Source organism: Cygnus atratus, chromosome 1 (assembly GCF_013377495.2).
Source record: "Cygnus atratus isolate AKBS03 ecotype Queensland, Australia chromosome 1, CAtr_DNAZoo_HiC_assembly, whole genome shotgun sequence".
NCBI classification, from domain to species: domain Eukaryota; kingdom Metazoa; phylum Chordata; class Aves; order Anseriformes; family Anatidae; genus Cygnus; species Cygnus atratus.
This window is the reverse complement of record NC_066362.1, coordinates 71,831,050-71,901,736: the sequence shown is the minus strand read 5'-3', so window position 1 is coordinate 71,901,736 and position 70,687 is coordinate 71,831,050. Positions and strand designations below refer to the sequence as shown.

Below are 70,687 nucleotides of genomic sequence, written 5' to 3'. Positions count from 1 at the left end.
GTTGCCCTTCTCTGGACTCTCTCAAGCACCTCCATGTCCTTCTTGTAGTGAGGGGCCCAAAACTGAACACAGTACTCGAGGTGTGACCACGAAGTGCTCCTCTTCCCTGGAGAACTGATCTACAGGCAAATATCACCAAAGGCATATCCTGGACTAATGCAGGATTTAACATCAAGGCTCCTTACATTATCTGTCTCCCAGAGTCACTGCTGAAAGCCGCAGCTCAAGGAAGCGGTGCTGACAGTTAGACCATCTCCGTTGTCTTGCTGACGCCCTACCTTGCAAGGTATCCAACCACGGGGCTGGTGAGCATCAACATTTTCAGTGATCAGTGCTTGTTTCTGGGTGGAGTTCAAAGTCAGTGGAGGGAAGACCTGTGCAGGCTTGGCCCCTTGACTGACTGGCAGAGGGTACACTGCATCTGCAAGATGAAGCAGAGTCACAGAAGCCTGTCAGTCCATGTGGCCTCAAATACATCTGCATTTGACATCAGGTTCCTGGCAGCCAAAGTAATAGTTACTCCCAACACGGTGGACCTGGAGAAAATGCTCATAGCAGACATCCCTAAAAATCCTGTGACACTTTTAACGGTGCTCTTCATTTTTGCAGTCTACTTGCTCTTGTCCCTCTGGGCCATGCAAAAAGACAGGGCTGACAGGGCCAGCAAAGACAAGATTATAGTTCTGCCTGACAACGACCCCTTGGACAAAGAGAGCTTTTTGGTCACCTTATACACAGGCAGTCGCTGGGGAGCTGGAACCAAAGCGGATGTTTTTCTCCAGCTCATTGGTCAGAACGGCACAAGCGATGTCCACTGCTTACAGCACCCACAGGTTCCTTCTTTCCATCAGGGAAGCACTGACTGCTTTCTCTTGACTACTGGGGAACGCTTAGGAGACATCTGCGCCTTCAGGGTCTGGCACAATAACAGAGGCCCATCTCCTGGCTGGTTCTTAAGCAGAGCCAAAGTTGAAAACACGTCCACTCGGAAGACCTGGTTATTTATGTGCAGGAAGTGGCTTTCTCTCGACAAGGAAGATGGCTTACTGGAAAGGACATTTTTTGTCACAAACCCCAGAGATCCCCTACCCAGAAAGGACTGCTTTTTGATCCATCTTTCCAATTATCTGAGAGGGGGCCATGTGTGGATCTCAATATTTGCTCACTTTCCCACTGGCATTTTCACCAGGCTCCAAAGGTTATCTTGTTGGGTAGCAATGTTATTAATGAAGTTGCTCTTTAACATCATGTTCTTCAAAGTGGCCAAGAATGAACAATATCCAATGCACTTGAGGTACCTGAGATCCATTATAAAAGGAACTTATAAAAGGAATTTTTGGTGACCTGGCATCTGGAAAAGATTATCATTGCGCTATTTAAATTTTCCAAGAGGGAACCTTCTCCTCGTGCCTTGGCCCAGAAGGACTCTGCAGAAGAAGGGGGCAACTTTCTGAAAGGAAGCAAGCCAGTAGGCCTCACCTCCAGGCTCTTTCGCAAGAGACCACACTTAGATCTTGGTTGGCGGTGAGTCTACCTCTCATGGGCATTAGTTCTAGCCGTAATTGGGGTATCATCATTTTTCATTGTCCTATACGGTTTGTCTTACGGCTACCAGACTTCGATCAAGTGGCTGTTTGGATCAGCAACCTCCTTTTTCAAGAGTGTTCTTCTTTCATATCCTAAAACCTTTTCTGTCTCAGCTATGAGAGTGATTCATCCAAAATGTTGTCCAAAATGCTGTGAAAACCTTACGTGGTTAAGTCAGAAAAATTATTCCAAGATTAAGCTGGGTAAGGAAATGCTGAATGTAGATGAGATGAGGGAGAAGCACCTTAGGCTTGCCCAAATCTGTGACATCAAGCAGCATAAGCCTTGAGAAGCTGGTGAAATTGCAAAGGTGCTGGGAAGAGCAAAAATGAAAGTCAGGGCTTTTGTTTTCAAACAAATTTCATCAGCCACCTTGTCTTTTTAGCTCTGCTATTAAATTTTGCCTGTTCCACTGAGAATACCAACAGTGTTCATTACAACCCGCTTATTCAGAACCAGTTCTCTGAACCAGACTCTCCACTGTCTTCCAAGCTGCTACAACTTCTGCCTATGGAGTTGTGAAACAACCTCTTGGTGAAGAACCTTCCAATGTAGCATATGTGCTTACTTTTCAGCCTCCAAGGTTCAGAAATATTTGTTTTCTCATCTTCAAAACCTGTCACCAGCCAAAAGCAGTCATGTCGCTCTTTTTTCACAGTGTACTCTATGGGCAGCTAAAAAGGAGACGTTAACAACATTTAGGCCATGAGACCAGAAAAAAAAATTCTTTTATTTAAATAGAATAATGAATTTTAAAATATTATCTCTCAACTACTTAACATGTTCCTTTCAGTAAGTGAAACCAATCCTACGTCTAATAAATGATGTTTTCTTGAAAAATATTGGTACGCTTCTCTTTCTGTCCACAAAATCCATTTGCTTTACAAAATGAAGCACTTCACTCACTGGACAGCGATACACGTGATCCTTGCGGGTACATTCTACTCCTACTATCCAAAAAATGTCAGGCTTCTCTTTTGATTTAAAGAGTGAGGGGATTACTGTAAAATAACACTGACATCCCTACATACTTGTGCAACTGTATTGGGTTTATATGGCAAGGGCTTGGTAGCAGGGTGGGTTTCAGGGGTGGCCTACGTGAGCCCAGCAGCTGCCCTATGTCAGATCAGAGCCAGCGCCCCACAGCTCCAAAGGGACCCTTAACATTACGTGGTTAAGTCAGGAAAAGTATTCCAAGATTAAGCTGGGTAAGGAAATGCTGAATGAAGATATGAGATGAGATGAGATGAGATGAGATGAGATGAGATGAGATGAGATGAGATGAGATGAGATGAGATGAGATGAGATGAGATGAGATGAGGGAGAAGCACCTTAGGCTTGCCCAAATCCAAGAAACCAAGCAGCGTAAGCCTTGAGAAGCTGGTGAAATTGCAAAGATTTCTGGGAAGGGAAAAAATGAAAGTCAGGGCTTTTATTTTCAAAGGAAATTTCGTCAGCCTAAACCTTAGCCTAAACCTTAGCCTTTTCCCTGTCCTGTGTAACCAGGTCCCCCAACTCCTTCAGCAATGGGCCCACATTTTCCCTGGTCTTCCTTTTGTCACTTGTGTACTTCTGGAAGCCCTTCTTGTTGTCTTTGTCATCCCTGGCCAGATTCAATTCCATTTGGGTTTTAGCTTTCCTAACTTCATCCCTTCATGTTCAGACAGCGTCTCTGTTTTCCTTCCAGGTTGCCTGCCCTTGTTTCCACCCTCTGTGCACTCCCTTTTCATGTTCTGAGTTTGGCTGGTAGCTCCTTGTTCATCCACGCACGCCTCTCAGCATTTTTGCCTGGCTGCCCATTTATTCGGTGACCTGTCTCTATTCCAAGTAAACTGCTTGGAGCATTGTGGTGGTTTTACCATGCTAGGCAGCTGAACACCACAACCACTCTCTCACTCCCCCTCCTTAGATGAGGAGGGGAAGAAGTAAAGGAAAGAACAACTCACGGGTTGAGATAAGGATAATTTAATTAAAGGAAAAAAGAAATAATCATTAAGGAAAGATTATTATTAATTAAACATTTTAACTAAACAATTTAACTAAACAATTAACTTAACCATTTAACTAAAGGGAAAAAAAAAGGGAAAGGGGAAAAGGGAGGGGGAAAGGGAAAAAAGAAACAAAACAAGTAAAGGCTATGTGGAAGTGCAGAGGAAAGAAATTACTCTCTAGTTCCCACAAATGAGCGATGCTTGACCACGTCCTTGAAGCAGGGCCTCAACGCACATAGCCGGTGTTCAGGAGGAGGACAGATGTTTTCACAATGAGAGCCCACCCCTCCCCTCTTCTTCCTTTTTCCACCTTTTATTGCTGAGTGTGACATCATATGGTATGGAATATCCCTTTGGTTGGTTTAGGTAAGCTGCCCTGGTGATGTTTCTTTTCTCACCTTTTTGCCCACCCCCAGGAGGGTTACAGAGAGTCCTGATGCTGTGCCAGCACTGCTCAGCAGCAGACACAACACTGGTGTGATACCACTGCTGTTCTAGCTACAAGTGCAGAGCACAGCACTGTATGGGCTGCTGCAGGGAAAGTTAACATCCCAGCCAGACCCAGTACAAGCATGCCCCTAGTTTTATGAATAAGAAATAGTATTGTTTATGTTGTTGACCAACAAGGTTCGTTTTTATCTTGCCTGTGTATGTGCAAAGTGCTACAGGTGGGATCACAGAATCACACAGAATCACAGAATTGTAGGGGTTGGAAAGGACCTCCAGAGATCATCCGGTCCAACCCCTCTACCAAAGCAAGTTCCCTAGAGCAGGTTGCCCAGGTAGGCGTCCAGATGGACCTTGAATATCTATCTCCAGAGAAGGAGACTCCACAACCTCCCTGGGCAGCCTGTTCCAGTGCTCCGTCACCCTCACTGTGAAGAAGTTCTTTCTCATGTTGGTGCGGAACTTCCTGTGCTCCATTTTGTGGCCATTGCCCCTTGTCCTATCCCCACAAACCACTGAAAAGAGGTTGGCCATATCCCTCTGTCTCCCGCACTTCAGGTATTTATAAACATTGATAAGTTCCCCTCTCAGTCTTCTTTTATCAAGGCTGAACAGACCCAGGTCTCTCAGCTTTTCCTCAGAGGGGAGATGCTCTAGGCATCTTTGTATCATCTTTTTTATCTCCTGTATCTCCTGCATCATCTTTGTGGCCCTTTGCTGGACTCTTTCCAGGAGATCCCTGTCTTTTTTGTATTCCAGTCCTGGAATATAAAGGGATATTGTTCTGGTCTGTATAAAGTATGGGAGGAGTAATCTTGAGAACGGTCCACAAGTAGGTAGCGATGCCAGTGTTATTTTACAGTAAGCCCCTCCCCTTTTTCTAAAAAATGAAAAGCCTGAATTTTTAGTAGGAGTAGAATGTATGCGCAAGGATCATGTGTGTTAATAGAACTTAAAAGAACCCACAGTTTTTCCAAGAAAACATTATTTATCTGAGCTTGGATTGGTTTCACTTACAGGAAGGAACATGATAACCATTAGGGAAATAACATTTTAAAATTCACTATTCTATTAACCTAAAAGTATTAATTTTTTCAGGTCTTGCAGCCTAAACGTTGTTGACATCTCCTCTCAGGCTGCCTATACAGTACATGGTGACTGGTTTTGGCTGTTTTGCAGATGAGAAAATAATTGTTTCTGAACCTTGGAGACTGAAAAGGTCTCCATGGGCCGCAGCTTCCTCCAAGCCACATCCACCTGCTCCACCGGGGGCTCCTGTATGGGCTGCAGCGTGTAGATCTGCTCTGCCATGGAACCCATGGGCTGCAGGGGAAGAGCCTGCTCCACCAGGGGCCTCTCCACAGGCTGCAGGAGAACTTCTGCTCTGGCACCTGAAGCACGTCCTGCCCTCCTTCTGCACCGACCTTGGGGTCTGCACAGCTGCTTCTCACTCCTCCCTCCCAGCTGCTGTTTTGCAGCAGTTTTTTCCCTTTATTAAATCTGCTCCCACAGATGCACAGCCAACATCGCTCACTGGATCAGCTCTGGCCAGGGGCAGGTCCCTTTGGAGCTGTAGGGAGCTGGTTCTGATCTGACATGGGGCAGCTGCTGGGCTTTGCTTATGGAGGCCACTCCTGTACCCACCCCTGCTCCCAAGCCCTTGCCATATAAACCCAACACAGTTGCACGAGTATGTAGGGGTGTCAGTGTTATTTTATAGTAAGCCCCTAACTTTTTCGATCAAAAGAGAAGCCTGACATTTTTTGGATAGTAGGAGTAGAATGTACCCGCAAGGATCACGTGTGTCACTGTCCAGTGAGTGAAGTGCTTCATTGTAGATGCCTTTTGTATATGCATCTACATAGGTATGTATATAGGTCCATTTTACATATAAAGAAGCAAAAGGTTTATCTCGGGCACCGTGGCCCTCAAGATTCTGTTCGGCCACCAAAAAGGGGCTGTCTAGCCAACAGAAGACTCCCTTCTTTAGCAACCCATGAGGTCTCTATTCTCTTTTGCAACACGACTCATGCTGTCCTCCTGTTCATTAAGGTCTTGTTTTACATTAGGTATATGGATACAGCAAGTATTGTAGGCCAAGTCCAAGTATCTGCACATGCCATTTTCAAGGAACAAGACCAAATCTGGTCGAATGTCAAGGAGCTAGATGTTGAAGCAATCTCAGTTCTTTTATTAATAACTTCAACCCATCCTTGTGCTGTTTAGGCCGGTCTCATGATTTCCCCTTTCTAAGGAAAAAGATTTATGTTTTTTTTCTAAACCATATCTTTAACATCTAGAATTGCCATCCATGGGTGTGATGCTCCCTGAATTTGGGTTATCGAGTCTGCAGTATTTGGCACAGCGGCAGTTAAAGGCGCGGTATTGGCATTTGATCAGCTATAATCAATTGCAAGCCACCACTGTCCATTTGGCTTTCTTATTGGCCAAACAGGAGAATTGTAAGGGGAATGTGTGTGAATGATAACAGCTCTTTTTTTCCAAGGCTGCTAGCACCCCGTGAATGCCTGAATGCACAGCTGCTAGCAGAGAGTACTCCCTTAACACAACTCTCTCGTACATCAACCCATCTCGTACATCTTCTACTGGAGCTAAGGCGAAAAAAGGAAGTGTACGGCTGCTGGAAGGAGGGTCAGGCGACGATGAAGGAATATAGGGATGCTGTTCATGTTTGTAGGGAGAAAATTCGTGTGGCCAAAGCCTAACTAGAGTTGAAGCTGGCCATGTCTGTGGGAGACAATAAAAAAGGTTTTTTTAGATATGTGAACAGAAAAAGGAGAACCAAAGAAAACATAGGTCCGCTACTAGATGGGGAGGGTCTCCTCACAGACAATGACATAGGCAAAGCAGAGACGTTTAATGCCTTCTTCGCCTCTGTCTTCAACGCTGATGATGGGCTTCGGGACCCAGGGTGCCCTGAGCTGGAGGACCATGACAGTGGGAATGACAAACTCCCAACCGACCCTGAACGTGTGCGGGATTTGCTGCTCCACCTGGATCCATACAAGTCCATGGGTCCAGATGGGATTCATCCCAGGGTGCTTAAAGAGCTGGCAGACATCATCACAGGACCTCTCTCAATTATTTTTCAACGATCTTGGGAATCTGGTGAGGTCCCATTGGACTGGAAGCTGGCAAATGTTGTGACAATTTTCAAGAAGTGTAAGAAAGAAGACCCTTGCAATTACAGGCCTGTCAGTCTCATGTCAGTGCCTGGTAAAATTATGGACAGGATGATCCCTGAAGTTATTGAAGCGCACCTGGGGGACAATGCAGTCATTGGTCCCAGCCAACATGGGTTCACGAGGGGTAGGTCCTGCCTAACAAATTTGATTTCTTTTTATGATAAGATCACCCATCTAGTCGATCAAGGGAAAGCAGCTGATGTGATCTTTTTGGACTTCAGCAAAGCTTTTGACACGGTTTCCCATAGGATCCTACTGGACAAAATGTCCAGCATACAGCTAAACAAAAACATCATGCGGTGGGTGAGCAATTGGCTGATGGACAGGGCTCAAAGGGTTGTGGTAAATGGGGCCACATCTGGCTGGCGGATGGTCACTAGTGGGGTCCCTCAAGGCTCCATTTTAGGTCCAGTCCTCTTCAATGTTTTTATAAATGATTTGGATGTAGGCCTAGAAGGTGTTCTGAGCAAATTTGCCGACAACACTAAACTTGGAGGAGTTGTGGACTTGGATGAGGGTGGAAAGGCCTTGCAGAGAGATCTGGACAGATTGGAGAGCTGGGCGATCACCAACCACATGAAGTTTAACAAAAGCAAGTGCCGGGTCCTGCACCTGGGACAGGGCAACCCTGGCTATACGTACAGACTGGGTGACGAGACGCTGGAGAGGAGCCCCGCAGAGAGGGATCTGGGGGTTGTGGTTGACAGCAAGTTGAATATGAGCCAGCAGTGTGCCCTGGCAGCCAGGAGGGCCAACTGCATCCTGGGGTTCATCAAGCACGGCATTGCTAGTCGGTCGAGGGAAGTGATTGTCCCGCTCTACTCTGTGCTGGTGCGGCCTCACCTCGAGTACTATGTGCAGTTCTGGGCACCACAGTACAAAAAGGACATTAAACTGTTGGAGAGTGTCCAGAGGAGGGCGACGAAGATGGTGAAGGGCCTAGAGGGGAAGACATATGAGGAGCGGCTGAGGTCACTGGGCCTGTTCAGCCTGGAGAAGAGGAGGCTGAGGGGGGACCTCATCGCAGTCTACAACTTCCTCGCGAGGGGGAGTGGAGAGGCAGGTGACCTATTCTCCGTTATCACCAGTGACAGGACCCATGGGAACGGTGTGAAGCTGAGGCAGGGGAAGTTTAGACTGGACATCAGGAAGAGGTTCCTCACCGAGAGGGTGGTTGCACACTGGAACAGGCTCCCCAGTGAAGTAGTCACTGCACCGAGCCTGTCTGAATTTAAGAAGAGATTGGACTGTGCACTTAGTCACATGGTCTAAACTTTTGGGCAGACCTGTGCGGTGCCAGGAGTTGGACTTGATGATCCTTATGGGTCCCTTCCAACTCGGGATATTCTATGATTCTATGATTCTATGATCACTTGTATGCAGGCTGTTTTTTGCACAAATGCAAAAAGATCCACCTCCTCTCGAGGCAGGCTCGCCACACATATTCTGTCTCAGATTCCTCCAGGCACCTAGAATAGTTTTCAACATTGCTACTTCAGCCAGAGACCATGGGAAGGTTTGTACTGTAGTACAAACATCATCATCTCCATTATCTGCACATTTGTTGTTAATTAATGGTTGTAAAGGTGCAGGTTCTGGGGTAAGATCATAATCCAAATCTGCCACCAGTTCATTGTTATCGTTACTATACCAGATATCTCCATCCCATGTCTTAGGACTTGTACTGTGTATTAATTTGTGGATTTGATTAGCAGAGACTGAGGATGGCATCTGATTTAGTAAGAGATGTAATTTTTCCTGTAGTTGTTTTTCTTGCCTTTTAGCTGAGGCCAATAGCATTTTAAGTTCTCTAATTTCTTTTCCTAGTTTCTCTTGGCTTTCCTTTTTGAAGGCCAGTGATGTTTTTAGCACTCCGTTTTCTGATTTTAATGCAGCATATTCTACCCCTGCAGTTCTTTCAGTGTGTGGGGGGGATTATTTATTTCCTTTTGTGCGCAAGACAAGCAAGCCCCCAGTAGTGCAAAGGCAGTTCATTTGCCTTTATGTTTCCAAAATTTTTGCTCACTCCTACATTGTTCTATCTGCTCTATCACTTTCCCCTCAGCTTTCCTAGATCTTGGGGCCCATACTATTCCTGCTTTGGATGGTGCACGCTTATAGTTTTGCAGCTGTTTATCCATGGCAATCCTGCTGACTACACCAATTTTACTGTTGCGTTAAAAGGGGACATATCAGAGTCTGATCAGAGTTTGACATTTGCCTGTTTCAGAGCCCTGCTAAGGGCTTTCACTGAGACAGTTTCACCAAACTGAATGTATGTAATAAGGTAACAGACATAACAAATGTGGAGTTGCTGTTGGTAAATACACTTACTGCAACAGCGCTAAGATATGATACCAGTGCTAGCAAAATGCTCTCCCAGGCATTCCTCACCAAAGGGTGAAGATGCAGAGCTTACCAAGAAGGCGTCCCTGTCTAGGTGGAGGAGAAGGAGCACAGCCTGTTGACTGCCTCTTCCAGGTTTACAATTTCTTCTTTCTCCCCCGCCTAGCTCTACTGTTTTCCTCACACTATTTCTTTCTTCTAACACTAATTTTTTTTTTTTTTTTACATTAACTCCCAACACTCTTTTATATCCTAACCTTATTTTTTCCTTCCCCTTGGGGATATGTTTACTATGATTTGGGTGAAGAGTTGAGTGCTAGAGCCATATGTGTTTTGCATGTACTTCATTAAGCTCATTATCCTACTCATGGGTATTAACTTTAATATTTATTTTACACATAAAGAAGCAAAAGGTTTCACTCGGGCCCTGTGGACCTCAAGACTCCGTTCTGCCACCAAAACAGGGCCGTCCCACCAACACAAGACTCCCTCCTTCAGCAGCCTCTCCTACCAAGCTTGTGGACCTTGATCCACAAAGTTAGTGAAAGAGAGAGACAAGAACAAGCTGATCAACTCCCTTTTGCCCAAGGCTGGTGCTTATCAGTGATGCTGACAAGGCTGGCTGTTCTCCCCAGTCAGGAAGGTGCATTCACAGACTTTGTGATTTCTCTCACACGGTCAGCTGCCTCCTTGAAGAAATCAAGGTGGTGCATCGCTGGCCATAGAACAAGCTTGGCTATCTATGCTGTGATCCTTCTGTATTCAAAGCAAACTGTGTGGAAAATTCCCCAGTCTTATGAATAAGATTTTTTTTCTAAGTGTACCAGCAAGGTTCTTTTTGTTTTTTCTGCCTGCATATGGCAAGACCAATTTTCAAAACCACTCGTTTTTGGTTTGTTTTTTTTTTTTGTTGTTGTTTTGTTGTTGTTTTGTTTTGTTTTCTCAGTTAAATAATGTACCAATAGTTTGTAAAAACCCAAAGGGTAGTACCAAGGAAGCTGCATGAGTAGGTAGTTTTGTCAGTGCTTTTGATGGTAAGCCCACTTTTTTTCTAACAAAATGCAGGCCTACATTCAGATAATAGTACTAATAAATAAATAATAATATATAGTAAGGAGGAAGCGAGTCTTTGTTATAGGTGGTCCCACAGGGATCACCTGTATCACCAGCAGAGGGTGAAGTGTGTCGTTGCGGTTGCATTTTGTAAAGTATACTTCTGAGGATATAAGGAGCATCTGACTGGTAGTTTTCCATTCCTTTCCTGTGTGTTTTGTTTTTGATGAGAGCAAAGCAAGTTCTCCGTCTTGCCTGTAGCAGTTTACCTTGGTTAGTCTTCATCTACAGATTGTAATATATTGACTGGTATGGGGATAGAGTTTTAAAATACACAATTCTACTAAAAGAAAAAAAAATGAGGCTCTATAAAATGGTATTCTGCAGTCAAATGTTAATGCCCAGAAGTTAGATGTTAACAAAGCCATCTCCCTGCAAATACAAATGCAGTGATATGAATAATTTTAGTTGTTAGGTCATACCATGTTAAATTCTCAGCACAATTTCTCTCAGCTGAGAAACTCTAAGCACAATCAGTAGCAAGGGGTTGAATGTTAAAATATACAAAAAAAGATATGAAAATAAAATAATAATAATAATTTGTTATGAAAATAATATTTTATTATGAAAATAAAAGTATTTATGAACATTTATTTGAAACATAAGTGTAACAGTAAACATAAGTATTACAGAGTACAGTTGACCTGGAATATGAAATCTTTCATTGCTCATATGACAAGATAAACCATTTTTTTTCCTTTTATTTTTTTGTCCTTGAGGCCTAAACATTGCTGACATCTCTTCTGAGGCTGGCCATAGAGCATGCTGTGAAAAAGATTGGGTTCACTTACTTTGGCTGTTCTACAGATCAGATAACACAGTATCTTTCTAAGCATTTGTAATACAAAAGCAACTGCTTGGGCTTCATCAGATGGTTCTTCATATACAGGTTGTTTCATATCTCTGTAGGTAGACATAATAACAGCTTGGAAGAGATTGATAAAAAGACAGATCATCACGAACATGAAAGAGGCTAGGAACAGACCACCCAGCAACCTGTTGGAATAAAAGTCAGTATCTCTGAAAGCTAAAACACTGTAAGAGAATATAGTCTGAGCTGAGCGAATCATACTATTGTAATTGTCATCATGCTGGCCAAACACAAGGTAGCCAAAAGCCATAAATACAAAGAGGTACACCACCACCACAAGAGCCATAGAGAAGATTACAGGAAGAGCTGTCATGATTGATCGCTGTGCCAGGTGCACGTCATAAAAGAATTGAGAATATTTTAGAGTTCTCAAAACTACAAGAAATGCCAAGAAGCCCATAGTAGTCCTTAAAATCTGATCTAAATGAGAAACTGCATGAAAAGGAATGAAATCATTTGGGTGAAGTAAGTAGAACTTCACTATATCAGCTCCCATCTTAAACTTTAGGACCCTTAAAAGAACAAAAAGGAGGAATGTTGATACTAAGCCAAAATTAATTAAGTTAGAAGGGGTTTTAGTATTTTTTTTCCCTTGCACAATGATGTAAAGGCCATCTGCAATGTAAATGAACAGAAAGGCAACAAAAACAACAAAAAGCAATTGTTGACCTTTTGTTTGCTGATGAAAAATGGGGAGTGCAAAAGAGCGTACTGACAAACTTGGTTTTATGATCCCCAGGTGAGAAAGTTCAAATATGACTGAGATACTGCAGAAGAGCTGCACATTGGAGTTAAATGTAGTTAGTTCAATGATCAGAGCCCACGTATCTTCATCGATCCAATGGCTCTTTTGCAGCAAATCCAGCCTTGTTGTTGAATTATGTCTTCCTTCGTCGGGGAAAAAGTAAAAGGTGTAACCTCCAGATTTGTATGTGTGCAAATTGCCAAATGAGTAATAACTCCACGGAGTCCTGTTTGGCTGGTAAGTAAACCCAAGCCGACTGCTGGCATCCTTGGAAACAGACTGGTTGGAAATCTTTGACCAACTGCCAGCATAGTCACCTTTCTCTTCAGTGTCCCTGCCGTATTTGTGAAGACAGTGGCTTTCACTGATCACAAATTTATTTACAAAGCTGTGAGGATGGAAACATTTTTTCTCAGTCTGTTTAGCCCGTATTTGCCTCATCCTAGGCAAACCAATAATTTTGGACCAGCTCTCAGGAAGGAAGGAAGGCTGAACGTTGTTGTGGATCAAGGGCAAGAAGATATCGTTCATCCACATGTAAATATCTTCTATCTTGTCCACAGGGGAGAGTCTGGGAGAGAACTGGTTCTGAATAAATTGGTTGTAGTGAAAAATGTTGGCGTTCTCACTGGAATAGGCAAAATGTAATATCAGAGCTAAAAAGACAAGGTGACTAATGAAATCTCGTATGAAAATGAAAGCCTTGGCTTTAATTTTTGCCCTTTTCAGCATCTTTGCAATTTCATCAGCTTCTAAAGGCTTATACTGGTTGGTGCCTCTGATTTGGGCAAGTTTAAAGTGCTTCTCCCTCATCTCATCTTCACTCAGTGTTTCCTTGTCCAGCTTAATCTCAGAATGATTTTCCTGAGTTAACCATGGAATGTTTTCACAGCATTTAGGACGAACTGTATTCAAAGCTGAGTAACAAACAATTTTTAGGACAGAAAGGAAAAACACATTCTGAATAAAGGAGGCTGCTGATGCCAAAAACCACTCCACTGAAGTCTGGTAGCCGTAAGACAAACCATACAGTACAATGAAAAATGACGATACACCAGTTACAGCTATAACCAATGCCCACGAGAGGTAGACGCACCACCAACAAAAAACCACCTGTGGTGTCTTGCGAGAGGGCCTGGAGGTGACATTTAGCGGCTTGCTTTCTTTCAGAAAGTTGCCCCCTTCTTCTGCAGAGTTTTTATTGAAACTGGAATTGGATGGTGGCCCTCTCTGCAAGGTCTGAGCCTTTGGAGGGGAATTCTTTTTGGCTGTCTGCTCCTCAGCTCCAGTTGCATTTGCATCTCTTTCAGAAATGGAGGAGTTGCTCCAGTTCTGGGGAGCTCCTTGGTTGCTCGTCCTTTGGTGAGGCAGTGGGCCCTGTGCATTGCTGGGACCAGGAAAGTTCTCCAGGGGATTATTATTCCCGGATTGTGCTGAAGTTTCTGAGAGGTACCATTTTTGCAAAGGTTCCTTCCAGTTTTTAAGCCTTCCAGAAAGGAGGGGTGGACTTCCGGTTGGGTCTTTCTGGGAATACTTAAATAAGGCAATGATAATCATCTCCACAGGCATCGTAATCAAAGCACATTCAATTCCTATTATTATTGATCTCAAGTACCTCAAGTGTATTGGAGATTGTTCTTCCTTGTCAGCATTAAAGAACATAATGTTAACGAGCAGGTTTAATAATAAGATTGTTAAACATGAAGATAACCTTTGGAGCCTGGTGAAAGTGCCATTAAGAACATGGGCAAAAATCGAGAGCCACAGATGGCCCTCTCTAAGATGATTGGAAAGATGGATCAAAAAGTAGTCCTTTCTGGGTAAGAGATCTTTGGGGTTTGTGACAAAAAATGTCCTTTCCAGTAAGCCATCTTCCTTGTCGAGAGAAAGCCACTTCCTGCACATAAATAACCAGGTCTTCCGAGTGGACGTGTTTTCAACTTTGGCTCTGCTTAAGAACCAGCCAGGAGATGGGCCTCTGTTATTGTGCCAGACCCTGAAGGCGCAGATGTCTCCTAAGCGTTCCCCAGTAGTCAAGAGAAAGCAGTCAGTGCTTCCCTGATGGAAAGAAGGAACCTGTGGGTGCTGTAAGCAGTGGACATCGCTTGTGCCGTTCTGACCAATGAGCTGGAGAAAAACGTCAGCTTTGGTTCCAGCTCCCCAGCGACTGCCTGTGTATAAGGTGACCAAAAAGCTCTCTTTGTCCAAGGGGTCGTTGTCAGGCAGAACTATAATCTTGTCTTTGCTGGCCCTGTCAGCCCTGTCTTTTTGCATGGCCCAGAGGGACAAGAGCAAGTAGACTGCAAAAATGAAGAGCACCGTTAAAAGTGTCACAGGATTTTTAGGGATGTCTGCTATGAGCATTTTCTCCAGGTCCACCGTGTTGGGAGTAACTATTACTTTGGCTGCCAGGAACCTGATGTCAAATGCAGATGTATTTGAGGCCACATGGACTGACAGGCTTCTGTGACTCTGCTTCATCTTGCAGATGCAGTGTACCCTCTGCCAGTCAGTCAAGGGGCCAAGCCTGCACAGGTCTTCCCTCCACTGACTTTGAACTCCACCCAGAAACAAGCACTGATCACTGAAAATGTTGATGCTCACCAGCCCCGTGGTTGGATACCTTGCAAGGTAGGGCGTCAGCAAGACAATAGAGATGTTCTGACTCTCGGCACTACTTCCTTGAGCTGCAGCTTTCAGCAGTGACTCTGGGAGACAGATAATGTAAGGAGCCTTGATGTTACAGTCTGCATTAGCCGTCTTGGTTTTGCTTGCAACCGTCGGCATATCGGGAAAAGCATCAAAAGAGGCTATGGGAAAAGCTTGAGTGATGTTTGTGCCTGTAAACACTACCACCTGGAAGGTCACTTTTAATTTTGTCAGGATCTGGATGTATACGATCTTGGTATTTCTGTTCACTTCAAGACTAAATCCTCCAGTAGTGTAGGTTTCTGTTCTATCAGGTCCCACTGCTAATCGAAAAGTTGATGATTCAGTATCCTTCCTTGCAATAAGAATGTCCGCTTCTTCAGGCAGGATCCCTTGCAGATCTCCGTTAGCCTTGGTCTCTGCCATCTTGAAGCCCAAGACGGTTGTTGCAATTTCCGATGTGTAACCTAGCCATGGGAAAGGATTCTCATCAAACTCAAAAACTGCAGTGGAAATGACAGCATTGCGGGGCAGACTTGAATTCTGTCCTTTTTGCAGTGTTGGATAGAAACAATTCCTGCAGGTTTCTGTGGCTGAGAACGCATTGGTGACATTCCAGTTTTCATCCTTCTTCAAAGTGATGTTCCAGTTTTTTGTTTCCATGACAGTGTCTGTCTCTCCAGGGACTTTGCCCTGGAAAACTATCTCTGTTAAGTTTTCCATGATGGAGAAGACTTGTGTAACTCCACCAACATTGACATTCCTGCGAGGCAGAAGAGCAGCCCTCAGGATGTTGGACAAGCACCTTAGTATTCCGCTGGTCTGAATTTCTGTTTGTTCAGACCAGTGGCTCTCATTCCTCTGTATTTTCAGCACTCTCGTTACTTCGGTCAGTTTTGTAATGGCAATCTCTTGTGAACGAATGTTCACTTCCTCCGGTTCCTCTGTGACTTGAAAAAGGGAGGCAACTACTTGGTTGATTTCCATCGTGCTCTCAACCGAAATATTTAGAGCTGTTTTAATCAGGCTTTCCCGAAACTGAGCCTTGGGTATCTGGATTGTTGGTGCAGCTTTAATATAGTTGAGGACCGAGGCTGCAAGATAAGCCAGATAACCAGCATTAAAATAGTCTCCAGTCTGGAGATAAGCTGTCATGGGTGCGCTTAAACCACTCACTGAGGCAAGCATTTCATGAAAGATGACAGCTAGTGGTCGACTCTTCACAGGGTTCTCCACTCGGATATATAAGCTCACTTGGGTAAATGCCCCGAGAGAATCACTGACTTGAACATACAGGGTCAAAGTAGACTTCCGAGAGGGCATGCCAACCGGCAGGAAAGATGGAGGAGTTCTAGGCTGATAGCCAACGTACAGAATGGTGCCAAAAGTGTTTTCCTCCACCGAGCTTATTTTGGCGGTCTGGGATACATCAGAAGCTACTATTACTTTGTATGTCAGAGGTAAGTTGCTGTCGGAAAATCCATTGCACTGGACAACAAATTTAGTCCGAAAGGCTGTACCCCGGTGTGGGCTGATGCTGCACTTTCCAGCCCTGGGAGGAGAATTCACTCTGAACGCGTATCTGTAGAGTGCTGACCCACCGCCCCGAGTGGTCACTTTTAAGAGCAGCGTGTATGACTGATGTGCAGTATTTGTAAAGGTCAGAGCATGTATAGAGAGGTAAGGACCAGACCTACCCGTTGAAGTTCTGGAAGACCAGTCAAAGCGGATTTCGGTAGAGTTTTCCAAACAAAGGGACCAGAGGTAGACTGGCTGGCTCTTTGTTGGACAGTTTAGGCATTTTCCTGACAACGTAAACCTCTCCGTCGGAATGACAGTGATGCCACAGTTCTCAAGGCATGCCACGGCCAGAAGAGGAGGGGAGCCAGGCTTCACGTCTACGGTCTGCTTGGCATAGCTCTTTCTACTGTCCTTCTGAATGACCAGAAGGAAGTGGTATGCAGCGTTTCCTGGGAGGAATTCTGGTGGCACTGCTTGAATGGAACCCGTAGGTGTTGGCCATTTCAAGTCCCTCTGGGAGTGATGACATTTCTGTCCTGCACTGACTTTCATGGTCTCATAGTCCGACACCTTTTTAGTGCAGTACCAAGTAAACATGATTCCCTCGAGCACCTCCTGCGAATCGGGGTCGTAGGACGCGGAGCCATCAAGAGTCCAACGATCCGAGAAACCCACTGTCCGGTACGTGCCTCCAGCGATATTTGCCACTAGATCACTTCTCTCGATCTGAAGGAAAACTCTGTCTGTGCGACTGAAATATCTTTTAGTCCCAAGCACATACACTGTAGCTGTAAAATAAACCTGATACATGCCGTAACTCAGAGTACAACCGGGGACAGTTAGCTGTACCGTGTCTGCACCGTGCAGGAAGGACACATTTAAAGGTTTGTCCCAGTCCGGATTTGTTTTCATGTCCGGAACAGCGTAGAATATCCACTGCGGCTTTATAGACAAGCTGAGGCTGCAGTCTACTAGCACTCTGGCATACAGGTAGAAAGTCATGCCCCTTTTCTGATGCACGACAGACGTGTGAAGAGGCTTTTGAATTATGACAGAGTTTAGCTTACAGGCTGCTGCCTGTCGAAGCACCGCCATTTCCATTGTTCTTGGGGTGCTATTACTGACTGCGAGCCTGAAGAGAGCTGGCACGAGTCCCCTCGGGGTGCCACTCCCTTCTGCCACAAGTCCTGCGTCTTCTTCTGGGTGGAAGGGTGGTGCAGAGCGACGAACCAACCGTGGGGCATCTCCTCCGTGATTGCTGCACATGCCTGTGCTGTTGAGGACAGTATGTCTCGACAGCATCACGACGCTGATGTTGCGGTGAAGACACATGGGTGCCGAGCACAAACTGGACGAGCACTGCACCGTGACGAGGCCAGAGGCTGTGGGCAGAGGAGCATGTCCAGGCCTCGGGAGGCCTGTGTGCAGCGTGACCTGCCCTGCCCAGCCAGAGGTGCTCCTCGCCCGGGCCGAGTTGAGGTACCAGAGGCAGTGTGGTGGGGTTGGCGGCTGCATCCCTCCCTTCTCGGCCTCGGGTCCCGCTCCTGGGGCCGGCTGGTAGTGCAGCGTCACAGTGCCGCTCCCCGGGCACGCAACGCAGCCCTGAGTGTCATGCCCCCGGGAGACGTGTCCGTGAGGGCCCGGGCAGGTGAGCAGCAGCGGTGGTGGCTGCAGGCGGGGAGCAGGGGCCAGCAGGGCTTGGAGAAACAAGCCGAGCAGCGGAAGGAGGAGAGCAGGGCGCAGAGGCATGGCGGCAACGCCCCGAGGGCCCCGGGGAGCACCGGCACTGCGGTCGGGAGGTCGGGAGCCAGCCGAAGAGCCCCAACCGCCGGCGGGGACTAACGGCCACAACTCGGAACCCGCTCCGCGGAGCCCGGCCCCTCCCCCCCGGCCCCGGCGGCAGGGCAGGAAAGCCGCCGGGCTGCAGAGGCGCCCCGGGGCGGCCGGGCCCTGCATGGCCGGCAGGAGCAGTGGGCCCCAGCGGCGGTCCCGGGGGCTCGGCAGGGAGCGCTGCCGGCGGGCCGCTGCCTCTGGCGTCCCCGCCCTCCCCGGCCGCGGCCCCTCCTCTTGCGGGCCGGGAGCTGCCGAGCCGCGAGGACCGGGTCAGAGAAGCAGTGGTGGAGCTATGGCGCCGTTGAGGGACTGCAAGGTCCGGCGGGGCGGAGGGGAGGGGAGGGGAGGGGAGGGGAGCGGCGCGACCAGGGGCAGGGCTGGGCCGGGCCGGGCCGGGCCGGGGGAGCCCCGGGGGTGCTGAGATACCGCGGGGCAGCGTGGCCGGAGCCGGGGCCGGGGCCGGGGCCGGGGCCGGGGCTGGGGGAGAAAAGCAAAAAGCTCCTCTGGGTGCCGCAGGTTCTGCAGAGCGCTGCGAAACGGCCGCACGGAACCAAAGGAGTAAAGAGGAGGGATCGCTCACAGCCGGCTGGCATGGCAGCAGAGACACCGCTAGAAGGGAAAAGTCAGCAGGAAAGCAGCAGCAAGGGCAAGGCTTTGGTCTGGCCCAAAAGAGGAAAGGCAAAGCAGGAAAAGGAGTGGAGGCAATTGCACTTTCCTCCAGGAAGCCTGCCAGCGGACAGTCTGTTCTGGGTTTAGGGAGGAGGATGAGGGGAAATGAGCGCAGGAAGCAGCAGAGCCAGCATGTGTGAAAAGGGAAGGTGATGGCTGCTTTACAAGCTCTTCGTCTGCCTCGTACCTACTCGGCTCTCCTGGGTTTCATTCAGTCACAGACTCGTAGTCTCCCAGGCTTGTAAGGTGGACACTCAAGTACTAGAAGTGTTGGGATGTGAGCCTTTAACCCAATCAGCGAGAGAAAAGAAAGCTTTTGAGTACTGTTGGAAAAGATGTCTTTGCGAGGCTCCCTAAAAGTTTTGACAACTACAGCATTAGTTAGGTGAGTAAGTTGGGAAGGGAAGCCCCTAAGGTGGTGAGGTGACAAATGTAGTGGTTGTGTGGCCATCCTGTTTGGGAAAAGGCAGTATTGCTTTTGTATATAGAAACCTGGGGTCTTCCTTTCCCATGTCACTGTTTCATACGAGGTGTATCTTCAGCAGAGGAACCAGCCCAAGTTTGTCTGCAGGGAGTTAAGTGTAGTCCTCACCTTGTAAGGTATAAATTGTAGAATTTGAAAGGCTATATAATTTTTGGTTCTTTATCCCCACTGCTAACCCAACAAATTGAGATGTATGTACAGGTGCACAAAAAGTATCTGCATCTGCTAACATTGTTCTCACAGCTTTTTCCTGTTTTGAAAAAAAAATAATCAGTTGAAAAACATCAGAACATCACCACTTTTTTAAGTCTGTCATCTCAGTGTGTGAAATCCTTCATTTCTCATCTGTTTGTTGTGCAGGCCTGGCAGGATGCTGGACTTGGCCTGTCCACTGCTAGCAATGAAGCCTGTAAACTCTTTGATGCAGTGCTCACCCAGGTATGACGAAAAATGGGGTCTGAAGGGACTTGTGCGTAAAACAGTCTTGTGGTGGTGGCCAGGCTACCTTACTCTAAGGTGGCCAGGCTGCCTTAAAGAAAGCAGCTTCTGTGTTTTCTTACTGAACTAATTGTATCTGAATGTAAAGGTTCTCTGCTATCATTTGTCTTGCTTCTGACTTTCACGTGGCTGGGAGAAGGAGAAGATGCCCAATGTCGTTGGGGATTCCTTGACACAGTCTCTCTCTTTTACAGTATGCAACCTGGGCCAATGATGAGGGTCTCGGAGGTATTGAGGGATGTCTCTCCAAGCTAAAAGCAGCAGATCCAAATTTTAGTGAGTATAATCTTTAATGGTTAGTATGGAAAGTGTTGCATAATTCCTTGCCTCTTTGTGTTAACCGTGCTTCATTTAGGCAAGTGGGAAGCAGTGGGTTGCAGAACTCTGTAAAGATTCTTTATAGTCAAGAGCAGGCTGGGATGATGTGTTTGGTTTTGTGTTTTTCTTTTCATTTGAAGTCTTCTTAAATGCTTATCATGAAAGGCCTAGAAAACTTCAGGCTTATAAGCCTTTCTGTCCCCTGTCACTACAGATCAGTCCCATTTTAAAACAAAACAAAACTGTGTTAATGCTTATGTAGAGATGAGTTTCCTACAGTTCTGTATGGCTCAAGTTGTAATGGGCTGGTTTCTCTAGCAATGGGACATGTCATCGCTAATGGTTTGGAGTTGATTGGTACTGGAAGTTCAGTGCGGCTCAACAAAGAGCTGGACAGTGCAATGAGAACAATGATGACACTGTCAAAATCCCAGCCTCTGAGTGAGCGGGAGAAGCTTCATGTATCAGCGCTGGACATGTTTGCCCATGGGTAAGTGTCTAGCCCTATGGGGAAGGGGGCAGGAGCTGGTTTTGTCATTCAGAATCTCCTTGCTGTTGCTGTGTACCGCCTTAGCACGTGTCCTGCTTGCTCTTCTGTTGTCGCTTTCCTCACATGTAAAGGACTGGGAAGAGTTTTAGCTACCACAGGTAGAGGTGATGCTGGGGAGTGGTGTTGCCTAGCTGTCTAGCTAGACAACTAGCAAAGGATCAATATGCAATGTTGGTGGCTGTGCTGAAATTTATCTCCCCAACCTGTATCACCATGACTAGTTTTCCATGAGAACCGTAGGAGGGAAAGTGCTGTATGGCCTCTCTTTTAAAGCATGAAGCACTCCTTGTTTTAAATCTGTCTTAGATCTGTCAGTGGAGTAAATGGTTTAGAACTAAGATACTTAATATTTAAGTACTCTGATGTCCAGTATAATATAATACAGACTTGGACCCACAGAAGCAAAGTCTAGAACAGACCTTTCCTCTCTTTTGTCAAAAAAGATTTCCTCTGAAAAATGGGATATGGCAGTGTCAGAAGTGCTGTAAGGACTTACTGTTCCATTGAATATGATGAATTTATTTGCACTGTAGAAAGTATGGGCTAATCATTCACTTGCATTATGCGTCAAACAAACAGGTAAACATGGGTTTACCTCATGTATTTTGTAGCAAAGGTAAAGAGGAAGCTACCAAAGCCGTTACTATGGGATCAATTCCCACTAGAGGAGAGGGAAGATATCTGTGTGCATGTGAAGCTAGATTAATTATCGAGTCATAGAATCATTTAGGCTGGAAAAGATGTTCAAAATCATCAAGTCCGACCATCAGCCTGACCTGCCAAGTCCCATCACTAAGCCAGGTCCTTTAGTGAGACATCCACAGGTTTCTTAAATACCTCCAGGGATGGGGACTCCAGCACTTCCCTAGGCAAGCTGTTCCAATGGTTGACCACCCTCTCTGTGAATAAATTCTTCCTAGTATCCAAACTAAACATCTTGAGACCATTTATTGCACAAATTTGTTGCACATTGCACAACTTAAGACGATTTTGTTGAGTTCTGTCACTTGTTACCTGAGAAAAGAGACCAACTTCCTCCTTGCTGCAGCCTCCTTTCAGGTAATTACTGTAGAGAGCCAAGAGTCCTCCCCTCCTCCTCCTTTTCTCCAGACTAAATAGCCCCAGTTCCCTCAGTCACTGCTCATAAATCTGTTCTTATCCCTTCAGCAGCCTTGTTCTCCTCTGCACACACTCCATCAACTCAGTATAATTCTTGAAGTGGGGGGGTCCAAACCTGAAAACAGTTCTCAAGGTGTGGTGTCACCAGTGCCAAGTACAAAGGGACAATTACTCCTCTAGTGTTTCTGGCCACGCTATTCCTGATGGAAGCCAAGTTGACATTGGCCTTCTTGGCCACCTGGGCACATTGCTGGCTCATGTTCAGCCAGCTGTCAACCAGCACCCCCAGTTCCTTTCTCGATGAACAACTTCCCAGCCACTCTTCCCCAAGTCTATCCCACTGCATGGGGTTGTTACAACCCAAGTGCAGCACCTGGCATTTAGCTTTGTTGCATGTCATGCAGTTGGGCTCAGCACATTGATTTGGCCTACCCAGATCACTCTACAGAGCCTTCCTACCCTCAAGCAGATAACAGCAGGACTCTGTTCAACCCCATAGGAAAATCTTTAGATTTATGGTTGAGCTTCTGGTTTTTTTCTGTGCAGTTTACAGCTTGTTTTTTTAACACAAGAATATTTATTTTATATTATTTCCCAGAAAGTACACAGTGAAGATAATGTCATTGTTTCTTACAGGAAAAAAAATCCTTAAATTCCTTCAAGAAAAAAAGTCTTTTGATGTTGAATTTTCTCTTTTTCAGAATAGCATGAGTTTAGAACTAACCGTAGAGTCGGGTTTGTGTGCCTTCTTTCAGCGTTCAAAATATTTCTATATTTCTAGCCAGCTCCCCAAAGCTTGTGATCTATGGGAACAGATTCTGCAGAGCCATCCGACGGACTTACTAGCCCTCAAATTTTCCCAGGACACTTATTTCTACCTGGGATATCATATACAAATGCGAGACTCTGTTGCACGGGTTTTTCCTTTCTGGACACCTGATGTTCCTCTAAGCAGGTAGGTCATGCTTCGTTTTAAAAATAGGTCTTTATCTGGTGTAATGTATACATGCTTTGTCTTTTTAACTTCAAACACATCTAAAGGATAGGATCTGTTGAACAAAGACACGTAGAAAAGATCACAGGCTTGTAAGTGAAGTCAAGTGAATTATAAGTGACCACACCTGAAACATCTCTCCTGTATCCCTGCTGATACTGTTAGTGATTTTTTGGTTTGTTTGTTTTAGAAGTGAGCTTTAGGTCAGTTAGTAATTTTTGCTAGCAAATGTGGCACATCATGTACCACATAGGATAGTTTTTGTTTGTTTGTTTGTTTTATTTCTTATTTATTTTATTTAGTTAGTTAAGTCCTGAAAATTTTGGTTTCCCAAGGTTAATTTGGGGTAATCTGAATCTACTGACAAGCAGTTAGTTGATAAAAACAATTACTTGGGGATAATTTTTTTATTTATTTTTCAGACCTGTTAAATTACTCGAAAGGTGCTAACTTTATGTAAAAATCTGCATCAAATTATACATCAGCACATACATTTAACATTTAGAGATAGAATAGACCCTCCATAGTCAAACATAATTTTCTAAATATTCTGTGAATATTTATGTAGACCCATGCTCTGTATCTTGATATCCAGTACAATCTTTTCTCCTTTTCTCTTCTACAAGCACGGTAAAGAATATAGACTGAATGTTAACATAATAATGAATCTAAGGCACCCCATAAAATGTCTCATTTTTCCAGCAGTGTTATCTCAATTTAGAAAAAAAATAAAATACTTTGTTCTTCTTAACTACAGTATGCTGATGTCATTTGCTGGGGAAGTAAGACTCCTTAGCAGTTTTGACTGCATTTTTGTATTTTTTTCTGGACACAGTGTTACAAAAGTGCACTTGTTGTCCACTTAAATGTAAAGCAACAGGAAGTACCCATATATTAAACATTTCTTGAAGTACAGAAATCCGGCAGGTATCCCATGTCCTCAATCTGACAGGCATGTGGAGTTTGGTATGAATTGATACCTTGGCCAAAAAAAAAAAAATCAACCTTTATTCCTCTCAAACCATGAAATAAATCAGGTGCAATGTACCCCACATGTTTTAGTAGATTTTTTCTGCCTCCTGAGTTTAAAACCAAAACTCCAGCAGATACTTTGAGAAACAGAGATGCATCCTGTGGTGTTTTGCAATCTACAAATCTGCAAATACAATAGCAGTTAAATATTTCTTAAAATGACCGCATCATGTACATGCACAGAAGCATATAACTTCCCTAATTTTCCTTTACATTGGGCTTTTATTGCTTAATGGGGATGCCTTGTGACTTTAGAATGACGTTAACCAGTTTTAAAGAGCCACTTCACTTAAAGGCACTTACGTATAGTTCAGTGGGCAATGGAGAAAGTGCAGAAGACTACAGTCATATGCGTTGCCTTTGAGATATTCAGATAATTTTGGTGGCAGTATTTTCTTGCTTCTGACCATCTAATTTTGCATTTTTATGAATGTTACAGAGATTAGATTCTTCTCTGCAACTCTAAATTCCAGTTCATCCAAAGATGTAAATGTCAGCTCTCAAAACACTGGTGATGTGCATTTTGTTCCTGATTTCCATGCTGGTGTCTATTGGCCTCTCATTTCCTATGAGAGCTAGCTTATTGTTCTGTATTCTGCAAGCTTGAACCCTTTGAATCCTACAATTAGCAGTGTGGCTTACCACCAGCAGCAGCAGCCTGACAGTGAGTTTTTTCCATCTCCAGCCTGTTGGATTGGGAGAGCCAGAATAGCCACTTTATACAAACCAGAAAGTGTTTCGACACATTCCCACTCACCATTTCTAACTGTAAATCTTAAGTCACTTGTGGGTGCTTTTTTTTTTCCCCTGTTGGTAAAACTCAGTTTGCTTCAGAATGTGTTGAATTTGAAAAATGCTAGTGGTGGTTTAGACTACCTACAGAAAAGTAGACGTTGAGTCTAAATATTGTCTACATACTCTACAATTCAGAATCAAAAACGCAGTGTTCCCAGTTCCATGTGATGCTCTGGCTAACACAATAAAGAGATTACACGTTTTTAGTATACATGTTGGGCACGAAGAAGAGTTGGTCTTTTGTTAAATAGACACATTTAAAATAGATGGGATCTGAGCTCTTTGCATGGTTCAATATAAAGTGCATTGTAAGGACTGTTTTGAGTTAAATGTGTGTTCTGGTATGTTTTTCAATCCTATCTTAAATCTAGTTCTAACTGGATGAAGCATTATTCGTTTCTCTTTTGCTTAGCTACGTTAAGGGCTACTATTCTTTTGGACTCATGGAAACAAACCTTTTTGATCGTGCTGAGAAGCTTGCCCTTGAGGTAAACTGCCTGTTATTGATGGTAAAACGTTTTAGAATTCTTAGTCATGCTCCTTATCTCTGGGTGATGTTTTGTGCACTATACAAAACATCAACGTTGTGTGTTTTGATACTATAAACTGACTCTTCGTCATCCCAGTTGTTAAGAGAAGTAGCAAAGAGATAAAGTTTAGCATGGAAATTCTCACAATTTCACAAGGAACTATTGATTAATATTCCTTAGAAAGATTCCTATATCTATGCCATACCATGGCAATTTCATCTTAACTGTATTTCCTTCATTTCCTTATAACCATGCCATGTGAGATGGTATCAAAACAGCTAAAATCCGTGTATATCCCATTTTCTGTTTCCCCCATGTATAATTGTCTGTTTACTCCTATTAAAGAATGTTAGATTGGCTTGATGTAATTTGCTCTTGACAATCCACCCTGTTTGGGTTCCTCCTCCATTTTTTTTTCCAGATGCACATTCATGGATTATTGAGCAATTAAGCCTACAATGTTCCTGGGGATCAAAATTACTTGGTGTGTTCCCTTTTTATGAAGACAATAGTTACACCTGATTTTCTGCAGTCCTCAGGATTATCCCTGTCCTCCAGGAGTCTCAGATACAATTCATCTTTAATGGGTGTTTTTGCCAAGGTTCTGTTACATCAAATGGCTGAAAGTGACAAGAGAGACTAACCTTACAAAATGGCTAAAACTTATGGAAAATGGAGTGAGAAAGAGTAAATTGCTCAATAGTCAGAGCTGGACATGTTCTTAAAGAAGGAATGATTACCTGCAAGAATGGTTACCTATGCTATGGGCTATGTTATGCCTGTGTATGCAATTCTTTTATGGCTCATATTGATATATGCCTTTGAAATAAAACATCATTTGATAATCTTCATTAAAGCCTGCATTCTGAAGCTGTTCTGCACGTTCATCTCTGTGCAGTAGAAGTCAGGAAGTGAAGTCAGCCAATAAACATTTTCTTCCTTTCTGTCCAAATCAGTCTTCCAGGCTATGGTTAGTAGGAAAAGTGCAGGGATGTACTTAACGTGCAGCTAATAAATACGAGTCTCTTGCTTCTATATCAGCAATAATAAATATGTTTATTTGCAAGTTTGTAAGGTTCATCACATTTTCCCTTTTTCACTCACAGGCTTTGGCTATAGATCAGACAGATGCCTGGTCTGTTCATACTATAGCTCACATAAATGAAATGAAAGCAGAGGTGAAGAAAGGGTTAGCATTTATGAAGGAGACGGAAGCCAACTGGAAGGTAAACTTTCTCATAGCATCTCTGAAAAAAAAATCCTAGGTCTTCTTTATCTCCTCCAGTCAAGTTCTGTGATTCTTCATCTAGTTTATTCCTGTCCCCATACATGTTACAAGCAATGTAAATTTCCCAGGTTACGAGAAAAATCGCTTGTGGTGCTGTTATCTGTGCCAATTTTGAAGCATAAAAAAATTGTATATTATGAACGACACATACTTTGCATCACTTTAAGCCATCATAACTAGGACTGCTGAGATTACACAAATGCCAAACACATTGGTTGGCCATGTTTCACAAAAAGTCTGTCCTCTCACACTGCCTTATTTTAGCTAGAAATATTGAAAAAAATACTGTTTTTCAACAAGTATGTAGTTTGTACACACACATGCCATAGTTTCTTTTTCCTGAGCAGATGGAACTGGCTAGATATTTTATATCTCATAAAGTCATGGCCATTGCTGGAAGATGAAATATTAGATATGAAAACTGATTTATTTATACTCGCATGTTTATAGAAGTAAAATGACCAGCGTTATTTTCATAAACTTTTTGCTTAGACTGAGACTGAGCAACATGCGTCAGTTGAGGAAGCTATGTAAACTTCCTCAGGGGAACCAGCTGTGAGATAACACAGGCAAAGCAACATTTCAAAAAGCTCATGTATTTAATGAGCTTTTTGATTATTTTTTGTTTGTTTGTTTTTGTTTACTTCTAGATAGGGGAGGATGCTAGGTCAGCTGTAAAGAAAAGATAAATTATGCTTTTGTCTCTTTTCTAGTCTACTCAAGTTACTTCATACATCCAACGTATTTGAGTATCTCTCAGTGGTATATTGAACAGTTTTGTTAATTTGTCATGTAGTCCTTTGCTGTAAGTGAAGCTTAATTTTCATTTGTGTTGAACAGCATGTCTTTTCCTAACGATTAAGTGAAGAGCAGATAATAATATTCAGAGCATAAGGTTGTGGAGTTTGAAGTTGACAGAACCCCCAAGAGTTTGTTTTAGAGTCATCTCAGCTCACTGTTCCATGTCACCCAAAGAACAGTGCTGGATAGTGAGGCTAGAAGGATGGTTTTGCTTTTTTTTTTTTTTTTTTTTTTTAAGTTAAATCATTGAGATATCAAGCTTGGATATGTAGTCAACCCTCTCTTCAGGTTCATATCTTTGATGTCTTAGAAAGCATTCTGTCCTTTGACATATTAGTTAATGAAACAGTGATACATGGGACTGACAGTTTGGGTGACACCTTCAAAACTACCAACAACCATTTCTGAAATCAGTCCCTAACTTTTGGAACCTGTTTGAACTCTGTTTCTTAAAATAGTTCCATGCCTCTGAGATTTACACCCTTTATCCAAATAAAACAAAGTGCCAGATCAGTAAGTGGAATTGTCTAGAATACCCTCATGCCCACTCCAGTACAGTTAAGACTTACTGACTGACATTGTCATAATGATAATGTATATAATCACTTCTTTTATGCAATATTTTTCATCTTAGCCTTCATGAACCCATCTTTTCATCGTGAACCCAGTTAAAATGTAATCGTAGAAAAAAAAGCAGGGCTTTCTAAGGGCTTATGTTTGGCCTGGTGAATTGACAATTAGTACTTCTTTTAATGACCAGGATCTTTTATCTCTATATTATCTATATCTATATTATCACTCCTTTTGGTGCTTTTAATTCATCTTTCTTTCTTTTTAATTCGTAATTTCTTTTCTTTTTAATTCATCTTTCTTTCCAGTAAGAGTCATGAAGAATTTGTAAGGTTTTCTTTACATGGTAGTTTATTTTTTATTGTTCCTCTCCACACAAAAAAGAAGATGCCTTTTTTTTATGTATGTTTCAGCACAAAATCAAAAGGGGCAAATTATGTTACCAGAGGAGGCCTCTGTGCCAGTACTGTTGGTTATTAAATGGGAAAGGTTTTTCTCCAGAGCTATTGCAAAGAGTTCTCATAGTCTGCTTTTACTTATTTTAGCAGTCTGCAGGCCCACTTCTGCTTTAGCAATTTAATCTCATTCAGAACTCAAAATCAGCAGCAGAAGAAAGGTTTTGTTTTATTCGGTGATATAATCCCATGTTCTTGTTTATATGGCATTTGGTATGGTGGTATGGTAGTAAACATGATATTATCAGGTTTATGCCAAGCACTTAACTACTTTAGTTGCTCATATTGGTTTTGTATTATAATATTAAACAAGTAAAGATTACTAGAGGATTTGTCTTAGCACCATAAAGTTCACTGGGAACCTTTGTACTTCCTGAAAGTGAAGCAGTTTTCATCATTACAATGAAGATTTTTCCACCTGTGAGAAGATTAAATTTAACTAAAGTGTTGAGGGAGAATGGGAATAGAGAGAACAACTTTTCTGGTATCTTAATTTTCACCAAAGGATTATGGAACTATATTCCTGTCTGTCTATTCTCAGTGCACTCACAAAAGTGAACTGCAATTACATTGTTTTGAAGTGTAGGCTATGAAAGAATATTTAAAATTCTGGTACCAGTTGAGAAGTAGAGCGCAACGTTGGTACAGTTCAGTGAATATTTATGATATTCAGTTATGATATTTAGTTATCTGATGAACGGCCTGTGTGTTTGGTATCTAGTGTATCTTCCATAGTCAGTAGTAAGACATAAGTTTAAGGAGTTTACTCATAAGTTTACTCTGTCTGAAATGGGTATCTAGATGGGTGGGCCTGAATGGCCCTCCTAAGGTGGGTATCTCTCTCTACTACCTAGCCATGTTACTTCAAATAAGACACTTAAATTTTAGATTAGACAAATCTTACTCTTGTTATAGATGCTTTTTTCCTAAGAGAAAGACATGAATTCTTCTGAGACATCCAAGTGCAATTCTCCTCTGGAAAATGACTTGGGAAAAACTTTGGTTTTGAGATGTCACCCTGAATTTCAAGAAGCATATGCATACTGAGAAATTTAAAGTAGGCAAGCTGATTTAAAATTCTTGTCTCTTCTGTCACTTGAAGTACTGACTTTTGATGAAGAAGAAAACAGAAATCTGTCAAGATACATTTAAATTGAAAGTTATTTTGTATATAACATTTTTATTTTATTTTATTTTTTCCAGGACAGTGATATGCTTGCTTGTCATAATTACTGGCACTGGGCTTTATACTTCATTGAAAAGGTATGAGACATTTTCATACAGATGTTTTATGGTCCAGATAGATAATTGATCTAATGCTATTTAAAAGGCAGTCCTAGCATTTATATTTTTTTTCAGCTGTTTAGAGGGTTGGTTTTTTTGTAAAATGGCACAATGACATTTTTACAAGATAGTTCGTTAGTACAATTATTTTGAGAATAATTTTTTTTGTAATTACATTGAACAAAGATCTAGTATCTTCGTTGGAATGTTGAAAAATTGCTGCGAGATTATTACATGTTCAAAGATAAAATAATGTCACTAATTACATTTGGCACAATTATTTTATAGAAAGATGAACCTGGATCTCTAATTTTTAGACAAAAACTTTGTCTAAAAATAAAATTCTCTTCAAATTCAGTACTAAGTTGTTGACCTCAAAATTTGCTGACTCTAGAAAAGAGGCAGTATGACAGCTCTAAATTTGGTAGCTTATGTTATTAGTCAATGTTACTAATATTTAATGTTATTCATTATTAATGTTACTAATTCTTGTTCTTATAGAGAGATCAAATTTATTGAAACCCTTTAATTTGCAACTTACCCAACCTATCAGGCTGCAATGCAGAATTTCCTTGGACTGGATAATTCTTTGTACTTGTGGGTCTCAATTCATTTGGGAGACAAATGTGACATCATGGAAAAAGTGCCATACGTTGGTCAGAAAACAAGATAACTTGCTTATGTTCAGCACTATTAACACTATTATACAGCTTTTGTATAGCCTGCTTAACATCAGTTTTATTCCTACCTCTTTGCATAACTTTATGATGCAGTAATTTTTGCAAAGAAACCTGAAAGGAAGATTAGAAAGAGGTAACACCTTGTCTTTCTCCCTCATGTGTAACCTACGGCAGGATTAGTTCTCATTATCAAATGAAACCTAAGCATACTGGTTATTTTACCTAGTAAAGCCTAGTTTATCTTAGGCTCTGTTCTTTCTTTTCAGGCCTCAGGGAATTCATTGACTTTTTTTTTTTTTAAACAAGTCATGAGGCAGTGAAGTAATATGGCACTTATTAATTGTATTTATATGTTTGGTTACTACCCATCACTCTTGTTTTCTCTACCTGAATGTTAATCATACGGTCCTTGTTTGCTTTTATAGGGGGAATATGAGGCTGCTTTGACAATTTATGACAATCATGTGAGTAGGGGCCTTAATCTTTACTGGAGAACATGCTTAAGACCACAATACATACTTTATTCCTTCTGCATGAAGTTGAAACCTATTGCAATTGCCATACATATATATTATTTATATCTGTTGTTTGGAAAGCTGTTTGTCGACTAGTGAAATGCCCCAAATACTCAAATATTGTACAGTTCAAGCCTTTCTTACACTTTTGCTTGAAGGAGCTGTAATGGCACTGTTGGTACTGTTTTCCAGGTGTCCACATCTCTTATTCATGATGTGTAGGTCTAAATGCCCCTGAAAAAAAAACTTTTTAAAAGGATGTGAAATGATTTTCTTGTATAGTCAAGTTACCTTTATAAAGAAGTGATTTTTGCATGTTAGCTACTAAGTCAACAAAAACATGTCTTTTTATTTCTACTTAATATGTTATGGTTCTTTACTGCATAGATTTCAAAACAATCTTAGTAAATAAGTACTATCAAATTCGGTAGGATAATAGCTTTGTAAGGTTTGTAAAAATAATGTCATTAAGAAAGCTGCTGTGCAGATTCCGGTCTACTAAATCTGGCAAAATGAAGTACTATTTATGGCACTATACTGGAAGCAAACAAACAAACAAAAAAACACCTTGATGACCTTCCATGCTTACTGAGTTTAACTCCATAACATGTAAAACAACACCAATGAAGCAATTTGTGTGTTTGTCACTGCAAATTACCACATTCAGAAAAGAAGCAACTAGGGCTATTGTCAGACAGGTATTTTTGGATGAATAAAAAGATAAAATTAATTCTGTATTTTGAATATAAGTTTGATTATCTGAGTAAGTTCCTGCTAGCACATCAGTTGGGCAGCTTATGAATACCTGTGATTACAGATTGCTCCTCAGTGCCTGTCAAGTGGAAGCATGCTGGATATAGTAGATAACTGTTCAATGCTGTACAGGCTTCGTCTGGAAGGTAGGATATCCAACTGTTCTTTCTTAATCTGCAAGAGGAACAGTTTTCTTTTTGCCTTCCCCTCCCTACCCTCACCCCACAATACACATCCTGGCATGTTGGAGAAGTTTTTAAAGATACTTTCAGAGCAAGCTTCGTCAGTGTTACAGAAGAAATCTTAAAATTCTTTTCTTGAGAAAAGTCTCAATGCGAAATTTATAATATTTTGCTGTTCTGCTTTAGTTGGGATAGAGTTAATTTTCTTTATAGTAACTCATATGGTCCTATACTTTGGATCTATGATCAAAGCAGTGTTGATAGCTCACAGATATTTCAGCTATTGCTAAACAGTGCTTACACAGCATGAAGGCCTTTTCCGTTTCTCATGTTGCTCTGCCAGCAAGTAGGCTTGGGGTTGCACAAGAATTTGGGAGGGAGCATAGCCAGGACAGCTGACCCTAATTGACCAAAAGAATATCCCATACCCTAAGGCGATATGCTAAGCAATAAAAGCTCGGGAAAGAAGAAGGAAGAGGGGACATTTGGAGATACAGTGTTTGTCTTCCCAATTAACTGTTAAACATAACAAGGCCTAGCTTTCCTTGAAATGGGTAAACATCTGTCTGCTGATTAGAAGTAGTGAATTAATTCCTTATGTTGCTTTGCTTGTGTGCACAGCGTTTGTTTTACCTATTAACCTGTCTTTCTCATCCAACAAGTTTTCTCACTTCTGCCTTTCTGATTCTTCTCCCCATCCCACTGAGGGGAAGGCAAGTGAGCGAGCTGCTGGGTGGTGCTTGGCTGCCTACCAGGGTTAATCCACATCATATGCATAACCTTTTTTCTTTCCAAGATATTTTTTTCCCATGGCAGCACAGTATTTCATTCAGCTCAAGCTAGCAGAGGTCACATATTTCTTTTCTGGAAAATTTAACTTATATTGTCCCTGGAGATCTGAGGCTGAATAATTGAGTACATTAGCCTCTAAAACGCTATAGAGCTTCCTTGAAGTAAATTTCAAATTAAATACTTTATATTCTGATATTGATTGATATAGCTAGTACACATCTATTAGCCTCTGGCTTTTGTGTACTCTCATAACTCTGTGTCATTTCTTCTCAACTTTTTAAAACTGTAATTTGCACACTGGAGTTCGTGAAGGGTGGGGTTGGAGGGTGCAGGGTTTCATAATATTTTACTGAAACACTAATGGTGCATTAGGTTTGTTTATGGAATCCATCTTATCTCTCTGTATAATTTGATTGCTACAGGCAATTCACTATGAACATCGTCTCCCAGAAGACACGAGCAATCTTGTATTAAAGCCAGAACCTCGCTTAATGCAGTCTAGAATACTGGCAATAAATTACTGACGGTCAATAAACCCTTTGCCCAGATATGACAGACTGTAACTAAGCATTACTCTATCATATAATTTTGCCACACCAGGGTCTGTTTTCTTGAGTTTAGTAGCAGTGCTATCTGTGCTGTGTGATGCTGATTACAAAGTGATGCTTTTGCATGTGGTATTTTTATTGAAAAAAATATCTTTTACTCATAGGTGTAAAGCTTGGGGACAGGTGGGACAATGTTCTCAAGATTACAAAGAAACACACCAAAGATCACATTCTTCTGTTTAACGATGTACACATCTTGATGTCCTCCCTTGGAGCCAAAGACCACAAAACTACTGATGAGCTTTTAACAACTCTTCAAGAACTTGCCAAGTAAGTAATTGAATTAAAATGTTATACTGAAAAAGTATTTTGTCCTCTGAACTTCAGGGCGGTAATGCCTCTGGCTTGCAGAAGTGTTACAACATACTCTTCTCTGCCTTAGAGTGTTAGTGGGACAAGTCTGGTTGTCCCACTATCAGCTGATGTACAATTAGAAGATCCCTATAATTATTTTTATGAGTACTGTCTAGAGGGGCTTCTGTTTTGTTAAGCAAGAGTCACTTACATTTGAAGTCATGAGCACTAAGTGAACATTTGCTTTGTATTTTCTTTTGATGAGTTCATACTAAGCTATGTTACATACAATAAGTAAAGTATTTCACCCATATAGTAATGAGGACATTGCACAATATATGTTAGCTCTCTGTGGTGGTTATTTCTGCTCTGCTTTAAAAAGTTCTTTAATCATGGACCGTTAGTTGGTAGCGATATTCTAATAGCTACTATTTGGTGCATTGTGAAGTATCTCTGTAGGAAAGCAATTTTTAAATATTGCTAAGGCAGTTCTAGAGAGTATTTTGCTTTGAATTATGTGCAAAATTTGAATATCGAAGTATTCCAGCTAAACAATGTTTTTTCTTTATGTTCTCTTGTGTATTGAATAACTGTAAATGATTGTAATTCTTTTGAAGGGGTTGATCTATAGATTATGTAAATGCAGGTGATAGATCCTAAAAACAAGTTACTGGTTTAAATGGTATAGTTTTAAGTACAAAATTTAGTAATTTACAAAGTTGTAAACAGTAGACCACCTGATTAGATTCTGCGGCAAACATGGGGGAGAAAAAAGATTAGTACTTACCCAATACAAATTTACGTCTAGTTACTCTTAATGAAATCTCTCACATAAGTGCGAGTAGTGGTTTTCAATGTATGAATGCTGAACAACTGAAAGTGAATAGAAAGCTGCTGATATCTGGAGAGATTGTGTCTGAGAACACAAACCTGACCTATGGGCTTGGTAGGCTGGTAAAGTCACAAATTGCAGTCAAATAACATCCCTGTTTGCCCGGCTTCACTTTCTTGAGTTACACTACCACCTTTCCACTCCTGCTTTCTGGCCATAACATCTTAGGAATTTCAGCTTATCCTGCTCCAAGCCCATGATTGCTGGTATGGCAATCATTGCCAGTTAAATTGCCAGTTAAAAATTTCATTCAGTTCTAGGTTCTTCCCCCATATAACTTGTTTTTCCCCTGCTTCAGCATCTATTGCTTCCCTTCCCTTAGAAAAGAAGGAGGAAGAAGAATCTGAAATTCTCACTATTTGTTTCTGACTATAATACCTTAACCAAAAATAAATGTAATTTTTAAGAGTAGTTATGAAAACAAGGATCTGTCAAATCAAGCCTAAGCGTGTCTGATTTGACTGAAGTGGGAGACAGTGAATATCTTTCATATAATTATATTGATATGTAAGTATATGTAAAGTGTGTAAAACTGCACACACTTCAGGAAAGCTGTAATGAACACACACTACTTATCTCTCCACCTAGTGTTTCCTTTTGCCTGTGTTCAGCCTTTTGTAGTAATAGAGCTGCACATTTTTAGCTATAATTTGAAGCATTATGAAGCTTAATTTTGTCATTTCAGAAAACTGACTGTGAGATGAAGAAATTATTTTAATGGTTTGGATTAGTGGATTAATTTGTGCATCATGAATATATTGTATTCATGCGTATAAATGATATCTAAGATGTGTTTTACTTGTGGCTTTTTTATTTATTTATTTGTTTAAAAAGCAGTCAGAAAACTGACGCAGACAAAATTCATTTGGGGCTTTAAAGTTGACAAGAATTACCTTTTTTTAAAAAAAAAAAAAAAAAAAGAATTCCATGGTGCTCTCTGGTGGTTGGTATCCCATGTTTATTTTCATGGATAGAAATGTTAGTTAATGCAGGGGCGTATATTGTTCTTCATGAATCAATACTTCAGATCAATTGCAAGAGGAAGTAAAAACCAGTCTTTGATGTCTGTGCATTTTCTCTGAGAGCTGGAAGAATTGTTTAAATGAAAGATTGTTTCATCATTTTCAGCTATCTCAGACCACTTCTTTAAAATACACATCCGTTATACACTTTTAACTTTCCAGAGGAAGATGCATTTTAAGGAATGATAAACACGTAGGGCAACACTGTATACATAAAAATCATCATTGACCTAGAGGACAATAAGGGAAATTTATAATAGTGACTCAAAGAGAATATTTAGGGCAAAGCTTAGTGCTTTAAAAGGTAGATCTTTAAAGAAATTTCGATTGTTTATAGAGAAAGCATACAGATACACACATTTTTTTAATTTATTTATTTATCTAAGGAGTTAATTGTAGCAATGGGGCATTTACTGAGGTGTTGCATAGCTTTCTGTTTACAGCAATGTGTACATTTTGTATCATCAGATTTTTGGCTTGGTAAGTTTAAGGCAATAGTGTGGCTTTCAGCTGTCGTTGCAAGCACCTTAAACAGAAACCAGTGACTAAAGTTACTAGGCTGGTTCCTCAATGTTAAAGACTTAATTTGAAAATTTAGAGAAGAATCTATTCTAAGCAACCAATGGAATTCATAGCATTGACCTGTGCTCTGTATTCTTAGAAATGAATTTGTATTGCTGGGGTCAAAAAGCTCTCTTCCCCTTCTGGTACTGCCAACCAAGCTTTTGGCACCTAAATGGCACTGCCTCCAAGTGTCAAGGTGTGATCACTGTCAGCTCCTTCTGTAGCAGCAGAAAAACAATTCCACGTTGTCCCATTGCAGGTATTGCCTATAGACCAAACAGCTACAATTTGGCTACTTATATTTTTACATTTTTTAATATTGGGAAGGGTGTCTACCAAAATGTATACTTACTTCTTCTACAGGCTTATTGTCATGCTCTATGTCTCTTTCACTCTTAGATGGGTTAGGTTACAAGCATTTAAAAGAAAAAAAAAAAGAAAAACAAGTGCTATCTAAAATCCCTTGCTGTTTTTGCATCTAAAAACAGTCTATTGTGGTTAAAATAAGAGAGCAAACTTTGAGAGCTGTCACTGGGAATGCAGTGTGTATTACAACGATGGTGAGGCACTGTGCTGCGTGGCAAGTTGTTTTGAAAGATTAATATTTGGAGCTCTCTGCAAGAGACTGATTGCCAGTTTTGGCAATGACGAGGACAGTCAAAGAACTAGCAATAGGATGTTCTGGTGAGAAGATCAGAAGAGAAACTAGTGTAGAATGTTCTGCCTTTTTCTTAGCCCAAACTATTTATTGCAAAGGCAGGAGGCATTGGGCTTGTGACTTGCAAATATGTGCAGAGGAATGAAAACTGATTAATGAGTAACAGAGGTGAAGGTAACATAACCACACAAAAAAAATGTTATCCAAGTACGGTACCTGAAATATCAGGCTTTGCAGGGTAAAAAGAATAATTCTGTCTGCAGGCAGTGACGGACTGGCACTGAAATATGCATGTTTATCATTTGATTTATGCAAGTTCACCACTTTCTCATTCTACAGAGCACCTTGTGAAGACCATGAGCTTTCCCTGGCTCCTAGTTTGGGGTTACCACTGTGCCAGGCTTTTATGGAGTTTGAAAAAGGAAATTGTGACAAAGCAGTAGACCTGCTGTACCCAATCCGTTACCAGCTAATCCAACTAGGAGGCAGTAATGCTCAGGTAAAGGAGGTCAATAAAAGATGTTTTGATGCAACTTAATCCTCTTCCAGTAGCCTCCCTTTGATGCTTACATTACTAATAACACTTCATTCTTATAAAATGAAAAATTGTGCTTGTGACTGAATCCTGTTTACAAACACTTACTAGCAGTGTTAGCTATTTAAACGTGTCAACGAGAAAATGTTTTCCTCGGGGGCTTTTGGTAAACAAGACATTGTAACCATTGTATTGATGTTCATTTAAGTCTAAATTACTTATTTATTTGTATTTTTGCTAACTTCTTTTCTGTTTTCAGAGAGATGTTTTCAACCAGTTATTGATTCATGCTGCTTTAAATTGTAAATCAAAAGCCAAACAAAACCTTGCTAAGTGAGTATTTTTCCTGATTTTTTTTTATGGAAATAGTAGTTTTCAAAAATCAAGAGTAGTAGCAAGTATACTCAATTAGTGCTGAAATTACACACAAGCATTCATAGTTAAATGTTGCTACATTTATCAAGATAAAAAGTGCAATTGCTTTCGGTTCCAAATGTGCATTCCTACAGTCTGGATGATTTATCTATATTTTTTTAAGGGCAGTTGATTTTCAGAGGGTTTCTGTCTTAAACAGTGGCCTCTTGCCTGCTGGTCTGTGTACTTAATGGACTCCTAAACTTCAGCAAACTGCTGAAAGTCAAGTCCATCCTAATAATAACATCAGTTTTACTGGGAAATATGATTAACAGAGTCTGATGTGAGCTTGCCTCAGTACAAATTACATGTGTCTTGCTGGGCAGAAATCACAGATGTTGCTCATTGACCTGTATGGAGTTCTGTTGAAAGTCATCAACTGGGCCTGCCTGTGCACTTAAAAGAATGGATCCTCAGGACAGTGGAAAGCCTTGCCTGTTCCCCTCCTGAAGTCTCTTTGAAACATAAATATTAGACCCAAAATCAAAATAATTCTTTTGTGCACCCTGAGTGCTCATTTTCAGTCTCTTGTCAGTGCTAAGAAGTATGCTGTTCTGCCTAAACTTACTGCCAAGGCTAAATGTTTCCAATAAAGGAAATCTGCACCTCAAGACCAGGTCTTTAGGTATTCTTTTCTATCTCTTATAGGGACACTGCAGATGATCTTACAGGAAAAAATGATGTTGTACTCATGACCTTCATCCCATTTATCTGCTACCTATTCTCCTTTCTCAGATGCCTCCTGAGGGAACGCGATGTGATGAGACCAAATTCACCAATGACAGAGCGACTTATGAGGAAGGCAGCAGCAGTTCATTCAATGGCTTAAATCTGTCCTCTGTGCTTGAGATAGCAATGGGCTTAGCAATCAAAGTCTGGGTGCAGGGAGTGGAAGAGTGCTATGCTGTAGCCCATGCTAGAGAATCACAGTGAGTAAGAGTACCCTAGGAACTAGAGATCTGATGACAATTTCCTTAAAAGATATAAAGCTGTTGCATTTCATGTTATATCTTGGATGATTCTACGAGGAAATAAGAATACCTGCTGATAATACACAGCTATCTGTAGCATCCTGAGGCACTTCTTTTCTGGTATATTTCCTTGAAAGTGCCCACGATCCTAATAATATTCAGTACAGAAACAGTGCCTGGATTTCAGTCATTCATTGGCCTGGTTTATTACTTCATTAATATGTTAAATAGTGAGTAAACATTTCAGGTAATTCAAATAGACCTTCTCAGCATCGCAGATGGGCAAATGCAGGGCCAGAGCCAATACAGGCATAAATGGAGTTCCATATCAAGCTTCCAGTCCATTAAGGCATGAGTTACCCTGGCATTACAGATCTGTCTGCATTCAGGATCTTTTTCCAGGTGCTTTTTTTTAAACTGTCTCTTACAAAATGTTAGATTTCAAGATAGAATCCCAGAACTTCTTGAAATTACAATGTGAAAGAGCCAGACAAGAGGAACAATGGCTGACTGCTGGTTAGGACTATTTTAATGTGGGTGATTGCTTGGCACCTTTAAATCTTTCAGGAAAAAATGAAAAAGCCTGGATTTCAGCTAAAACAGCGCTGTCTCTGAATGGTAATTTGGGCTGGAATCTTTGTGCTCAGTTTCTGATAACTCAGGCCTTACTGGCATCTCAACAGCATGGGATACTTTGTTTAGCAATGTAAGGTTTAAAGCCAATGTTCATGAGCTTTATAGGAACACTGGGGCATCTCAGTGCAGGTGAAGACTGCAAAGGGACTCCCCCAGAAAGAGAGCTAATGGGAACTGTCACAAAGCTTTGTCCTGGCGCAAGTGATGTGACGAGGTTTGGTGTTGCAAATAAGTAGGAAGACATAAAGCTCCATGAAGTTCTTGTGTCTCTCAATTCCTGCAGTGTAGCAGAGTTAAAAGCTTGTCTTGCAACAGTAATCCAGAAATCCCTAATGGAGAGAAGATAGTTTTTCAAACCAAATCTAATGCCTTCTGTTCTTGTTCCTGAGTAGAAATGCCACACCCTTTAATTGCCCAAGCTCTGGCTTTGGTATCTACAAGCACTCCAGGACATGTCTGCTCCTCCTTCCTATCCAGCTTGGGCTCTTCCACGTGTCCCACAGTAGCCCCTTTTCACACACAATGCTTCTGACCTAAAGCACTTGCATAGCTGGCCCTACGTTCGCCCTGGAGTTCCTACATAATAGGGGCTTAAGATATACAAGTGCCTTGCTGCCTGCCTTCTTCCCCCAACCATCACTTGAGGAAGAAACAGCTTAGTTTTAAAAAAAATGATAATTTGTGAAACCATATAAGGGTATTTCAGTCCTTGCTTGCAGCCTTTTGAATCCTGTGGACAGTCATAGTTCACTGCTCTTCAGGTATGTCACTACCTTATCTGTCCAGCCATGGCTGTGATTGGCTCACTCAGTGATAAATTTAGTGCATTTTTTTTTACTGTTAATTTTTAATCATGGCATGTCAAGCAATGACTTTAGACAGATAAATTTTTACTCAAGGGATGTAATAAATCTTCCTATGCAACAAAAGTCTGAGAAATCTGCTGGCTGTTTATGAATTGTGTAGTGTAAGTGATGCATTGCTACATAAATCTAAGAGTGATATTTTTAGTACTCCTGATATAATGTGATTTAGAATTCTGTCTGCTTTACATTAATAAATTCAAAGATGTCCTCAGTTGAGCAGCAAGTATATGGCGTCTTTGCCTGTATGAATGAAGCTTTTAAATGAGTTGTTTGACTCGAGTTTGTAAACTTATAGTAGGATGCATTCTCTTTTCTTCCATGAATGTGACTAGAAGCTCTTTCATTCAGCTAGTTCTACACATCTTGCTATAAGTGAGCATTTCTGTTTTTCAGCCTTGTCATCCCCTTCTTATTTGAAATGATACAACCAGTCTTTCTGTTCAATCTGTCTTGCTTCACCATGCTGTGCTGAACCATTTTCAATTACTATTATAGAAAATAAATAACAAAACACATAGTGAATAATAGGAGAACCAGAGGAAGAACTTAACTAAGAATCGTGCTGACTCCTAAAAGACCTTATAGGAGCCTTCCAGCACCTGCAGGAAAGCTGGAGAGGGACTCTTTATCAGGGAGTGGAGTGATAGGACAAGGAGTAATAGCTTTAAACTAAAAGAGGGGAGATTTAGATTAGATATAAGGAGGACATTCTTTACTTAGAGGGTGGTGAGGCACTGGCACAGGTTGCCCAGAGAAGCTGTGGATGCCCCATCTCTGGAGGTGTTCAGTGCCAGGTTGGATGGGGCTTTGGGCAACCTGATCTGATGGGAGGTGTCCCTGCCAATGGCAGGGGCTTGGAACTGGATGGTCTTTAAGGCCTCTTCCAACTGAAGCCATTCTAGGATGCTATGAAGAATACAGCCCACAAGTGGCATGCTTAATAGGCAATGCTAGGATTGCCAGAAATAAGCAAACGTGGCTTCTGTTCAGAGTCACTAGTAATGAAAATAATTGTTTCCAAAATTATGTACTTTATCATGAATACACTTTGATTTGGTCTTACCTTGAAGCTTGCTTGTTGCAGCAACAACTGGAAACATAATTCAGCACTGTGGCTGCCCGGATGTTTCATAAAGCATTATTCCTGTCTTCTTCCACACTAGGTCTTTTAACAAGCTCAAAGGGCAAAGGATTACTGGGTGCCTGTTCTTGTAGCTTTCTTCTCTCTTCAGCTCAGTTACCCACACAGAAGTTTTTGTCTTCTTTCCTCAGAGCAGCTCCCATCTACAGTCTGACCCCCCACCCCCTTTGATTAAATAGCCAGTATCCTGTGCACCAGAGAATTTTAGCCCTACCCAGCACGTTTCCCATTTCCTGCCACACTATGGAAGTGCAATTTGACAATGTGAAGCACAGCACTGGAGTTCCAATTTCTTCCCTTGTCCTTCTAGATTTTGTAGTTTGGACTGACTTGTTTATTTGTCAGCATTTCACTTCATTCTCCATATACTTGCCTGTCTTGCAGATTATGGCAGGTCGTGGGGAGAGGGAGGGAAGTGCAGCGCTGTGTCTTGCAAGTGTTTAGTTCAATTCTTTGAGAGTTACTCATCTAGATATTCCAATACGTCCTTAGAATAAGTCAATACCTGAACATTTTTCCCACGTTTTAAAAATAGTTCTGCTACTATTTTGCCTTATTGGTTATTTTTTGTTTGTTTGTTTATTTTTTGTTTTGACTTTAAACAGCTGCTCATAGCAGCCGTTAATTACATGGAGCCTAACCAAACTACCATAGTACTTAATATCAAGGACATCTTAGCTACAAAGTTAATTTACATAAATATACTCAGTTATTGTGGTTTTGGCTGGGATAGAGTTAATTTTCTTTGCAGAGGCTTGCATGATGCTATGTTTAGGATTTTTTAATGAAAATAGTGGTGATAACACACCAATGTTTTTAATTTTAAAGAGCCAAGGACTTTTCTACTTCTCATGCTGCCCTGCCAGCAAGGAGGCTGGGTGCGCACCAGGAGCTGGGAGGGGGCACAGCCAGGAGAGGTGACGCAGTCTGAACAAAAATATATTCCATAACATATGGCATCATGCTCAGCAACTAAAACTGGGATAGACAAGGAGGAAGGTGGGGATGTTTGGGGCAATGGTGTTTCTCTTCCCAAGGAACTGCTCTGTGTGCTCTGCTTCCCTGGAAGTGGCTGAACTCTTGCTTGCCGGTGGGAAGTAGAGAATGAATTCCTTGTTTTGCTTTGCTTCATGTGCAGCTTTTGCTTTACCTAGTAAATTGTCCTTATCTCAGCCCATGAGTTCTTGAACTTCTACCTTTCCAATTCTCTCCCCCATCCCATCTGGGGAGAGTGAGCAAGTGGCTTCTTGGTGCTGAGCATCTACACTAAAATGCAAAACTACATCCACACAGTTGCCCAGTTTAGAAACATGGATGAAAGGAAGACAGTAAGCATATGTATTAAGTAGCTAGTTTACTAGATGTGTTGAGTTTTGCCATCCTTTTACACATAGAGACAAACTGCACATTAACAAGCTGAAAAGTGACTGAAAACACATTTTATTTGCAAACATGCCAAAACCCAGTGATTTAGGAACTCTACAGGCAAACCAAAAGTGAGAGAATTTGAATATAGGTAAAACCTTCCCATTTAGTGCATTATTGATATGTTTTCATTTAGTTCTAAAACAGTCATTCTAATAAGATATACCAGTTCTATATATTTTCCCATTCTCGGGTAACTTTGAGAATTTGAGTAGTACACAGGATTGACAGACTTGTGTTCAAGATGCAAATTACTAGGAAGCTATTCATGTTATTGTAAAGCTTATCTTAAATTACCATTAGTCTTTCTTTAGCCTCAGCAACAGTTTCTGTCTCAATAGCTACACTGCCAGAATATCTTTCTACAGAAGAATATCGTTTTACTTTCTTCAATTTACTTACAAATTCATTAGTAAAATTCAGTAGAATCTCTATATGACATTATCCTTTTGGGATGAGAAAAAACATCTAACTTAATTAAAAGGGTTTAACCACTGTTAGTATGGTTGTACCTCACTGACAAAGACAAAAAAAAAAAATGGACCAAATTAATCAGTATCCAGGATCACTGTGCTCGAAGTACTAAGAGGAACTACACTTGACAGTGAATTCTCAAATGAATGCACTGTGTGCAACAAAACACATATACGAAATACCTTAGGCCAGTAGTTCTACCACTGGCCTCAAGATAAAATAACTGGTCTCTTCCAGTTATTTTTTATTTTGGGAAAAACGAAAATTAACATACACAAGTAGGACTGAAAAGATCAATGTTTCTTAAGATGTTTCTCTGGTCCTACAGCATTTGCTAGGCAAGTGTTCACAGTGAGAAAGTACATGGCCACATTCACTTGAAAGCCTAGCTGACTGTCACACAGCCTTTATGTACATACAACCATTAGCTGCAGCCAAACCACCAAATTTTAGTTTAGCTTATTCACAGGTTGTGATTTTCATAGTTTCACTCCAGATGTATTTCTTTATAGGTCACAGAGCAAGTTACTGCAAATCTGCAAAAAGAATTTGATCCAGCAATTTCCTGATCAAAACAGCAGCTGCCGTTGTACAGACGAAACTTCTCCAATTGAGAATTTACAACATGAAATTAAACTAAACTTTTCATTCTTTGTTTTACCATTTTAAACTTGAAACTAGTACTGGTATTAACAAACAGCACTTTGAAAACTAAGTCAAGTCATTCTTACGTACACTGATTTGTTTAGATTCATGATAGACAAGAGGATCGAGTACAGTCATATTCTGCACTGAAAAGAATTTTCAAGTCTCTACAAAGCCTTCAGCATTGCAAAATGCTGTTAGAATCTTGAGAACTGCTAAAAAACAGAAAGCTTAAAAACTACCATACCGTTAATTATTCTCTTAACCAAACCTGTTTATAAAGAGAAATCCTCTCTACTCTATTTCCAAGAAAATGTGTTTACAATTATTTATCCACAGAAGTTGTAGCATTCAATTTCCTGTCCCATGATTCTGATTTTTCTGCTATGGTTATCCAAATGTCTATGCTTCATTTGGGAGAGAAAGGGAGAAGACAAGGAAATTAGTCTCAACAGATATAACATCTGTTTTGCCAGTCCTCCTCAACACAAAAATTCTTTGGATTAACATTCAAAAATGTTGTATTAAAAAGAAATATGAGAACACCTGCAATTTGGAAGATAACATGAGGGATACAAACAGCTCTGATCACTTTAAGATATAATACATTTTTTTTCTGCCTCCTTATATTCTATCAGATACTCTGGGTAAATTTGATTTTTTTCAAAGATAACAAAAATGGAGGGATTTAACTCGTTGTCCACACAACTGTCATAAAACCAAAGTCCGTCAGCAGACCTTGTTGGCGGGCGAACGTAGTCTGCCCTGCCTCGAACATAATCTCCAACCAATACACGAGCCATGAACATGACGTTTGGTTTCACTGCAGACTGACAGTATTCATGGGAATATGAAGCATCTCTAGCAAAGTAACTTCCTAGAAAAAGGTAAAAAAACATATGGTTATAAGGGATTTGTATAAAATGACAGTGAAAACAGAGCATCACCTCCTTTTTCAGGAGGCATTTGACCCAACTTTCAGGTCTCCTCTTACCCAGTTTACACAATACTGTAGAGTGCATTTACTTATTTATTTTACAAGAGAAAGGGTTTCACCTCAGAACTTCTATTTGGAATTTGCTATTATAGGAATAATTATAAAGAAAAACCAAACACAGCATAAAAACACAACAAGTATGTGTGTTGTTATTAGAGGGATAGACAGGAAAACACAAAGACCTTCCATGATCATACTGAGGGAATGCACACCTTCTTGTTCCCTGCCATGAGTAGCAGCTATTTCTCTGGCAAGTCTAAATCATGACCTTGAATGTTTAGAAGATCCCACCTCCAGCTACAGGGGCTTTTTCAAATTCCCTCAACACCTTGTGAAAAAGCATACCCCTGCACAAAGCAAATTCTTGTCCTTCCCAGAGAGAAGGAAGATGCTAACACCAATTCCTACCTTTCTTCTTTTTTTCTTTTTTTTTTGTTTGGGGTGGGGGGGGTTCTTCATCTTTAAAGACTTCAAAATCAGGGGGTTCTAAGGTCTGACACTCAGTCATTTCCTACATACCCGTTCCATAGTTGGCTCCATTGCTTCCACAAGTTCTCCAGTCAAAGTTGTTTATGCAGATATCTTCCAGGTGGGCACCCTTGGTTCCATGGAACAGGAGCCTTTCGTTTACTTCCTTCTTTCCAGCTTCCTTCTTCATTTGCTCCTTTTTCCTAACAGAAAAAGGCAGTATGGGAGAGCATGAGCCATTGAAGAAAACTGAGAAAGGGTTTAAAAAAATAATTAAAAGTCCGTGATGTACATGTAAATATCAGCTGGATGAGATTTCCTGTCTGCTTTCTCCTCTCTCAGCTTGGAAGATGAGACAGACTAGCAGTATGGTGAAAAATTGCAAGATGAATGATCTACAGATACCAGTGCCCAGCAATTCTAGATCAATTCATTGACAAAAGCCAGAATTAAGCAAGCATTGACACTACTACAGTCCCCACAGCTTTTGCTCCTGTGCAGGGTCATACTAGTTCTGCTTCAATGTCTCCTGTCCCTTCCCACATACACACACAAACGCTGCAGAGCGGACATTGTACTAACCCCAGAGCCTCCATGCTTCAGCAGTAAATAAAGCCTAGAGGCAGCTTGTTCTTTGCTCCTCCAGTAGACTGAAACTGCCATGCATATGGGGCCAATCATCCTGCAGGAGGACAGGGCTGTGCTGAGACAAGCTTTCAGCATGCACCTGACATTCCCTGTATCACCCCTTCCATCATAACCCTCCACCACCCTGAGCTCCTGCCCCTGCAATTCTGCTGAGGAGACAAGAACCAGAAAGAGATAAACTGACCCTTCCTTCACCACTGAAGACCTTATTAATTTAAGGCCAGCATCAGATGGCGAGCTATGAGCAGTACCAAAAGAGGAATCACAATGGGAGACTTAACTAGTATCTCCCATCACTACTGCACAGCATCATGACCTTCCACAGATTTTCAGAAGCTGCTGAAGTGGACAACAAAGTAACGTTCTTCAGGAAGTTATCAGCTACAAAGTTAACAGACCAAGGTAGAGGGGAGAATACTTCCAACTTGAAAACTGCCTTAGTGAAGTGATAAGACAATGGACTACAATTCGTTGATAGAGAACTTCATAACTGTGTCAAACTCTGCCTGGTTAGTTTAAATGTCTCATCGGAGGAGGATTAAAAGTACACAAAATTACATGTTTTCAGGTGCCTAAGTTTTGCTAGATAGAAGTGTTTTATTGAATTACTAGCCAATAACTTCCTGGGTTCAATTACTTCACAGGTCGAAGTACTTATTTGAGAAGTATTTTTCTTCTTCATTACCATTGAGAATGGTAATGAAATGGTCCTACAATACTTGTATTATGTATCCGTCCTTTTGTTTTAAACTAGACAACTGTTCTATGCAACAACTTGATCTGCTACTAAATGCACTTGAACGTGGTCACTGTCCCTGCTGCCAGCTCCAATCTGCAGGTATGTGTCTTGGCACAAGTACCAAGAGTTTGAGATCACTGATGCAGATGTTGAAAACCAGAAAAGAGCTTTGGAAAACAGAGATCATAATCTTAAAAAGTGTAAGGATGCACCATTCTCACTGAACACTGACTTCATTAAGAAGAGGTACTCAAACTCTTGAAGAAGCCTTAAAAAATCTGACCGGAAAAAAAGGGGCCTAAGCACCCTTCCCCTTGCCAACTTCTTTTTTCACACAGAATCACACAGAAGGGTGATGCCATCTGGCCCAACCCCTGCTCCAGCAGGACCACCCAGAGCAGGCTGCCCAGGACCACGTCCTGGTGGTTTTTGAAGATCTGCAAGGAGGATCTCGAAGATAGTTTCCTGATGCAGCTGGTTAGTGAGCCTACCAGGGGAGGTGCCCTGCTAGACCTTCTGTTCACAAACAGTGAAGGACTGGAGGGAGATGTGGTGATCGGGAGCTATCTTGGGCAGAGTGACCACAAAATGGTAGAGTTCTCTATTCTTGGTGAAGTCAGGAGGGGGATCAGTAAAACTGCTGTCTTGGACTTCCGAAGGGCAGACTTTGAGCTGTTCAGGACACTGGTTGGCAGGGTCTCTTGGGAGGCAGTCCTGAAGGGCAGAGGAGTCCAGGAAGGCTGGGCACTCTTCAAGAAGGAAATCTTAATGGCTCAGGAGCGGTCTGTCCCCACGTGCCCAAAGACAAGCCGGCGCGGAAGAAGACCGGCCTGGCTGAACAGAGAGCTGTGGCTAGAGCTTAGGAAAAAAAAGAGGGTTTATGACCTTTGGAAAAGAGGGCAGGCCACTCAGGAGGACTATAAGGATGTTGTAAGGATGTGCAGGGACAAAATTAGAAAGGCCAAAGCTCATCTGGAGCTCAATCTGGCTACTGCTGTTAAGGATAACAGAAAATGTTTTTATAAATACATAAAACACTTATTATGGATGCAGGGGGAGACTTAGTGACAAGAGATGAGGAAAAGGCTGAGGTGCTTAATGCCTTCTTTGTCTCAGTCTTTAGCGGCAAGACCAGTTGTTCTCTGGATACCCAGTACCCTGAGCTGGTGGAAGGGGATGGGGAGCAGAATGTGGCCCTCATAATCCACGAGGAAATGGTTGGTGACCTGCTACAGCACTTGGATGTACGCAAGTCGATGGGGCCAGATGGGATCCACCCGAGGGTACTGAGAGAACTGGCAGAAGAGCTGGCCAAGCCGCTTTCCATGATTTATCAGCAGTCCTGGCTATTAGGGGAGGTCCCCGTTGACTGGTGCCTAGCAAACATGACGCCCATCTACAAAAAGGGCCAGAGGGTAGACCTGGGAAACTATAGGCCTGTTAGTTTGACTTCAGTGCCAGGGAAGCTCATGGAGCAGATTATCTTGAGTGTCATCACGTGGCACTTACAGGGCAACCAGGCGATCAGGCCCAGTCAGCATGGGTTTGTGAGAGGTGGGTCCTGCTTGACGAACCTGATCTCCTTCTACGACAAAGTGTCATGCTCAGTGGATGAGGGAAAGGCTGTGGATGTGGTCTACCTTGACTTCAGTAAGGCTTTGGACACCGTTTCCCACAGCATTCTCCTCAAGAAACTGGCTGCTCTTGGCTTGGACTGGCGTACGCTTCGTTGGGTTAAAAACTGGCTGGGTAGCTGGACCCAAAGAGTTGTGGTGAATGGAGTTAAATCCAGCTGGAGGCCGGTTACTAGTGGAGTCCCTCAGGGCTCAGTACTAGGGCCAGTTCTCTTTAATATCTTTATTGATGATCTGGATGAGGGGATCGAGTGCACCGTCAGTAAGCTTGCAGATGACACCAAGTTAGGTGTGTGTGTCGATCTGCTCGAGGGTAGGAAGGCTTTGCAGGAGGATCTGCATAGGCTGGACCGATGGGCTGAGGCCAACTGTATGAAGTTCAACAAGGCCAAGTGCCGGGTCCTGCACCTGGGGCACAACAACCCCAAGCAGCACTACAGGCTGGGAGATGAGTGGTTAGAAAGCTGCCTGGCAGAGAAGGACCTGGAAGTATTGGTTGATAGTCGGCCGAATATGAGCCAGCAGTGTGCTCAGGTGACCAAGAAGGCCAACAGCATCCTGGCCTGTATAAGAAGCGGTGTGGCCAGCAGGTCTAGGGAAGTGATTGTCCTCCTGTACTTGGCTCTGGTGAGGCCGCACCTTGAGTACTGTGTTCAGTTTTGGGCCCCTCACTACAAGAAGGACATTGAGGTGCTTGAGTGTGTCCAGAGAAGGGCAACAAAGCTGGTGAGGGGTCTGGAGAACAAGTCTTACGAGGAGCGGCTGAGGGAGCTGGGGTTGTTCAGCCTGGAGAAGAGGAGGCTCAGGGGCGACCTTATCGCTCTCTATAGGTACCTTAAAGGAGGCTGTAGTGAGGTGGGGGTTGGTCTGTTCTCCCACGTGCCTGGTGACAAGGGGGAATGGGCTAAAGTTGTGCCAGGGGAGGTTTAGGTTGGATATTAGAAAGAACTTCTTTGCTGAAAGGGTTGTTAGGCATTGGAATGGGCTGCCCAGGGAAGTGGTTGAGTCCCTGGAGGTCTTTAGAAAACATTTAGGTGTAGAGCTTAGTGATATGCTTTAGTGGAGGACTTGTTAGTGTTAGGTCAGAGATTGGACTAGGTGATCTTGGAGGTCTCTTCCAACCTAGATGATTCTGTGATTCTGTCTGAGGAGACTCCACAACTTCTCTGGGCAACCTGTGCCAGTGCTCCGTCACCCACAGAGCACAGAGAGGTTCCTGATGTTCAGAGGGAACCTCCTGTCTGCCAGTTTGTTTCCACTGCCTCTCTGGCACAAACAAGTGTTTTTAACAAGTACTTTGTATACTATAATGGATAAACATTTGTAACAGACAGAATGCATGTGCAACAGGCAGTTTCTGTTCAACCCCTCTGACAATATACTATTTCACGCCACTGTCGATATCCTCATCACAGTTCTGTGTCATTCATGTCTTTCTGTCACCCCCTCCTTCACCTTCGAAGGAGTCATGCAAAGGGAAGCTCTCCCTGGGAATATGGCTTTCTCTGGTCCATCTTAGACTGATAGGACTTACTCACTTAATTTCACTCCTCAGTCTGCCCCTAAGAAGGAAATACCAGTCAAGTTAAAGCACAGGTGGCAACCTCTTTCACTTCCTAGGAAGTAGATTTAGGACACCAGTTCTTGCAGACCCCCTGCCCTTAAGGATGACAAAACAAATACTAACCACTGAAATACTTTCCAGAGTGATGGATTCTGAATCCTTTGTACTCTAACGATGTTGTAGGTTTTCATAGTCTGCTCAAACTGCTTCTTTATTTCTTTGTATTCAGAGGATATGTTACTGATCTCCACTGCCTATAAAATATAAACCAAAGCAGAAGGCATGAGGCTTCAGTTAGCTCATAACACAGAGAAGCCTGATTACGGCAGACAAACATTCAGAATGGCCCTCAAACTATACGTAAGGAAGTCGGTTTAATGATTTAAATTGTTGTGAATAATTAGGATAAACAATAAATATATAAATCAGTATGTCACTCCTGCTCTGCAAGGACACCTCACCTCTCTTCAGGAAGGACACTGAAAGTGAAGAAGAGGTCAATTAAATTTTTATCATCTCCAAGTAAGAGTTGACACTGGTAGCTATAAATCCCAATGAAAGAGTAATCTCAGAAAGCAAACTTGACTGATAATTTCAGATAATATTAGTTTTATGAACAAAGTTGATTAAGAACAAAAGTATTAGATAACAATTATCATTTGTAACACACATGCAGTCTCCAAGCATCAAACCTCCTCAACTTTCCAAAGCTAAAACTTGGAAAGTTGCATTTAAATATAGATTTAAGGAGAAAAAAAAAAAAGAAAGAAAAAAAAGCTACATTTCTAAACATGAGAGCAATTAAGATTCTAATAGGAATGTTACACTAAATACCCACTTAAACAAATACATTTCTTCCTTTCCTAAAGAAAACAAAGTCTATTAATCCACATTTTGTGTTTAAAAATCCATGAAGAAATGCACATTTTTTCCAGAGAAAAGTTAATATAAAACAATTTAAACGTGATTTGTGCTCTTCTGCTTACATCGTGAATAATTTTCCCAATTTTCTCTAATCTTCTAGAATGGGCACTTATATTCTGTAAACTAGAATGAAAATGCCTAATGCTGGCAGACTGATGTCATGCAGTAATACGTTTTACTTTACTCATGCAGTAACGCTTTTCACTTTACTGCTGCCAAAGTCAACTGAGGAATCAAGAGGACTTAAAGTGAGAGACCCAGCAACCCACCTATCGAAGGTGTGTTTTAAGAAGGAAAGCTGTGGTCATTCAGGGAGGTAATATGAAATCAGTATTTCAGCCTATCAGTTGAAAGCTGCACATTTTAGAAGGATAAGTTTGTAGAGGAGATAAAACAGGGATTAAATTTTACAGGTGCATATAAATAAAGGAGTGTTTTTCTAGATATCATGTCTAACCCATGCATTAAATACTTAATGAAGAAGAGGCTTATTTTATGAGAGTCTTATAATGATCAAGAATAAAGTCAGCTGCACAAGGAAGAATTACTTCTTTGTATTTATTAAAGAGTTTTTACACAGTTGAAGAACATTTCACATGCCCTAATACAAGAATATTTTGCAAAGCCTCTTCACAATGCAACACAAAACAATTTGGACCAGCTAGTATTTATTGTCTGCATGCTTTCTGACACCGCAGCTCACTGTCACCTACAAGATGAAAATTATGTCAACATATTTTAGTACTACATCCTGTATTGATACATAAACGATTCTTACTTGGACTATAAAATACGCTTTTGCGATGTTCAATCTTTTGCTAAGGAAGTGTAAACTTTCTAGGTACAACAGAATGTCAGCTACATGGTACAATGCCTAAAGCTGTAAGATGGGTACTTCAATTATTTTAGATGTGATGGCTTCCAATCAACAAAGACAGTTCTACTTTGCATAAACTCTCTTTTGGGATAGTCTTTATTTCCCCAAAGATGCAACCCCTACTAACAAAGGGTAACACCACCTTGCTGTTGCAGGTTGGTGCTTAGTAATAACAAAACTTCTTTAGCTCTTTTCGTCTTCAGACTTAAAAAGGAAAATCCTAGCAAGGAGAACCATTTGCTAACCCATTATGACACATCAGCTCCCATCCTTGATACAGCACAGCAGTCTTCAGCACACCAGTCTTCAGCACACATTGTCAGGATTCTGAAACATAGCTGCCACATGAAGACTAATCCACTGACACAAAAACATACCACCTTCATCACACACATTTCTCAGTTCTACATTAAAGATACAATTTAAAACCCAACATGAAGTCCAAGAGAAAATACCAATACCAATCGCCTTTAAAAGGTTTATCAGCTACTAACTTCACTTTGTCTGTTAAACAGCAAAGAGATTCACACCAATTTTCCAATTGGTGTTTGTTACCAACATCTAACATGCTTTTCATATACTCTACTTTCTATAGCACTATGACTAAATAATTTACAGATTAAGACACTGCAACACTCAAAAAACAAGCAATGTTACCAAAACAGAGCTGCTCTTTTTAAGCAAGAAAGACTCTCTCCCTATCTCATAGGTGTTCCTTTTTATAACGGGTCACTTCCAGTGCAGCAAGGTTTGCCAGGATTATTTATCAGTATCTGAAGAGAAGGGAATTCATCAGGTCATAATTGTCAGATGTTACGATGGTCACCACATGCATGCAGAATCCCAGCCAGTCCCAATATTACCTACTGCGAAAAACATGCTTAGGGCCACACAGAATTATTTAATCTAACCCAGGTTTTCATTTTTAGTACCAAAAAGTACTGTGGGCTCTGTCATTTTTTAGATACAGAATTAACTTTTCCTTTCATATGAAAGGCATTCAGTTTGTAAATTAAGAGACAGTTTTCTTAGGTCCCAACTCAGCAGGCAAACTGAGCTCTAGGAAACAAGATGATCTTTAATTTCACACATCCGCAGAAGTTCCACCAGAGATACCATGGATCTGCATGTCACATTCCAAAGCCTCTCACACTCACTTCAGTGACTCCAGAAACATCAAAATGAATGGACTCAACTAAAATTCAGACTGAAATTTTCAGAGTAAATAAGGGAAGCACTAAGTGCATACAACTCATAGACCTAAAAGGAACTGAGCTACCTGTCTTCCCGTCATTCTTTTGAAAAAAATCAAGCCTACGTTAAAAATCAAGCCTTACTCAGATAAGCTGCTAAAAAGCCAAGGGAAGAGCCAATGAGCTGTCTTTGTTATTGTGACAGAGCTCAGAGTATCACAGGTCCAGTTCTTTGAAAGGTCTGGCTGCTAGGTTCCCACACAAACTCTTACTAGTTCAACCATCAGGTGCTAGACACTTGAAACTTTTACAGTCTGAAAAAATTAGTGGTTTTGTTGTTGTTGTTTGCCTGTTTGTTTTTCTACTAATTGTGAAAAACAACGATGTGAAGGGAGCTAATGTACCAAGCAATTAACTTAAAGTTTACCTATTGTTTTTTTTAGCAGAACTGTATTTAGATGAATTTGCTATACACACACACAGACAGATACTAGTATTACATTCAGTAAAGCACGATCCAACAGGAGGTAGTCAGTGTAAAATTAAACATTCAGGACAAAGCAGAGTAACAGAAACCAGCCCATGGAAGCTAAGAGACATGATAATTCTGGTTCTCATGCCTTTCCCAATGTATTAACACTAGGGAAAATCAAGTACAAGGAGTGAGAATAGCAATGGAGCTCTATGTCAATTGAAAATAGCCAGAAGGAATTCTCAGTCTGAAAATATATTACTTCTGTCCTGCCCTTAGCTATCAGTATGTCTGTGCCAATACAATTTGATCAATATCACGCAAGATTTTGTAACAGTCAATGAGTAAAACCTCTTGTGCTCAACATGATGCACTGTTCCTTAATCAGGGTCAAAAACAGTATATAAAAGGAAAAATGTACCACCAAGAAGCATTTTTTTACTATGCTGTAGGACTTCAACAGTCTGTATTTCTCTTCCAGTAAGACTACTTTTTAATATCATTAGAGTGAGTAATTAAAACAAACAAACTAAAAAATAAGATACCTTGTATTTTGAGTCAGGCAAGGCAAATGGATCCCAGTGGGGAGGACAGGCTTGATTTGGAATAGAAGAATCCCTCTGACTGCTAGCAAAGGGAAAGAAAGTGCGAAAGTGTTATCATTTCTAGTCCTGCTCTGACTATTCAATTTGGCAGCATCCCCTTTGGGCAATTCCTACATTTAAAAATAAACAAAATAAACCACAGAGAAATTGCGAAACAGACTCATTTTGTAAGCTGCCATTCAGTTGTCACAGTCCTCTTTCATGTGCCAATTTAAGACATGATTGTCCATCACCAATCCTGTGAATGTGGTACCTGGAGTAACGTATCCCAGAAATGAGGCAATGCACCGAGCAGGCAGCTCATCATATAGCAAGTGAATATGTTTTCTTCTAGCAACAGCTGAATTCTTTGCACAACTGCTATCTACACTGGCAGCAATTTTGCCTTATAAATACTTCTCAAATATGAAACAGTTTAAGAGCATCATTTACCTTTGCTTTATCTTCTGCACTTCTTCATAAGACACAAACTTTGGTCGCCTACAGACCCGTCTTCTAGTTTTAGAAGAAATGTTTGTCTGGGTCATTTCTAAAGGGAAAAAGAGAAAGGAAAAGGAAAAAATGTAATGAATAAGTCTAGCAGATAGGGTCATTAATTAATGGTAATCATTCATTAATGAAAAATGGCATATCCATTGTCAATGCTACCTGCTGAAGAACAGTTGCACAAAGCCTATGTAAGCTTCTTGTCCTTCCCTGTAACTCTTATTCAGCCTTTGCCTATCTTACTTGCTCCTATACGTCATTCGTGCTCTTCAAAAGTTGCTCCAGCAGCACAGAAAGGGAGATAACCTCACTTTACTTCAGGTTTACCATGACTTTATGTGAAGACTTCGATCTTTTGATTTCTGCTCCTATGTGAGTCCAGAGAGCATCAAGGAGTAAGGGGGAAGGGTACTTCTGTAAGGAATTTCCTCACTTCTGTCACCACCTCATTTCCAGTGAGTAAATCTGGTAACATTAGTAAAGGCATAGCCTTGAAAAGCTGGGATAGTTTGCAAATTAACCTCTGTAAAACCCTGCATAGCTGTAAATGAGAACCTTTAAAATGAGTACCTTTAAAATTGAGCTGGTAACCATACTTTCCAGCCTGAAAAGGTACGGTGGCATCTGGATCTGCCAGATACAAATTCTCAAGTATGTCAGAAGATGGCGAGTTCACAACATCACCTTCTCCCTTTAGGAAAAAAACGAACAAACAAAAACACAAGAGAGAGAGAAGAGTAATGATTAAACACAGTCAAGACTAAACCTTAGATAACTAGTTTGGGTAGAAGGAAAGAGGAAGCAATGAGAAGGATGAACAGGGATCCAGCCAGAACCGTTGTGGCCTGTTGTGAGTACCAAACACTCCTAAATATGTGGACATACATAATACTGGACATACAAGCATCCCATATAAATCTCTGTAACAAATATAGTTCTCTAGTGTACAAACCAATGTAAAACATCAGAGTATGCTGATGGAGACACTTTCTATCTAAGCTGCTGATTGAAATCAAGGCCCAACTTTACCAGAGCCATTATATTTATCAACTTCCCCTACCTACCTTTCCCTGTGCCTGGATCAACTCTGCGTTCAGCCAAGAAAACCATTTGTGCAGCTACACTGTGAACCAGGTAGGGAAAACTGATCTTCCTGAGAAGAAGGAGAGATGCCTTATTTATTTCTTTTCCTGCATTTCTCTGACCAGTGCCCCCTACTCCTGACCCTTGGTAATATGGTTATAATAACTAATGCCATTTTGTAGAGTAAGCAGCCATTATCTGTAAGTGAGCTGGTCATATATCAGCCCCCCTTTTCTCCCTCCTCACTAGCCTTGAAGGTCCTGGGGTGCCAGGCTGACTTCTTCCCTCCCTTCTGGTCTTGAAGGCTCTGGGCATCAGGCCAACTATTTCCCTCCCCGCCAGTCTCCAAGGTCCCAGGCACTTGGCCAAACAGGATGTGGGGATCCTGCTACAGCCCAGGGAAGTGTAAGAGCACACGAAGCACTGCCTGTAAAGCCAAGCAGCTACAGGTCCTAAGTGGGACGTGGACTGGAGCTGCTGCTGGATGCCAAAACCCATGATTCCCCAGCAGCCAGGGATGCCTCCACCATAGTATGCTTCCTTCAAGGACTGAGTGACTCATAATCCAAGTATTCCAAGTGTAGATTGTGATTGTTATATCGCATGCCAAGTGTTAGGATTTGACCCTTTGGTGGAGTAGCTCTTCCCCCAAACTCAGCTGTGGTTCAAGATTAACTAATGTTACATCATTCCTCTATTGTCAATGGGCAACAGGTGTAACAGGTGAGTACAAACAGGTGAGTACAAAACTCCTTGATCATGTTTCAAACCCTTATGGCCTGGATCATAGCTGAGTCTGTGAAGTACCAGAAATGGACATTCTGGAAGATACCAGAATGACATGGTTGGTGGAAAATACCAGATTTTCCTTGTCTATCTCGTAGCCAGGATGTAGAAGTACTAAGAGTCAATCGTCTTGTGATCCTATAAATACTGGTCATAAGCAAAGAGCCCCTTGAGCTCTTCAGGATAGTAGTGGGCTATGAACCAAAACTCCCCCTAAGCTGGCATGCCTCTCAGGGCAGACTCCTCAAGATTCTGAGATATTCTGCTGCATATGCTGCAAAAAGAGGAAAGTGAGTAATTCACCAAAGGCCAGACTTGTTGAGATTCAACGATCATCTGCTGAATACGCCGATGAAACAAAAGGGTAAGTAATGCACCAAAAAGGAAAAAGTCCTTAAAGCATGCAACTAAGTTTAAGAAACCCCTGTACCTTGCAGTAAGTCTCATGTGAACCTTGCCGTTCTCAAATCTTTAACTAAATCCCTAAATATCACAGAAACTAATTCTGTAGTTTACCATAAAATGTTAATAAAACCTAATTCCTGTTAAGTTCTAGCTTGTCCAAATTAATTTGTGACAGACCCAGCCTGCAGAGGGTTCAGATGCTTAGAACAAACACTAACTAACCATAAGATATGCTGATTATAAAATACTGTGCTATGCTGATCATAAAACTTGGTGCTACATTAATTACAAAATTCTGTGGAATAATAAAGCTTCAATTATAACTACAACTTAGTAGCATCTTCATTCTGCCCAGGATCCCTAAAGGACCTGTCTGTCCCCATACCATCAGATGGCAATTTTTCAGATAGATCACTCTCCCATTAAAGAGGATTTGTCCACCCAAGGAAAAAGGTGATGTTTGACCTGAGACAGCAATCCTTACATCTCTGAGGCAAAAGGGCAATGCTTAAAACAGGCAAGACTACTTCCTGAATAATTTTAAAAGGTACATATCTCAGGGATAGTATGTAGAAGACACGGACAACTCCAAAAGGGAATCTGATGACAGAAACCAGCAAGCATCATCAAAAACAGTCAACATAAGCTGAAAAAAAAGGATATTTTGTCTTCTTGCATTCACCATCAAGATCTTTGTCAAGAAAGCAGATTTGACAAATCATCCAAGCACAAGGAAAGACAATTGCTTGTACTGAATCTCACTGTAAGGAGAAGAGGCGTGTTCCTTCCCCTCCAGCCTGTCACCATTCTACCACATCTGTTAGGAACATCTGTAGCATCCCTGCCTTATTTGATGCTAAAATTCAAGCACAAGTATTTACTTAATTAACCTCGCTTGTGTAAAGGGATGTGGAGGGAAGAAGCTCCACACATTCCTTCAGGAGAGATTCAAAGCACAGGATGAGGAAGATATACAGGATGTTGACTTGCCTGTTCTCCATATTCAATCCACTGGCCTTGGTCATTCTGCCAATACCAAATCCACTTTGTAGTCAGTACAAACATGGGTTGTGTGACAGATGATGGTGTAGAGAGGCGTCGAAGCAACGAAGAGGAGCAGGTCATTGTTTGGAAATTAATGTTCTGATCTGCTATACTGTAAGGACAAATGCAGAGGTTTATTACAGTAAACAGTACAGATTTTAATAATCTAATCCCCTGTTTAATCTGGTGCAATCTTCTTTAATATAATGTGACTGTCTGAACTTAATTAGGCCTGAAATAAGAGTATTTTCCACAGCATGCATGGCAGCTCTGAAAACTGCTTCCAACATTCAGAAGTGAGCTATGGCCTGTGAGAGAGCGAATATCATCTCAGTCACTAGCCACATTACATGCTGCCAGCTTCACAGACATTCCGGGGCTACACACACAACAGGCGAAGATTTCTGCAGTAAACAAATGCACACAGCAATTTTTCTCAGTAGAAAAATGAAAGCTGGTAAGCATTTTACTGACTTTGCCAAAAACACCTGCAGCTTATCAGCTTTGTTCTTTTTCTGTGGTTACAAAGAACACAATCACAACTGTGAGTTTTACAAATCCCATTCCCTGGAGCTACATGGAATTTTACTCTTTGCAGTCTTGAAAAATTAACTTGAGGCGGCCTCATCTTGGGAATCTTGCTTGTGATTTGCACCGCCCAGCAGCCTAGTCAAGCAGCAAATCAAAATAATTTTTTGGCTTAAAAGGCAAGAGCCAAAATGACAACGTCAATTTATCAAGGGCAAACTTGGGGTCCCCTACCAATCCAGCTGACTTACAGTGTGGATTTCAGAAAGGAGTTAAAGGAAAAATTAATGACCCTAGCATACATTGGGAAAGTGAGAGGGAAAAGGAGAGGGAAAGGGAGAGGGCATTTCATAATACAGACCAGCTCTGAACTACTGTTAAGAGACCTAACTTAGTTAGTAAAAATAAGTTCTGATTTATTACCTGAAATACTAACACTCTAAGCACTGAATTCCACTTTATTCTTATTACTCTGCAGAGTTTTAAATGCAAGATACTGACATGTTATACTTTAGAAGATGAAAATGGGGTGATATTTCCATGCAGTCACTTTTACTTTTCTCTTTAGAAAGGAAAAAAAAAACACCCTCATCTTTGTACATTCCTCCCAGACTCTGAGAAGCTCACTAATCAGAAGTTATGGAAGTCAGACATCTCTAAGAAGAAATCAAGAGTTTTCCCTCATGGGCTCAACCACAGCACTTTAAGCAACCAGTCCAACTATCAGTATACCTGTTCATTTTTGGGTCACAATAGGCCTTTTCAATTTCCTCCATCATGGAAAGGTCATTCCAGGTGAACCCATTAAATACTTGCCATCGATATGGCAAATGGTAATGAATCGATCTGCATTTGTCTGTAACAAGATCAGACTTAGTCAAGAGCTCTGCAATCACAGAAAGTAAAACAAGACAAGAAAAAAAAAAAGGAACAAACACTTTTTGCATTCTTTGGCTTTACCTCCTGGGCTTTGGTATGAGCAATAAAGACAGACCACTGAAATTAGAAATGTGTTGAAACAATAGTGGTGTGTGTTTCTTTAGTGTTATCTAGGAAAGCAACACAAGCTCTCATCCTGCCAAATGTATTCAAAAAAAAAAAAAACCACAACCGTCTCTTTGCTGGGACATGACTTTGGCAGCTGGGAAAGCAGAGCCACAGACAAGAAGTTAGTGTTTATGTGTCACATCACCATGTTTCTCAGCTGTAAAGGGGCAAGTTTACAGGCACTCCAAAATAGTTGCTTCTCTTTCCCTCAGTCCCTTAGAGCTTCTGAGCTCATTAACAAGATGGACTGTTAAAGTGTTTTCTTTAGGCCCAGCCCAATGAATGAGGCAGCATTAAGGACTGCAGTACTCCACAGGATATCCTGCAAGAGAGACTCTACATTCATCCTGGAACATGTAGCACACAGTCCTACTAACAAGACTGTTAGGCACCATTGGAATTGCTGCTTTGCTTCTCAGAACATGGGAAGCAACAACTTCAGCTGCCTTGTATGTGGGACCTGTGTTACACAGAAAGGGGAAGACTTTTTTAAGGTCTGTGAGTTTGAGTTCAGACCTTAACGTCTCTGCATGAATGCATGCTGCTCTATACAGGCACAGTCTGACCTCCATACCTCCCTGTTAGGGTAGCTGATGTGCACTCCACATCTGAGTACGGACCAAACCTCTTATTCACAACTTTTGAACCAAACACCGTATGGCTAAACACACTAACTCTCCAGTGGTTGGGTTTAGCTGTTTGGTGGTCACAGTATAGTCGCTTTGAGCCTGGGCACACCATTCACACCATGCAAGTCAAAAAGTTTATAACCTTCACCCTCAAGCCTGGTCTTAAAGAAGCAGAGAGAGTCTGAGAAACGTGATACTAGGCTGGGGTATCTGCTGCAGAGACAGGGCCAAAAAGTTTTATCATTCCTTTCCCTTGACGTTTCTGACCACAGAACATATGACAACTAGCCCTGGTTATGAAAACAGAATAATTCACTTCTTTTTTCTTTTTTTTCCTTCTTTCTGTTGATAGGGGTGGAACATACCCTGTCTTGAAAGCACCATCTCTAAATTAACTTGAAAAGCTATAGAAAAGAAAAAAAACCACACTTGGTCTCTCTGGGCTAGATTTCATTTCTATGGTTCATAAAGTACCCATAAAAGGCATCATTTATTTTTAAAGCACTGCCTCTCTTCCAAGTAATGGTGAAGAAGAGGCATTATCAAGCCCTAAAGTGGGAAAGAGTAATTTACTCATTTGATTCAGAAAAGGAGCTTCTGAGGGGAGAACTGCATCTTTACAAGAACACAAACCCACTACAGAAATGCTAAACACACACAAACATCTGAGAACAAATGATCATCAAGCAACTAAGTACGCACTTCCTAAGCAAAAAGTGAACACAGTCTGACTTAGTTAAATGGTCTTTTGCCAAGACCAGGAAGTCAGAAAGGGAGTAGAAATTTAGAAAGTGACCAGACAAGTTGACCAGAAGAAAAATTTAATGCTACATCCCTCTTATCCAAGGAAGCCTAAATCACTTAGGGCTTAGGAGACTGTTCTGGGACTGTGTCTGAATACAATTGCTTATACTTATATTTTCCCCAGATCCCTATTATTGGCCACAGCAAGAATCACATTTAGCTTACATAGTACAACTACTGTGTTTTCTTAAGTCATTGTAACAGGTCACTTTTTAAAGGACTTAATGGGGCAAGAATACGCCTATTATCAGACGTCCATAAGACACAACAGGAATAAAGGATGACATATGATCAACCATCAGCATAAGGCCAGTTGTTAAGTTGATCTAATAGCTACAGAAAGTATAACATTTAACAGTTAAAGGGTTTTAGAAAATCATGCCCAAGGCATGACCTCATCAACGTGACTGAAATAGACCACAAACATGTCATCAAAAGGAGGGAGGGTTTATGTGTATCCACTTGAATTTCCTCTGATTATGTCTGCAGTTCTGACAGAGTTCATTACTGACTTGGAAACAAAGTGAAACAGTGAGAATGTATAACTGGCCATGGACAATGCTGAGGTGCTGACGCACCATGTGCCTCCACTAGTCAGAGCCATCGAGTGGACAGTGCCTCTTCAGACACTGCTCTCCAAAATACTATTACTTCTTGTAAGGCTTACCGTTATGTTTGCAGTACTTCCAGACATAGAACAAGCAGATCTCATCACTGTTATCTTCCTTCTTGTCCTTCAAAGTGTTCGCAGAGGAATCGTCTTTTTTACCTAACAAGAAGGAACACATCAGTCCTTTATTTACCCTGTGAAAACACAATCCCATGAGAAAGATACTGCATTTGACATTTCATCCCACACATAACAAGGAGTTGACTGTAATAGCCAAGCCAAGCACTTCAGGATCTGACTATCCCTGTATTCTGAATTAGGCCTTTGAAGCCAAGGCCCTTCTGCCCAGGAGGGCAGGAGATGCAAGAGTTCCTATTCACAGACTAGAACGTGTATCAATATAACCTCTCTACTGCTAAAGCTGTATCCATTCCTTGGGGACAAGGAAAAGATCACAGACACACAACTCTCTCTCCCTCCCAGGAAGGAAGCAATGGGCCCAGAACTGTTCCCAATTGCTCCCCAGACCGGACACACACACGGCTATGCTGCACAATGCTCAGGCAGAAATCTCAACACTCCTCTGCAGGCTGTCTGACACTTTCTGCATATGGTATGGTAAGCTCTACCACTACCACAGGGAGCTGTAGGACTGTATGAAACCAAATCCCAGTGAGAACCCCTGATCTCAGGACTGGGGAGTAGAAAAAATCCATACCTTCATCTTTACCTCTGGCACCTGCTGGCAACTCGTGTCGGCTCTGAGGAGGTTCGTTGCTACTGGGATCTGCATGAGAAGACTGAATGAATAGCAGTGCTGTAACAGAACCTCAGCTAGCTGGCAACATCCCAATTTGTGTGTTGAGGATTACATTCAGCACAGATCATTTTACAGGCCACTCCACTGCTGACACATGAGCAGTAACAGTTAAAAATTCCAGCTAGTCACAACTATCAGCAGCCACTCGATAGCACACAATATTACACATATTACTCGATAGCACACATATTACACACAATAGGAAGGCAGCTCTCCCTCCCACATGACTTGGCCACAACTTACTCCATTCCCAAATGCAGATCAACAGCAGAATGGGAAAAAAAGGTCCATGTTGTAAGAGGGGAAATAGGAAAAAACATTGGTATTTATTTAGATTCACCTTTTGAAGGTGGTACATGCACCCCGGAGCCCACTGTGGTTTCTAAAGGTAGCTTCTGTTCTTCGCTGTTTGTATCTGCCTGCTTTTTCCTCGAAGTTTCTACTCGCTTGTAGTTGTAAACACGGAAGTGACGATGGGATTTAGCTGTGAGGTAAGGAAAGAACAGCTTCTACGTCTGTCAATCTCAAAATCTTATTTAAACCCATTTCTTCTTACAACTTACTTTTCTCCTTGTTCTGTTCCTTGTTGAACTCCACATGCTTGTGATCATATATAATTTGGAAGTTTGAAACTATCTTCGCATCAATGCCTGCAGTTTCCAACACTCTCCGTGGGTGTTCATCCAAGAGCTTATGGGACCTCTTGCATACAAAAAATTTACATTTCCCTTGGAGATAGTGTCGGCAAATATGAAGCCTGCTGCAGTTGTTTTTCTGGTTGCAGACACCATCCCTTCTGTTGTAAAATTGGCAGACCTATAAACAGGGAGAACAGATACAGCACAAAATGGAGAAGCACAGTAGATTCAGTGATTTTTTTCTTTGTATCTACAGGCATTCAACTTCTATGGCAGAAAAACTGATAAGAAGCACTTCTGTACTGTGTGGGTGATGTTCACTGGCACAGGTTGCCCAGAGAGGTTGTGGAGTCTCCCGCATAGCACAGAAGGGTTCCTGATGTTCAGAGGGAACCTTCAGTCTGCCAATTTGTGCCCACTGCCTCTTGTTCCCTGGCACTGCGCACCACTGAGAAGGGCCTGGCTCTGTCCTCTTTGCACTCTCCCTTCAGGTATTTATAACTATTTGTACACATTGCTCAGATCCCCCTGAGCCTCCAGGCTGAACAGTCCTAGCTCTCTCAGCCTCTCCTCATAGGAAAGATGCTCCAGTTCTTTCATCAGCTTAGACCTGTAGGCCTTGGCTGAAGAGGCTTGTAGGTTACCACTAGTGACAGCCAAGCAACAGGAGAGCATCCTGTGAACATAAACATGGACTGCCTTCAACAATACGACCTGTATGTACCATTTATAAGACCATGCTCCTATGGAGATGCATAAATGCATAATGTTCTCGGTCAACCTTGGTGTACTATACAAAACATTCTGTTTTGTATGGATAAAAGACCAATAGTTTTAGTGTTTTTTTGTTTGTTTGTTTGTTGGAAAAATACTATAAAGTTGTGAAGAACAGCAAGGGTGTTGAACCTCACCACGGATGGGGATTCTGCACAGCATGCCATGGCCCCACCATAGATGTCTGTCTGATGCTGTATTGTCACATGTTCCCACAGCATCAGAAGGGACACATAAGATGTCTTCTTGTAAAAAGCATCATAATAAACCACAAAACCAGAACAAAGCTGTGCCTCAATTAAACTGAGAACACACTATTTAGCTGCAGCAAGAAAACACACTGCCCCTTGCATTTGCCAGCAAAAAGAAAAAGGAGAGCCAGAGAGAAGGCGAGGGAAAGTATAAGAAAATCCTGATTCTGGGGTACTGTTGCTTTTTCTTACCCTGCTCCTGTGTTCAGTCCACAGAAGACAAAAGATTCTTTTTGCTTGAGGGTTTTCATTTGTCAGCAGGCACACACACAGTTAGCATTTCTAAGCAAGAAAAGTGAAGCAGGCTTTCATACCCCTGCCTCAGCTCTCAGGTTTTAGAATGGCCTAAGTCAATGTTTTCCACTGATTGAGCTATTTTACTCAGTAACAGGAGTTACAGTGCTCTACTAGGGGCAATTAATGATGCCCTCCAGAAGTGGCAGATCTACAGATAAGAGTGTAAGAGTAATACCAATCAATGATGGTTGATACTATCTGCTCATTACTGGGAGTAACTAAACAGGAAACACTTAGGTTGTAGATGCAGCTGAGCTGGATGAAGATTATTAATCCTTCTTGCTCATCACCATTATGCTCCTTGAATCTGCCAGCATGACATATTTTAAAACACCAAAAAATGCTCTATTTTGTCAAAGTCCATCACTGTCACAGCAGGGAATAAGAAAACAATAGAACTGTTATGCCAACAGATCTGCGGAGACTGTAACTTCCAAAAGACAAGAGCAGCAGGCAGTACTCCAGTAATTTCTTAACCAGGAACAGCTGTAGCCAGAATAGGATACTCTTGGCTTTGAAACAGTACTTTGAAAATTGCACTACCCATATGCACATGCACACAAAACCAGAGATTGCATTGTTCGGCCAAACTTAACAAAATCAATTACTTACATACAAACTGAACACAGGTTGCTTTGTAGGAAAATAATGTACATAAGCCTCAGTGCACTTTTGAAGGGGCAGATTTTACATGAAACTGACTGCAGTCAGTTGGTCATTTTCTCACAGATGTTTCTCACTCTTCTATGCCCATGAGCATCAAAACATGCAGGCCTATGTAGGCTGGACAAGAAAAGGGTTGCTTGTTTCCCAGTTTTCTTTATCTCTTGGCTAAGAGCCAACAAACGTGTTTTTTTGCTAGGCCTTTATACCCTGTATGCATGTATGGTGACTTTGACCTTTCACCTCCATGTTGCTTACTTCACCATCTGTAAATCTCTGATGAAGTTGCTGACATCTTTTGTTTGCTTGTTTTGAGTAACTTTATGGGCATCCTGTTGGGCTAACAGGAAGAGGAATGGCACACAGAACAGGCCAGATGGAAGCTTGCTGTACGTTTCCTGCTGTCAGAGGGTAGCTCTTCTGCTGACAAGTCATATGTGACAAGGCCTAAACCAAGTGCAGGCCTTCTGCTATATATAAGCAAGCAAGATGCTCCTCTGTGTTTAACAGTTTTATTGCTGTCATGTTTTTTTAGTTATCAGTACATGGCGTTTCTACAACCCTTGCTCTTTAGCATTTCTTCTGGTGCTTTCACAGACAGCCATTCCCATTCATAGTTCATTCAGACTAACCTTAATATTTCTGGTACTATATAACTTAAGAGCTTGAAATTGAGATCAGACCCCCACCTTCTTTCTTACCCTTTCCTATTCCTAATAAACAAAAGCTTAAGAAATCAGAACAACTCACATCGGGAAGGAAGAAAGGGTCATTTTGGAGAAGCAGGACTCGCAGCTCATCCTCACTGAGGCCAGACAACTCATGGGTCTTTAGGACTTTTTTGTTCTCAGCGCTGCTGATGTCATGAGAGTACCTACAAGCTCTGCAAGAAAATAGACAGAAATATCAGATGTTCACTTTTTCAGTCAAGTTGGTTTAAAGATCCTTAGTTAACATACAATTTGATAAAAAACATGGAGAGAAAGGCACTTTGGCAAAAGCCTCTGTGAACACGCAGATAATAAATTAGCAAGAGTATGAAGCAAGCAGAATAATCATTCTGAAATACAGTACTGTTATTATCCCCATTTTTAACATAAATGTGGCCAGACCACTTGTGAGAAAGCGCAGACACAAAGTCAAGTCTGTCTGCCCCACACTTTCTTCCTCTCCAGTAAGAGGCAAGTCAAGTCACACAATCTGAACAGCTGGAGGGAATGCTAATTTTAGAGGATATACATCAGCAGTGATGGAAGTTGCAATGAGCTCGATTTCATGCATGTAAAATGTTGTCCTAGGGATGGCATGTAAAGAAAGATGCAACAGTCCGAGAGCCCAAAACAAAGAGATAATGAAACTGAACACAACACAATGTTATCTCTGCTGGGTGGGAAGTTTTAAAATAACAACAACAAACCACAATATCCATGGAAGTTCATGAACTTGGAGTTTTGGATAAAGGAATGCTTAAAGGACACTAATGAAATGCTGGCACCACTTACTAACTCAAGATAAACATGTTTAGTGAGTATGAATTACAAAGAAAGGGAGATTCTAATTTTTTTGCATTTATTTGTAAAGATATTTCAAAATCAATGGTATGAGGAGAAATAAGGTATATCTATGCAATAATTTAATGCAGTAAAATAGTTTCCTGAAAGCTTGCCCTTCAAAAACATAATTTGATATAGCCTTAAGGCTAGACATATTCAACCAATAAGTACCTGTTACCCTGTCAGACTCAAATCTCTGTTCTGTTTTTCCTTTTAAGCACTAGTTAACTACTGAAGATTGTGAAAACATTTTATCTGACATGCTGAATTACATTACACAATTTTATGTAGACATTTCACCACCCAACTGTAGGACACATTGCTTTGTAAGCAAATAAATAAGAATGCAAGGTCTGAAGGGCAGGAATATGCCATTGTCAGTCCTGAGAAACAATCTTCTAAGGATACTAGATTCTGCACCCACTTGATGCCACCAACAGCCACACAACAATCTATATCACTTGAGTATTCATTTCTAAGTCAAAGGTTGAAACAGTCCAGAAATGCTATGATGACTCATCAACTGTGGTTTAGCAATACATTTAGAAAAAAAAAGCAATGAAAAGCTACTGGTCAGATACAAGTTAAAAGCTGACTTAGTTTGACTAAAAGTCATGATTTCACTGAACAGGAAGGCCCCAGTAACTTGCACAGATGTTTTCCTTTCCAACAAAAAAGGATGCAAGATCTGGAAGAGAGCCTTGATTCTATCTCATCAATTAAAAATTAACCTGTCTTGATCCATGTGGTCCATGTAGCCCTCTTTCTGTCTCCTCATTTTAATCAACATCCCTTCGTCCCCTAAATACACCTGAAAGGCATATTCTTCCTTGTATTAGTTATTAATATACACAAAGGCAATTTTAAACGCTTAGCACTACTGAGAGGGCAGGAGGCTGCCCAGGAGTGCTCCAGCATGACAAGGAAATCATTGCATATTTCTGTTCTTTCAGTGGCGGTGCCTATGTGCACCTGAAGATATTTCTAACTGCAAATCCTATGTAGCCTTATCTTACCAAGTCAGCAAAGCAACAAAGAGTAACAGAGTTTTAGCAGCCTAGTATTTCACTTGTACCATCTGGATACACACCGGGCCTTTCCCCTCCAACTCCTTCCCATCTGAGCGTGTGAGGAACTGCTTTGTGGAGGCAGAAGTCTGGTGTGATAACACCCCAGGACCAAGAGCTGCAACAGAAGCCTCCGACAGGAAATTCTTCTTTCGAGTTCATTCTCATTGAACCGCTTTCCATTTTCATTTCTGCATTTGTGTTTCATTTTCCTGACTTTTTTGTTTGTTTATTTACTTAGCTAATAGCTACCACATTCGGTTAGCCCCAGGGAAGGAAAAAGAAAGAAAACAAATCCCCTGAAAGGCTGCTTGGTCTGCCCTTCGCATCCCCCAACAAGGGCAGAAAAGGGGGTGCTGCGGACAGGAAATAAAGCCCCATCCCCAGCAGCACCTGTCTTTCAGGGCCGCTTTGCTTTTCGCCTCACCCTTGGCACAACATTTCACCCATCCACACACCCACACACCCACAGAGCAGACAGAGGTGCCCCCCTGCCCCACAGCCGCCCCCCGGCCAAGGGTGCCCACCTGGGGCCCAGGTTGCACTTGCCCCTGAGGTGCAGCTTGCAGAGGTGCAGGCGGTCGCAGCCCTGGCACTCCTTGAGGACACAGACCCGCACATCCGACATGGCCAGCACCTCGGCGGGGAGGCCATCGTCTCTAGTCAGCAGGAACCGCCGGGGCCCCGCTGCCTGCAGCGTCTCCACCAGCTGCTGCTCCGACAGGTCGATGTGCTCCCGGAGCTCCGTGAGCCCCAGCCGGCCGCCCTGGGCACACAGGGTCTTGGTGAGGAAGCTGCACACCACCGGGTCGCTCATCGTTGCCTTTCTGCCTCGGGAGACAAGGAGGCAGGCGACGAGGCAGCCTCTTGCCTTCAGGAATCGAAACTGAAGGCGTGGGGCGGAGCGGCAGAGGGCCCGCCTGCTCTTTGCATGTTGTTGTTGGCTTTTTTTACTTTAATAAAAGAGAAACTTCGCAGCCTGATATAATTCTAGTGTTCGTGTCGTGCTGCTGTTGGTTTTCTGTCTTCTGTGCTGGCAGGGAGCTGCTTGCCAGTGCCACGGTTGTGTCCTGGCAGAGGGTGCAGAGCCGAGAAGCGGTTCCTGAAAAAATGCTGGAGTAGGAGTGCGAAAAAGGAGATGCAACTGAATCAGAAAGATGCGGGGGCTGAGCGCCAGATCCACCAGAGTTCAGCTTTAACCTTCAAACTCTCCGGCAATGCAAATCAAAGAAGCAGGCAGGCTCACCCACCCCCCCACATCAGGAAGTTAATTACCCCTGACAGAGAAGCGGATGCCAGCTTGTGTTGCCTGGTACACACGGCCACTGTGTGAGAGATTGCTGGTCACGTCGCAGTACCTCCCAAAAGATCAGGACCGAGATGTGCACTCTGTGGTTTTGGAAAGTTTTGGAAGGATCTTTCCATCAGGCATGTTTCCCTATACTCGCCCCCTTGCTCTGATATCGGAACAAATGAAGTTATTTAAATAAAAGAATAGAAAAGGAGGGATAGAAAGAGTACCATATCAACTCTAGTTTCAGAAATGTGCATTGGTAGTTCTGGGCTGGCTTGTGTCCCAGACATGCGTATATACGTGTGTTCCCAGGTTGTCAACAGGTTGTCAGGGATGATATAACTCAGATCCATAATTGATGTAGGTTTAAATCCGACTGATAAAATAGAAAATAAGCAGTGAGTCAGCAATCTATTGCCAATGCCAAGCAGTAGAAAATAATAATGAAACTAGCAAACCTTTCAGTCATTTGCTTACGTTTATTTGTCTTCTGTTTTACAGCCAATTCGGGTGAAAACATGCATTTGCACATTAATCCACTTAGAAATGTGAACTATGTGGGTAGAGGAGTTTCCTGGTTACGGCTTTGGAACAGTGTAACAGCATGAAATGGGGAAACGAAAGTGAAGGACTGCAAGCAGAAAGAAGCTGCAAATACAGCCTTGGCAAGCATGTTCTATTGCTCTGAAATACACTTAAGGAGCGTCTGTGGTCAGTCCTCAATAAAAGCAAAGAAACTTTACTGGATGTATTCTGCTTGTTGGTATAATATTTTGCAAACATAAATGCCCAGAGTAGTTGACTTCCTCACCAACTTCTTCAAACAGAACCTGTTTACATAAAGTAGCACAGGTGGGTGAGACAGAAGGAATTGCTATATAGAGGTGCCCCAGATCAGTGTTCTTCTCTCAGGGCAGTGAGTGTTTCTAGCTATAAATACAAAGACATTTGCTGAAAGTTAGAAACTATTGAAAAAATGGCTGAGCAGATGTAACCTCTTGCTTCTGCTGAAAATGTAATCCCTGTACCTCTTTCTCTCTGCCGTCCTCTACTTCCAGCCAAAATGTCTCCTTGTTTGCTCTGGCTCTGGTATTCCTCTGACTCCTCAGTAAACTCAGTCAGCTTCCAGAGACTTGCAACAGGAAAATTGGCTGGTATGAGGGAAGTATGAGTGGAAATGGGTGTGTCCAACCATCAGAACAATTAAAACACAGCCTGTGTTGATAACCAGAGATATAGTTTACGGCAGTAAAACTGAGAAATAACTTGTTTCTCTCAAGCCGCAAAGACCCATGCTCTGTAGCATAGACAACTTGTCTGCAGAAGACTCTACAGTCTGTATGGCACATCACAAATACCATTTATTTTCCTGTTACTACAGCAGAAAGGCAGACTATAGCCTTGGGAACTCAAAATAAAGAAATAGAAAATGATCAAGAGAGTTGCCTGAAGTGTATGGAGGCAGACGTAGCCAGACTGAAGCAAAAGGATGATGCCATAGTAATTGCTTGGTCCTGCTAATTTGGGATTTGGATTTGCCTTCCATTTTCTTTCTGGCTACTGTCCTAGATTACTTTCTACTCTTTGTAGCCATTGATCCCTTTGCCATAGTTAAGGGAAGACAGCAGAGGGGAGCTGTGAACAGAGGAGGAAAGAGGGTTTGGGTTTCAGGAAAGGCCCTTTTCATTCTAGTGAATAATAAGAAGAGCAGAGGCTTGTGAGGAGCCCACACTCTGTAGAGTTAAACTGAACAGGATTGTCTATCGAAGAACAGTAAAGGGAGCAGTGTCCTGGGATCATTGGTATTCACTGTCAATATAGGCCATTCTTTTAACACTTGTTCTGCTGTTTCTTCTGGTGCCTTCACACACACATTTCCATTCATGCTGCACTCATATCAATATGCATACTTGTGTTTAAAATCTGCATGCTTGTACACCTTTAACACAGAGTCACAGCCAGCCTTATGCATAGAGTTTCTCTTAATTCTGTAGAGAAGAAAAGTCTCCGAAAATTAAAAATCT

General features: G+C 41.8%; 3 protein-coding genes across 11 annotated transcripts; 1 reads left to right on the top strand and 2 right to left on the bottom strand.

Annotated features, from left to right (window-relative positions):
* Positions 1-11,358: 11,358 nt before the first annotated feature.
* On the bottom strand, positions 11,359-18,225 carry PKDREJ (polycystin family receptor for egg jelly). The gene has a single exon (XM_035550691.1). The coding sequence runs from the start codon at positions 18,223-18,225 to the stop codon at positions 11,359-11,361; it is 6,867 nt and encodes a 2,288-aa protein (XP_035406584.1).
* Positions 18,226-18,418: 193 nt separating this feature from the next.
* Positions 18,419-44,884, top strand: TTC38 (tetratricopeptide repeat domain 38). 2 transcript variants are annotated; one of them, XR_007707756.1, is made up of 15 exons: positions 18,509-18,625; positions 19,823-19,900; positions 20,155-20,236; positions 20,597-20,768; positions 22,729-22,902; positions 25,181-25,256; positions 26,405-26,524; positions 29,616-29,675; positions 30,802-30,840; positions 31,709-31,790; positions 33,331-33,496; positions 36,996-37,155; positions 37,451-37,524; positions 38,341-38,534; positions 43,631-44,884. XR_007707756.1 is itself a non-coding variant. In XM_035551066.2 (14 exons), the coding sequence occupies exons 1-14, from the start codon at positions 18,431-18,433 to the stop codon at positions 38,432-38,434; spliced, it is 1,572 nt and encodes a 523-aa protein (XP_035406959.1). In that variant the 5' UTR covers positions 18,419-18,430; the 3' UTR covers positions 38,435-40,288. The 2 variants fall into 2 exon arrangements, 1 of the variants encoding a protein (XP_035406959.1); XM_035551066.2 differs by lacking the exon at positions 43,631-44,884 and having other exon boundaries at positions 18,419-18,625; positions 38,341-40,288.
* Positions 42,559-69,220, bottom strand: LOC118250194 (zinc finger CCCH-type antiviral protein 1-like). Of its 8 annotated transcripts, XM_050708405.1 has the most exons (16): positions 69,141-69,220; positions 68,891-69,039; positions 67,897-68,482; positions 65,500-65,632; positions 62,690-62,942; positions 62,467-62,610; positions 62,025-62,093; positions 61,364-61,465; positions 58,949-59,072; positions 57,635-57,800; positions 54,941-55,061; positions 54,317-54,413; positions 53,825-53,906; positions 49,937-50,067; positions 45,280-45,431; positions 42,559-44,640 (listed from the first exon to the last, which is right to left on the bottom strand). In XM_050708405.1, the coding sequence occupies exons 3-16, from the start codon at positions 68,184-68,186 to the stop codon at positions 44,357-44,359; spliced, it is 2,148 nt and encodes a 715-aa protein (XP_050564362.1). In that variant the 5' UTR covers positions 68,187-68,482; positions 68,891-69,039; positions 69,141-69,220; the 3' UTR covers positions 42,559-44,356. The 8 variants fall into 8 exon arrangements, with proteins under 8 accessions (XP_050564362.1, XP_035406952.1, XP_050564361.1 ...); XM_035551059.2 differs by having other exon boundaries at positions 67,897-69,039; positions 69,141-69,213; XM_050708404.1 differs by lacking the exons at positions 68,891-69,039; positions 69,141-69,220 and having other exon boundaries at positions 54,941-55,057; positions 57,631-57,800; positions 67,897-68,558.
* Between the last annotated feature and the right edge of the window lie 1,467 nt (positions 69,221-70,687).

What these genes read in the sequence shown, in the direction of transcription:
- LOC118250194 (XM_050708405.1), bottom strand. Translation starts at nt 68,186, where the DNA reads ATGAGCGACCCGGTGGTGTGCAGCTTCCTCACCAAGACCCTGTGTGCC. An exon ending in AAGTGCAACCTGGGCCCCAG is followed by an intron (nt 65,633 to 67,896) that starts GTGGGCACCCTT and finishes ATTTTCTTGCAG; the next exon opens with AGCTTGTAGGTACTCTCATG. An exon ending in TGTGACCCAAAAATGAACAG is followed by an intron (nt 57,801 to 58,948) that starts GTATACTGATAG and finishes TTGTCCTTACAG; the next exon opens with TATAGCAGATCAGAACATTA.
- TTC38 (XM_035551066.2), top strand. Translation starts at nt 18,431, where the DNA reads ATGGCCGGCAGGAGCAGTGGGCCCCAGCGGCGGTCCCGGGGGCTCGGC. An exon ending in AGCAGCAGATCCAAATTTTA is followed by an intron (nt 20,237 to 20,596) that starts GTGAGTATAATC and finishes TGGTTTCTCTAG; the next exon opens with CAATGGGACATGTCATCGCT. An exon ending in CTGAGAAGCTTGCCCTTGAG is followed by an intron (nt 25,257 to 26,404) that starts GTAAACTGCCTG and finishes TTTCACTCACAG; the next exon opens with GCTTTGGCTATAGATCAGAC.
- PKDREJ (XM_035550691.1), bottom strand. Translation starts at nt 18,225, where the DNA reads ATGCCTCTGCGCCCTGCTCTCCTCCTTCCGCTGCTCGGCTTGTTTCTC.